The sequence below is a fragment of the Pelodiscus sinensis genome, chromosome 26 (genome assembly GCF_049634645.1).
Source record: "Pelodiscus sinensis isolate JC-2024 chromosome 26, ASM4963464v1, whole genome shotgun sequence".
NCBI classification, from domain to species: domain Eukaryota; kingdom Metazoa; phylum Chordata; order Testudines; family Trionychidae; genus Pelodiscus; species Pelodiscus sinensis.
The window spans coordinates 12,773,027-12,841,603 of NC_134736.1; the positions used below are offsets into that span (position 1 = coordinate 12,773,027).

Consider the following 68,577-nt stretch of genomic DNA (forward strand, 5'->3'; position numbering starts at 1 on the left):
CGTCAGAGGCAAACTGCAGGTAGCGAGCTCCGGCAGCTCGGCAGGGCGACAGGCTGTAGCAGCTGCCCGCCTGTCACCCTCGGCGATGCCTCAGGAATGCAGCCTGGGCCTCTCCTTGCTCCTGGGGAGGGACAGCTTCTCTGCCCCTCGCAGCCCGGGCTGCGGCGAGCTGATTGACCCCCCCTTCAGCCAAGTGGACCCATGAGAACAATGAACAGCTGTGCACAGACACCTGGCCGTGCCCCTAGCCTCGTCCCCTCCCGCCACTCAAGCTACCAGCCTCCTCTGTCCTCTCTGAGCCAACGCGGCCCGCGGGCTCCCGGGTTCCCGGAGGGAGCTGGGACCAACGGCTGGTGGGAGTCCCTGGCGTCTCTCGGATTCACGGCAGTGAGGGCGCTCGGCTGGGTGGCCAGTGCAGGGGGCGACCCTGGCGGATCTGCAGCACACTGAGGTCAATGGGTCACCTCCTGTTGGGACCTCCGCGGGCGCTGGATTAGCTCTGGCCAGCGGGGCGGGGGTGTCTGTGGCCGGCCCCAGACTGGCTGCGTGAACTCGGGCAGGCTCATGCCTCTCTGTGGCCCGGGGGCGGGGGGCCCACCACAGAGCAGGGGTGTTGGAGGGTGAATGCAGTGGGGTTCGGGCCCGTGGCGGGGGCGTCTGTGGGTGACTTGTCGATGCGCCCCGCAGCGCCGGTCCTAGGGCAGGGCCCCGTCCGGACACCGCACAGGACCGGCCCTGCCCCGCAGGCTCAGGCACGCCGGGAATGCCGCGCAGTGACCCTCATGAATGTCTGCTGGGCCTGGCCACAGGCTCCTGCTCCGGCTGGGCTCATCCTGGGGGGCTGGTCAGCTACGAGCCGCCGGCTGTGCCCGCAGCCCCACGCCTGCCGCTGTGTTTCCCGCGGCTGCGAGTGGGGCGCAGGCGGCGTGGCGCGGGCTCTGCTGGCTGCCAGATCAAGGCCCCGTCCGGCTGGGCCCCCCTCGGCCCGGGGCCTTTCCACTGTCTTTGCTCCCGTTTTCTTACCACTTCTGCCCGACCCCAGGAACCCTGCCGGTCCCTCTCTCCCGGAGCCCCTTCCCGCCCCTACACTTCCTGCGCCAGGGGAGCCCTTGTGGGGTTTAACAGCCCTCTCCCCACACACACACGTTTGCTGGCCAGTAGATCGGCTAAGCTAAGGTGGGGGCTCATTCGGGGGAAGTGAAAGGAAACTCCTCGCCCCTGCCCGGTGCACGCAGGAGAGACAGTGACTTTGCTTTTCCATTGCTTGCAGGGGAGCGGGCGGGGAGGGGGGGTGTCTGTTCTGCGGGGGAGGGGGAGAAAAACCTTCTGGAAACTTCCATGGCTGTAGACAGGAAAACAGCCAGACTCAGAGCTGCGCTGACTTGGCACCAGTTCAGCTGTGAGTTCACAGGGGCCCTGCGGATTAGGTGGGAGGGCTGCACCGCTCTGGCCCATGCCAGGGAGCAGGGGGAAGGGGGGATCTGGCGCGGTCTCCAGGCAGGGGTGGCTCGTCGGGCAGAGCCCCCAGCGCACGGGCGCGTGTCCTGGGACCAGGCTGTGTTGTCGTTGTGTTCTGGGGGCTGGGAGCCCCTCGAAGGCCGGCCCCAGGGAGGGCGAGGCGCAGGGTTCTGTTACAGTCGTGGGCCGGGTGCCCTTTGCGGGAGGTGGCCCCCGGCTCCTGAGCATCAGAAACAGCCAGAGGGACGGAAAGAATCCGCACAGGGAACCTGAGACGCAGCGAGGGCTGGTGGCGAGAATCCAAGAGGCAGGAGAGCTGAGCGCTTTCCTCAGCTCTGCTACTGAGACTTGTAATAAACCTTGAGCAGCTCACTTAGCTCCCAGCCAGGTCGGTTACCCTGGCCTGGATTCTGGGGCTGATGAAGAGAGCAGAGCCGGGGTGCAGCACTGGAGGAAGCCAGGGCCTGGGTTGCTCATGGGCTGCCCTTCCAAGGGGTGCTGCAGCCGCTGCCGGGAGGTGTGACTGCAGCAGGCGGGCAAGCTTGGGGAACCACTGAGGTGAAGCCATGCAGGCAGGGGCCACTCCGGCATGTACCCTGGGCCCCAGGACAGTGAGGCTAGCCCCTGCCACCCCCGCGACTGACCACGTCTTCGAGCAGCTGTTCGTGGAGGTCACTAGCAGCACAGCCAGCTCAGGCAGGTCTCTATGTGCTGCAATCCCAGCTCTGGGCCGGCAGTGCCTCTCTCCACCTCCAGGAGGCAGCACGGCACTGTGGTCCCATCCCCGAGACATGCTGAGGATGCCTGTTGTGAACCTGCTGGCATCAGGAGGCAGGCTGGGGTCCCGCGCCGTGAAATGGGGTGCACGCTGCACTCCCCCCACTGATGCATTCTGAGCTCTCCGGATGAAGCTCCTGCATCGGCCTGGCTTTGCACCAGCAAAGCGCCAGGGGAATCAGCGACACCAAACCAGCCCTGCTGCCTCGGGCCCCAGGACACCAGTCATGTTCAGTGTCCCCAGATTAAACACAACAGCCGCTTCCACCGGGTTCCTGCCCTTCCCCACGCGTTGGTGAACGGCCCTGCGCCACGCCCTCGGCACTGGGGACAGGCTGCAGACAGGCCTGGCTTCCCTCTCGGCGCTCCCTTCGCTCCATCTCGTTCTGTCCCGGTGCCGCCGAGTGGGGGAGGGTTCCCCCCTGCATCTGCCCGCTTTCCTCGGAGGCCACCAGGCCGGGCCTGTCCTTCCCCAGGGCCTCTCTGAGGCTCGCACACTTGGCTGCGCTACAAAGGAATTCAGAATGAAAACAAACCAGAGTCGCACCCGATTCTCTTCCTCTAGAGTCATCTCCTCTGCCCTGCTGGGCCCTGCACTGCTCCCCAAATCCCCCTCCACTCCACCCTGCTCCCTGTGGCGGGAAGTGCACCGCAGACCCGTGAGTCAGTGGAGCTGCTCCCTTGCCCTGGGGAGGGTCTGGCCCCATGACTGTGAGCTGTTGCCATCAGAAATGTTGACTCGGGGCAGTGAGGTTATGGAAAACTCGACCCATGTCAGACAAACAAGCCCCACCCCGTCCGGCTCTCCCTGGCTGCCTCCGGCTTGGCACACGTCTGCCGCCCCAGGACTGACTGCTGAGATGTCACTAGAGAACCCTGGGTGGAGGGAGCCCCGGCAGCCCTGGTTTGCTGGGCTCCCCAGACAGATCCTCTTTCCCTGCTCCCCCTTGGGGCTTTGCTTCCCTTGTGCTCACTCGCTCCCTGCCCCCTCTGTGGATCAGTGGGCCTGGACCCACTCCTCACCCTCGCCAATGGCCCCCAGCCGAGGCGCTGGAGCTCAACTCCGCCCAAGGGCGCACTGACTGTGCTGCTGGTTCCCCAGTCCAACATGCCCGAGGCCCTTGGCCGGATGCTGGATCTGGGCATCCGCCATCATACCAGGCTCAGTGAGTCAAACCAGCTAATTCCCAGAGCAACCAGCAGGAGGCAGCGTGGTGGGGAGTGCCCCGTGACACATGCCCAGGGGCAGCGCTGGCGTGCATAGTGCCATCCCAGGTGCAGGGGGATGCAGGCTCAGCTCTCAGAGCGAAGGCAAAGTTTGAGGTCTCCCCTCATTCCAGCACATGTCCCACGGGTCACCAGGTGTTTGTGCCCTTCTAGCTGAGGATCTCGGAGCACTTTCCAAACTAAGCCTCCTATTTCCTGGGCTCAACGGGAAGGGGAGGCGGGAAGAGGTAAGTGATGTGGCTGAGTCAGGAACAGGATCCAGCTGTGAGCCGTGGCCAGCAGTGACCCTTGCACCCCGAGCCGACTGCTGGGGGAAGGGGTATCTCGCCAAGCCGCACAGCGTCAGTGCAGAGCTATGCCAGACAGGAGCTGGGAGCAAGAGGCACATGGGAAGGGCTTGTTTTCAGGTGAGAGGCCCAGAGAGACGGGCACGAAAAGGAGCAACTCACAGCCTGAGAAACCCGCTAGACCAAGCAGAGCGGGCGATTATTGAGCCTTGTGTATTCCCGAGCCAAAGGGGGGAAATTAAACCCGAATTTCTCAGCATTGCCCTGCACAGGCCAGGAGCCTGCAGAGGAAACTCATGAACACTGGGGTCCCGGGATCAGATTGCACTGGAGTCTCCCCGTGTTTCTTTGTCCCCGGCGTCCTCTTCCAGACACAGCCCTCTGACAGCGCCCATGCCAAGTCTGAGCCCCCCTTCCGGGGGTTGGGGGTCATCCTGCTTGCACTCCAGGGCTATGTCTACACTGGCAGGGTCTTGCACAAGAACACGTCCATATGCTTTTGTGCAAGAGCATCCATGGCAGTGAATCATGGAACCACAGATCTAGAAGAGACCTCAGAAGGTCAAGTCCAGCCCCCTGCCCAAGGCAGGACCAACCTGAACTAAATCAACCCAGCCAGGGCTTTGTCAAGCCGAGACGTAAAAATCTCTATGCCCCCTCATCATGTGCTCCAGCCCCCTAACCATTTTGTTTGCCCTCCGCTGGACCCTCTCCAATACATCACATCCTTTTTGTAGTGGGGGGGGGGGGGGGCAGAACTGGATACAATACTCCAGATGTGGCCTCACCAAAGCCGAATAAAGGGGAATAATCACTTCTCTGGATCTGCTGGCAACGCTCCTCCTAATGCACCCTAATATGCCATCAGCCTTCTTGGCTACAAGGGCGCCCTGCTGACTCATCTCCAGCTTCTTATCCACTGTAATCCCCAGGCCCTTTTCTGCAGAACTGCTACTTAACTGATTGGTCCCCAGCCTGTACCAATGCTTGGGATTCTTCCGTCCCAAGGGCAGGACTCTGCACTTGTCCTTGTTGAACCTCATCAGATTTCTTGTGGCCCAATCCTCCAATTTGTCTAAGTCACTCTGGACCCTGTCCCTGCCCTCCAGCGTATCTACCAGTGTGGATGCTCTCTTGCGCAAGAAAGCTCTGGTGGCCATTTTAGCCATAGGGCTCTCTTACACAAGAAACCCCTGCCATGCGTCCACATTGCCCTCTTGCACAAGCACGCTTACACTTGTTGAAAAGAGCATAGCTTTTGTGCAAGAAGCCCTCTTCCCACACCGCACCGTAAATATTCTTGTGCAAGAGCAGGCAGGCCACGTGGACGCTCTGTGCAAGAACCCACCAGCATAGACATAGCCCAGGGTCCAGCCCTCCCCAGGGTACCCTGGTCTCCTCGGAGGGAGAACCCAGGTCCCCTGTCCCCACCTTGCAGCAGGGACCCACTGCCAGTCTTCATCCAGCCCCTGCCTCAGGGGCAAACTGCCGTCTGAAATGGCCACTCAGCCCTGGCTAAGGGTGTGTGGACCGGCTGCCTCTCAGCCCCACTAGCGTCAGGCCTTGCCTCAGGCCCTGCAGCCTGGGAGCCTGGCTGACCAGAGCTTCCCCAGCCCTGCCTGCCTTCCCCAGCCCTGCTCTACTGCCAGGAAGCCTCCTGCTCCCCTGGCAGTCAGGTCCCTCCTGCTCTCTGCCCAGAACACCAGCTAATTCTCCCGCCCGGCCAGGAGCCCTTCTTTATAGCCCCCAGCTGGGCCCTCGTTAGCAGAGCTGCCCCGGCTGGGGCTTCTCGCGCAGCCTTTGCTCAGGGCTGGGGTTTTGCCCTTAAAGGGCCAGTGCAGGGCAAACACCCTGTCACAGCACGTCTGCACTGCCTGGCACTGCCCTGGGCATCTGCACTGCCTGGCACTGCCCTGGGCATCTGCACCGCCTGGCACTGCCCTAGGCATCTGCACCGCCTGGCACTGCCCCTGGCCGCCTGCACTGCCTGGCACTGCCCCTGGGCGTCTGCACCGCCTGGCACTGCCCTGGGCGTCTGCACCGCCTGGCACTGATCCTGGGCGTCTGCACTGCCTGGCACTGCCCTGGGCGTCTGCACTGCCTGGCACTGATCCTGGGCGTCTGCACTGCCTGGCACTGCCCCTGGGCACCTGCACTGCCTGGCACTGCCCTGGGCGTCTGCACTGCCTGGCACTGATCCTGGGCGTCTGCACTGCCTGGCACTGCCCTGGGCGTCTGCACCGCCTGGCACTGCCCCTGGGCGTCTGCACTGCCTGGCACTGATCCTGGGCGTCTGCACCGCCTGGCACTGCTCCTGGGCGTCTGCACTGCCTGGCACTGCCCTGGGCATCTGCACCGCCTGGCACTGCCCCTGGGCGTCTGCACTGCCTGGCACTGATCCTGGGCGTCTGCACCGCCTGGCACTGATCCTGGGCGCCTGCACCGCCTGGCACTGCCCCTGGGCGCCTGCACCGCCTGGCACTGCCCCTGGGCGTCTGCACTGCCTGGCACAGCCCTGGGCGCCTGCACCGCCTGGCACTGCCCCTGGGCGCCTGCACCGCCTGGCACTGCCCCTGGGCGTCTGCACTGCCTGGCACAGCCCTGGGCGCCTGCACTGCCTGGCACTGCCCCTGGGCGCCTGCACCGCCTGGCACTGCCCTGGGCGTCTGCACCGCCTGGCACTGACCCTGGGCGCCTGCACCGCCTGGCACTGCCCCTGGGCGCCTGCACCGCCTGGCACTGCCCTGGGCGTCTGCACCGCCTGGCACTGCCCCTGGGCGCCTGCACCGCCTGGCACTGCCCCTGGGCGCCTGCACCGCCTGGCACTGCCCCTGGGCGCCTGCACCGCCTGGCACTGCCCCTGGGCGCCTGCACCGCCTGGCACTGCCCCTGGGCGCCTGCACCGCCTGGCACTGCTCCGGGCCCATTGAACACAGACATGGAGCGGGGGCTGGTGGGAAGCTGAGCGTGGAGACAGTGTGGCCAGTGTCTGGCCTGGACCCTCTTCTGTCATCAGGATGATGGAGCCTGGCTACTCCCCCGTCGGAGCCGGGCTGGCGAGGGGCCAGCTCTGGCTGGAGCAGAGGGGGAGGAAGGAGATAAATGGGCCCAAGAAGAATCCGCATCCCTGTGAGTGGCAGCTCGAGATAGAGCAGAGATTAGCCCCCCCCTTCGCCCCCCGCCCCCCGCTCCTCCCTCCTCCCTCGGCGGCTGGCCCTCGTCTGACCCCAGCCAGTTAGATCAAAGTGGGGAACCGGCGCTGGCCGGGGCCGTCTCCCTGCGCAGGGCCCTGCTGATGGACAGACGAGGCTAAATAGCCCAGTGATGACACATGCTGCAGGCGCGGGCGCTGGGGGCAGCCAGGTGGGGCAGCCCTGCTGGCTCGCGGCCACTCCAGAGACTCTGCACCATCCCCTGCTGCGGGCTGCCCCCCCTGCAGGGGCAGGCCCAGGGTGCACAGTGCCTGGGGGTTACACCATGGACAGAGGATGCAATCCCAGCCAGGGAGCCTGGGGACCCTTTCAGAGCAGCTGATGCATCTTGCAGGATGCCGGTCCTGGCCTCTTCCAGAGCCTCTCGCTGGCAGAGGGCCGCTCCTCAGCCACTTGGTAAATCAAATACCCCACTCGGCTTTGCAGGTGGCTTCTCCCTGGTGTGGGGCCTGCGCGGGGTTCATGCAACGCCTCATTTACAACAACCCCAGCTGGGCGCCTGGGGAGCGGGCAGGGCCTGGAACGGGCTCTCTGGGGTCTCACCAGCCAAGCAATGGAACAGCCCCGGGGATTCCACTGGTGCAAGGACGAGCCGGCCCAGGGGAGCCCCGGCAGCTGAGCCAAGGCGGAATGTTTCCTTAAAGGCCCCTGGTTTTAATGAATTTTGAATTCCTCTGCTAATTAAGAGATTGACGAGGAAATGCCCAGAAAATTCAGTCAACTCCCAGCCTAGGTCTGCTCCATGCCAATGGGAGAGGTTGAATCCCCGCTTCCCGTGCAAACAGAACCCTATGGGAGGGGGTGGGGACTGGACTGGAACGGGGAAGTGCCCCAATGGAGCCTGCCCATCCCTGTAGCCCGGAGCTCAGTGCGGAGAGGGCAGCGCTCTCCGGGCGCCGGCACTTGTACCTCGGCAGCACGCCCAGGACGGAGCTCTGGAACGCGCCAGGCTCTGCCTATTCCCGCCACAGTTCCTGCTCCTGGGACAGAGCGAACCTGCCGCAGGGGGCTTTGAGCTTTGATGCCAGCCCTGCCACTCACTGGCCTTGGGAACGGAAGGCGCTCACGCGAGAAGGGCACCAGCCTCACGCTCAGAGCTGGAGCCCAGATCGCGGTTTGGACTTTCAGGGAGAGCCCGACACAAATGCAGGGGCGCTGGGCTGAGGTTTCCCAGAGCAGGGCCAGGCCTGCCGTGAACAGAAAAGGGACCTGTTGCTGCCTGTGGACTAGAGACAGACGCTGAGGTTCTCACCGGCTCCCCGATGAACACGGCCTGCTCCGGTGTCATCTCGCACGGCATCTCCCTCAGTCTGGGACGGAGACCCCACAACGTTCATCGCCAGCAGTCAGACATTCCCAGGGCAGACGGACGCCTGGGACTGTCCAGTCTGATCCCCCTCCCGCCAGAGCCTGCCCCCAACGAAGCCCTGGAGCAGAGCTTCTCAAAAACCAGCCTGTCTTCACTTAGACAGTGTCCGTGATGGAGAATCCTGCACCGCCGCGCCACAGAGACCGATTGACCCTTCCCGGAGCCTTCCCTTTGCTGAGCCAAACCGCCTGACCTCCATGAGCAGCAGGGTCTGACCTTCCACCACTCCGTGGCTCTTTCCAGGGCCCTCCAATTGCCCCACTTCCGTCTCGAATTGTGGGCACCGGAACTGGGCACAGGATTCCGGCCGGGGCACTTGGCCAGCGCTCCTGGCACAGGATGGGCCCTGCCCAGCCAACACCGGCTACTCCAGGAGTGTATCCTCCCAGAATGCCGAGCGAGGCCAGCTGACACACTCCAGGCATAAGGTGAATAATCTCACAGTCCCGGCCTCCATCCTGCAGTCAGAGCTGTGCAGCTAAGCCCCACACCTGTGCCCCCTCCACACACACACACTGGCTGTGTAGGTTTGGCTGCAAGAGTGAGGCTTTGATGCAGAGAGGGCTGTTGGAGGTAGGGCTAGGGCAGGCAAGCCCCCAACCCCACCTCCAGCCTCGCACCTTCTGCTTAGACAATGCCTGCTTAAGTATGCACCTGCCCCAGCCTCCCCACCCCAGAGCACAGGGAGGGCGGGCACTTGGGGTAGCAACACCCCGACCCCGAATGCCTACAGCAGGGGTTCTGGCAGTGGAGTGTGGTGGGGCCAGGCAACGCCTTCCCCTGCCTATGAGACCCGCTGCCCGTGCTCTGATGTGACTTGAAGAAATATCTACCAAAGAAACAGGAGGGGCTCATAGTCCCACTCCCCGATTTATCCAGCTGGCCTCAACATGGCCGCAGACCAGAGAGAGCAGGATTGACGAGGGGCCGCATCTCCCCGCTAGCGGGAAATCCCCATCCCAGGGTCTCAGGGGTAAACACGAGACTGTGCTGGAAGGGCTGGGGGCTTCCGAAGTTACCACCCTGGCTCGAGGGAGCCGTGTTAGTCGGTAGCGTTGAAACAGGGCGCAGGCCTGTGGCCCCTCGGAGACTAGCAAACAGATGCAGGGTCATGAGCGTTCGTGGGCAAACCCCTCTTCATCAGATGAGCTGGAGCCTGGATCAAGTTTGAATTTGGATCACGTTCGCCATCTACTGGTGACAAAGAGCCAGCCAACCCCCCGCTACCCGTCGACTGAATCTCTCCTGCCGTCTGCCGCTGGGTGATGACCGAAAGCCACATGAAAGCTCTAGAAATAATATTTAGGGCTGTGACCACAGTCCTGCCCTCGAGCCAGAACACTGAGGTCAGCTGGGCTCCCCTTGCGCAGGAGATACCGAAAACCCTCTTGGCATTATCGCCAGGAAAAACGCCTTCCAGAAAGCTTGCACCTGGAAATCCAGGCATTGCGCTGCCCAGGGCTGCCTGATCGTCTCAGGGGAGCAGCCTGTCCTTCCATTCCTCCTCTGGAATGACGTGTTCCTGCTTCGCTCCCGGATCGAGTGTCCTTACAGCTCCCGTTACCCGGGGAGCAATCTCCAGAGCACGCCGAGTGGGCGCAAGGCAGAAGGGCTTTGTCAACAGCCTGACACGGGAGCTTTCAAACCGGTTTTTACAAACACCAACGCTTTGAAACTCAGGCTCCTCGCGATGCTCCTAGTGGGGCCTCTGGACAGAGAGCCCGCCCCTGCTTCACACAGCACACTCTCCCCTCACTTCTGCAAAGTCCTCTCAGACCAGCTCCCGGTAGCCAGCACAGGCTCGTCCCTACCGTCCTCAGCAAGCTTTGGTCCTCTAGCGGAAGTCAGGGTGGGAAACCTAAGGCCTGGGGGCTGGATGCAGCCCCCAGCCTGCCTGGATCCGGCCCCTGAGGCTGGGGTCTCCCCCCAGCATTGGGGAGCACACACTGGTGCGGGGGGAGTTTTTTTGTTTCTCACTTATGTGCAGCCCCCGACTGATTTTTCTGTGGGATGCAGCCCCCGACCCAAGAAAGGCTCCCCAGCCCTGCTTTCCGTGTTGCAAGTAGCACTAGTCACACTGTGCACTGTGAGTAAGATGTAGAACAGGCCGGCAGGGTCTGTCAGAAACACCCCAGCCTGTTAGCTGCTGCTGATGCTGCTGAACGAGTAGAATCCACTTGCCACGAATTCCCCACAGCAGGTGGCCCGTCCCTCAGGATATGGGAGGGGCTCCCTGGCGGCTGAGGACCTAGGGTGTTGGCTGAGCAGGCCTGAGGGAGGCGCCCTGAAGGCAGCACAACCCAGGGAGATGGCTTAGACAGCTCTTGATTGTTCTGTCCTCAGTATTTGCCATTTATAGCCGAGATGAATAATTTCCAGGTTACAGTGGCTCATAGGTTATTCATTTCCCTCTTTCCTGGGTTAGTGTTCTCACCTTTCCCCCACCTGGCCATGAGGAGTAACGGTCATTCGAATTAGGAGCTTTAATTCGAACTACCTAGGCCGTGCCGCGTGTAGCCGCGGGCAGGGAGTTCGAACTACGGGGCATTTAAAAATGGCGGCGCCCGGGAACATGCAAATAAAGCCCGGGATATTTAAATCTCAGGCTTCATTTGCAAGTTCGAATGCCTGCAGTAGCCACCCTAGTTCGAACTAGGACGGCAGTGTAGACAGACCCTCAGGACTTTGGGGTCAAGGTCTCACCACCCCTGGCCAGGATTCTGTGATTGCTGTAGACGTCTTGTGGCTCATTTTCAGCTGCTCATAAGAACATAAGAACATAAGTTTGTCTGGCGCCCAGTTCACACTCAGGTTACATCTGGACTACAAAGGTAAGTCGGAAAAAGACACGCAAATTGTGAACTGCAAATGCGTATCTTTTCCCGCTTTTCTGTCAAAAGAGGCTTTTCTGAAATTTGGTGCATACACACAGTGCCAAATTTTGAAAAAACCTGCTCTCTCGACACATCCCTTCTTCCCCACAGAACGAGGCTCACAGGGATGGCGAAAGAACGCATCCGCTTTTTCGATTTTTTTTTGAAAAAGTGGACGTGTTTCTTGGTGTGGCATTGCTTTTCCGGGGTACTGCCAGCCCAGACATAGCTTCAGAGATGTCCAAGGTGCCACTATCCTCCCAGTCAGCCCCTAGGTCTAACTAGGTCAAGTTCCAGTGAAGAAGTGCCAGGCTCTAGTCCAGCAGCTTCTTTTATATCAGCCTGCTGGGCCCTGATTGGCTGCAGCAGCAGCAGCCACTCTAGTCTGCTTGGAGGACCTATTTTCTGCTCTTCTGCACCCCGTGGCAAGGCCTCAGCATTCAGCCGGGGGTGTCGGGCCTAGCCCACCCCATCACAGCCCTGCTTAACAGGCCCTTCCAAAGACTCAGAGCAGAAGTTTCTCCCCTTTCCCCTCACCCCACCCCGAGCAGATCACTGCATCCAAGGCTCCCAGGTGAACCTGAGACATTGCCTCGAAGGGACAGACGTGTCTGGGCATCATGACACAGAGCCAAGAGCCACAGCCCTGAGTTCTGCCCGGCCCGCGCTCAGCTCCGCTGCCTGCACCAGGAGACAGAGCGCGGGGCTCCGGATCTACCTGCCTGAACCCCCCACAGCGGGGGGGTGCGGGCTGCAAGGGTGACAGCTGCTGGCAGCAGGGACAGCGCCAGACTGGACGGAGCCGATTGGTTCAGGGGCAGAGGCTGCAGCCTGGCACATCCCAGGGTCACTCTGGGCCCAGTGCGGACGTGCAAATCGAACAGGGAGTGGAGCCAACGCAGATGAAGCTGATGGGTCCTTCCTGTTTGCTTGCCAGTCCCAGCCACACAAGGTTGTCACGTCGCACGGTACATGCCCAGCACATCCCCAGCTGCCCACCATCCTCCCCCCAGGCAGCGCCCGGACAGCACTGCCCCACGCCCCACGCGAACCCGAACGCTCTGCCAGCGCGGCCGCAGCACTGACCCCCAGGGCATGGGCATGGCTTAGGGAGTGGTGGTGGAAGGGACAGAGGAGCCATTCCAGCCTCCAGGGGCAGACCAGCTTGTGCTGAAGGCTGCACGCCTGCATCCGGCATTACTGCCTTTCCCCCGAAAATATCCCGTGTGCTTCTTATAAGCATAACACACACACAGACACACATGCACAGACACAAAGATGCGCAGACACACACACATGCCCACAGACACACATACAGACACACACTCACAGACACACACGTGCACAGACACACACCCATGCCCATAGACATGCACACAGACATACAAATACAAACACATACAGACACAGACGTATGCAGACACAGATGCACACTAAGGCTACGTCTAGACTGGCCGGTTTTCCGGAAAATCAGCCGCTTTTCCGGAAAAACTTGCCAGGTGTCTACACTGGCCACTTGAATTTCTGCAAAAGCGCTTACGATCTCATGTAAGATTGTCAGTGTTCTTGCGGAAATACTATGCTGCTCCCGTTTAGGCAAAAGTCTTTTTCCGAAAAACTTTTGCGCAAAAGGGCCAGTGTAGACAGCAGAGATTTGTTTTCCGCAAAAAAGCCGCAATCGCAAAAATGGCGATCGGGGCTTTTTTGCGGAAAAGCGCGTCTAGATTGGCACGGACGCTTTTCCGCAAAAAGTGCTTTTGCAGAAAAGCGTCCTGCCAATCTAGATGCGCTTTTCCGAAAATGCTTTTAATGGAATTTTTTTCCGTTAAAAGCATTTCCAGAAAATCATGCCAGTCTAGACGTAGCCATACAGACACAAGCACACAGACACACACACACACAGACACACAAATACAAACCATACACACACACAGACACACGCACAGATGCACACATACACTCCCAGACACACAGACGCGCGCACACACACATGCCCACAGACACACATACAGACACACACTCACAGACACACATGCGCACAGACACACACATGCAAACATACAGACACAGATGCACAGACGCACACATACAGATGCCCGCAGACACAGATGCACACATTCAGACACACACACAGAGAAACATGCACACAGACACAAATACAAACACACACAGACACACACACACACACAAACAGTCACAGACACACACACACAGGCCAAGGGAGAGCTGTGCAGTAACCCTTATCAATAAACTAGGTAAATACAACTTAGATGGGGCTACTATAAGGTGGGTGCATAACTGGCTGGATAACCGTACTCGGAGAGTAGTTATTAATGGTTCACAATCCTGCTGGAAAGGTATAACAAGTGGGGTTCCGCAGGGGTCTGTATTGGGACCGGCTCTGTTCAATATCTTCATCAACGATTTAGATATTGGTATAGAAAGTATGCTTATTAAGTTTGTAGAAGATACCAAGCTGGGAGGGGTTGCGACTGCTCTGGAGGATAGGGTCATAATTCAAAATGACCTGGACAAATTGGAGAAATGAGGTAAATAGGATGAAGCAGAACAGGGCTGGCAAGCAGGATGAGGTAAATAGGATGAAGTTTAATAAAGACAAATGCAAAGTGCTCCACTTAGGAAGGAACAATCAGTTTCACACATACAGAATGGGAAGCGACTGTCTAGGAAGGAGTACGGCAGAAAGGGATCTAGGGGTTATAGTGGACCACAAGCTGAATATGAGTCAGCAGTGTGATGCTGTTGCAAAGAAAGCAAACATGATTCTGGGATGCATTAACAGGTGTGTTGTAAGCAAGACACGAGAAGTCATTCTTCCACTCTACTCTACGCTGGTTAGGCCTCAGTTGGAGTATTGTGTCCAGTTCTGGGCACCGCATTTCAAGAAAGATGTGGAGACATTGGAGAGGGTCCAGAGAAGAGCAACGAGAATGATTAAAGGTCTAGAGAACATGACCTATGAGGGAAGGCTGAAGGAATTGGGTTTGTTTAGTTTAGAAAAGAGAAGACTGATGGGGGACATGGTAGCAGTTTTCAGGTATCTAAAAGGGTGTCATAAGGAGGGGGGAGAAAACTTGTTCATCTTGGCCTCTGAGGATAGGAGAAGAAGCAATGGGCTTAAACTGCAGCAGGAAGGTTTAGGTTGGACATTAGGAAAAAGTTTCTACCTGTCAGGGTGGTTAAACACTGGAATAAATTGCCCAGGGAGGTTGTGGAATCCCCATCTCTGGAGATATTTACGAGCAGGTTAGATCAATGTCTATCAGGGATGGTCTAGACAGTATTTGGTCCTGCCATGGGGGCAGGGGACTGGACTCGTTGACTCTCGAGGTCCCTGCCAGTCCTAGTGTTCTATGATTCTATGATAACCCAGGAACAGGCCTTGTCCCTCCAGCCGGGGCATTTTGATGTTTCCTCCGCAGTTGTGCCTTTGGCAAAATGCCCCTGCGGGGGAGGCAGGGCAGGGAAGTCGCCTGTGCAGGGAACGTTTTGCTCCGGGATGCGCTGTGCTGGTCAGATTGTAATTAGTAACTGCCCCAGCCCCGGGGTATAAATCCAGCTCCCGCCTACCCTGGCAGCCAGTGCCCGAGGTTTGCAGCCGCTGCCCTGCCCCTCCCTGGCCTGACACGACCTCCCAGCCTCCCCCGTCGGCGCGGCAGAGAGAAAGCGGAAGATGAACCAGATCCTGGCGCTGGGTTTGCCAGCCCTGTTCTGCTTGGCATTTGGTAAGTCCTGAACCAAAACTGACAGGGAGATTTCCACCCGTGATGGGGAAGTTCTGAAGCTGCTGCCAGACTGCCAGGCCGGTCAGCTGAGGGCAAGCCCGGGTCGTTTGCGACAGCGTGTGGCGGCTCCCCCCACTCGATGCTACATGAAATTGACTTGTGGATGCAAATATCCATAACTCAAAGATGCTTTGTACAAAATACCCCATGAACCCGCCAATTGAAATGTCCCAGTCGGCTGGATCTGTACATCCTACTTCGGTGCATGTATCACTTTTGTATGTAAAATTAGAAATATGGGGGATGGGATGGTTTGTGGCTTTAAATGTGCAAAGCAAAGGCATCAAGGGTGTTTTCCTCAATGTCTGGGTGATCACTTGTAAACAGCCTCCTATGTCCTTTGAGTCTAGCAGTGGTTGGTCTGCGGAAGTCATGTTACCCCCCTAACTGGTCGGGTCTCACCAGGTAATTTTCCATGGAAGGATGGAATGTAGAAACAAAGAATTCCCACCCAAAAGGAAGTCTATTTAGGATGCAAAGTTTTCAGGCTCTTTGTCTTTGGCTGGCATGTGACTCCCAAGAGAATGAACCAGAGACCTCAGGGGGGAAAGATCTTCCCTGGCTTCTTCAGATATGGGCTGTGCCCACGCAAGCTCCTGATCCCTTCTCCACGTTTGGTTAGTCTATAAAGTGCTACCAGCCCATTGGCTGTTTGTTAAGTTTCTCCTGCACAGACTCACTTGGCTCCCCCTGAAGTTTAGGGTGAGTTTGCTATAAGCTTCAGGGTGTTCGAACTAGCTATGCATTTTCTATTTTCAGTTTTTAATTCACTTTGCTCTGCCTGTTTTCACTTGCAACCACTTAAAACCTACTGCTTATATGGAATAAAATCACTTTTATCCACTATCGCACCCATTGTAAATAACAGTTACCTGGGGGAGCTATCGGTGTGAGCATCCTCCTTTCAGTGTGACGGGGGACTGCCTGACTGGGCGTCAGGGCCGGCTCGAGCCATTTCTGCACCCCGGGCCCCACCCCCCCAGCGCGCTGCGCACCTTACAGCTGCCATCAGGCGCCCACCATAGGAGCCATCCATAGGTGCCCAGCTAGCCCCCCCTTAATCTGTCCCTGCTGGGCTTTCAACGTGTGAGATTCATACGGGGAAGGATGGATTAATTTGGGGTTGTGAATCCATTGGGGGGCTGGTTTCCTGGATGCTGTGCCTGGAGCTGCATCCTCCCAGAGCTGGGGTGGTTTGGTGTCTGCGTTGCCCTTTGGGAAGGGAGAGGGGGCGTCATCTCAGCTCTGTGCCTTCGCTGGGCGAGACCGAGAGATCTGGCCCAGCAGGACGGGCTGGAAGCAGCCCCAAGGGGTCTTGTGACCACCCTTATCACACAGTGATTCCGTTACAACCAGGTGCTTGGCTAAATGGCAGCTTGTGCTCTGTGGAGGGACGACCCCCAAAGCCAGGCTGACCTAGTGGGGACCTGAAATGAGCATGGATGGAACATCAGGGTCAGGGGGAGGGGAGACTGGCTGGTTCCAGGCGCTGAGAAGCTGGTTTGAAATCTGGGCTGGGTCTGGCTGCTTGATTCCTATTTTCCCTTCTCTCTCCTCTCCCCCAGTTGGCTCTCTGCACTGCCATGGCTGTTTCATGGTCTTACAGGACGGGAGCTGCATGCTGGGCAAGCACACCTGCACAACCGCTCCGGGGGAATCCTGCTTCACCCGCAAAATCACCGTAGGTGAGTGGGAACTGCTTGCTCCAGAGTGACCCCTAGTGGGGAGCCGGGTCAAGCCCCCCAGGGCAGCATCTCCATGGGTAGTGCCATAGCGAATAAGAAAAAGTTATTTACTTGTTCCCATAACATAAGAACTAGGGGCCACCAAATGAAATTCATGGGCAGCAAGTTTTAAGTAAACAAAAGGATGTTTTTCTTCACACAGCGCACAGTCAACCTGTGGAACTCCTTGCCAGAGGAGGTTGGGAAAACAAGGACTTTAACCGGGTTCAAAAAAGAGCTAGATACATTCATGGAGGTTAGGTCCATCAATGGCTATTAGCCAGGATGGGTAGGGATGGTGTCTCCAGCCTCTGTTTGTCTGGAAATGGGCGACAGGGGAGGGATCACGTGAGGATTCCCTGTTGTGATCCCTCCCTCTGGGGTCCTGGCATTGGCCACTGTCGGCTGACAGGGCACCCAGTCTGGCTGTTCTTACGAGCAATGCGAGGTGTGGCTGCAGCATGCGCAGTTACCCCCGCACCAGCCGGGACCCGCCAGCTGGAGGGACGCTAGCAGGAGGCTGGGGCAGCAGGGTGCCAGGCTGGTTAGTGTCTGGTGAGCGCACCCTGAGTCCGAGGGCTCACACGGCCTGTGTGGTCATTGGAGCCAGCTAGATCCCAGTGTCGGGCACTACGCCCCGGCCCGGCCAAAGGGTTTGCAGGGCCCAAGGCAGCGCGGCTCCGTCAGGGCAGCGAGTGAGCGGCCGGGCAGGCAGGGCCGGGAGCCGGGCAATGCAGGACCCTGAGTGTCCCACGGCCGGGCCTGACTACATGGCAGCAGTGCACACAGGGCCTGTAACACTGGCCGCCGGGAAGTGCCAGGGCTGGGGCTGTCCTGAGAACAGAGGGACGAGCAGAGGCAGGGGCGACAGCAGCGCAGGACAGAGGGGTGGGCTGCCCAGCTGGGGATTCCCCTGGCACAGCCCCTGGGAGGAGAAGCCAGTCCCTGGTGCCCAGCTCTGGTCTCGCTTTCCCTCTGCAGCAGGTGTTATCAACCGTGTGGAGCGGGGCTGCACGTCCGTCTGCGAGAACACGGACGTCCAGGAAGACTTCTACCAGGACAGCACCCAGTGCTGCAAAGACCAGGATTTCTGCAACGTCCACAACCCCTTCCCCAAATTCACCGATTATGCCTAGGGGGAGGAAATGAGCTCTACCCTCTGGCCCCGCCCCACTCCCTTGTGGCCCCGCCCTGCTTACCCCAGCCCCTCCCCCGACTGGCTGCCCTCCTCCCATCTTGCTGTCCCCAGCTGCGGTTTCAGAGTCACCACGGTGCATGAGACTATGAAAGGGGAGGGGCTTTCCCTAGACAGCGCTCTGTGCAGGGGGGGCACTTTGCCAGCTGGGAAAGCTACAATGCAGAGGGGCACTTTGCATGCCAACCAGTGGGACCCACTAAATTCTCCCTCCATTCTCCGGGCTTCCCTGTGCACTGGCCTCCAGCAATGCCCAGAGATGGGGCAAACTGGACCCAGCCCACAGCTCTCTGCTCTGACAGGCTGTAAGGGGGGTGCTACAGGCTCTCCCCCGCACCACTGGCTGGCAGAGCCCGTCTCCTGGCCGTGACCCAGCCTGGCTGAGGGGCAATCCCCAGGCTGCGCCGTTCCAGTCTGCCCCACACTCCGGGCTGTCTCGGAAACGCTGCTCCCTGCTGTGCCCCCGTGCGCCTGACTTGCTGTATTGCTGATGAAATGAGGCGCCCACATCCCTCACTGTCGGATTTTACTCCTTTGTTCAATAAACTGGCCCAGAGCTCCCAGGGCCTTTGGTTCTTCAGACCCAGGCAGGGGACAGTGCATTTTCAGACCCCACTTGGGACAGCCACTTCTATCACACACACCATCACATGGCCAAAGATGGCAGAGGCTCTGCTAGGACCCGTCTTCTCCCTCAGCTGCTTAAAGCAGAGTGCCTGGCCCTGCGGCATTAAATCCAAATCTAAATGTAACCCCTAGGCCCCATGCTGGCAGCAGAGAGCCAGGTGCAATGTTCTTGGGGTTCCTGATCCCAGCTTGATTCCCTGCCCAGCATTTAAATACCCCCCTCCACAGCATCCTTGATGGGCAATTCTTCCTCCTGCACTGGGAATGAAAACAAGCAGAACTTTATGTAGGGAGGGCAAAGGGGGGAGCAGACAATGGAGTGAGTGTGGGGAAATCAGTACTGACGTTAATACATTCTAGGAGGTCAGAGGGCCCAGCTGTTCCCTGAGAGCTGCCCTGCTCCGCAGACAGGGTGAGCCGGGCATGCTCAGTGTCTATTTCCCAGCAAGGCCAATTGCCTGTGGAGATTCCGACTAACGGCGCTTTAACCATCACCACTTGGAACTGCAATTGGCCCCTTTGCTTTCCGACAGGGCCCCCTGATCCGAGAGTCCCTGCCAACCTCCAGTTCCCAGGCAGCCCCAGGCTGCTCGTCTCCCATTCGGGCAGCAGGGGGCAGTAGCGCACACCCTTGGCGCTCAGGCTGCAGCCTACGGGGAGAGGAAGCCGCAGGATGCAGTTGGATGGCTCCAGGGTAAGCCAAGGATGCTTGGTGGATCTCCAGATTCGCTGACACAACGAGGCCCCTGCATTTCCCATTCCCGTGTTGGTGCCCAGCACCCTTACGTGAGCCGGGGCGAGCCGCGTGCGGTGCAGGATGGCGGTTCTGTCAAATAACAGCCACCTCATTGCAGGAAAAGTTGGTGTCATGCTGGCCCAGGGACAGTGAAAAACCCAACATGCTGGGTGACCTGTAAGCAACCCTCGAGGACAGACCAAACCGGTCTCGGCACGGTAAACAGGCATGCTTCATAGACCAAAGCCATGCTAGGGAGCCTAGAATTCTTAACCTGCTTGGCCGGCCTGTACGGCTAGAGAATCAAAGGGTAGGAGGGAAATGTGCCCATTTGCCTGCATCCTACTAGTCATGTAACAATGTGACCTTATCAGCTTGTGGAACGTCCTGGCCCCCGGCTGTGCTCTAGTGACTCCAGGAGGGTGGTGTAATAATGGGACTGGCCTCATCTCACCCCTAAACTTGTAACTCCACATAGACACCCACTGGAGGATGATCTTGAGAGTTTAAACAGCTGTTGTCTCAGAAAGAACCCACTGACGTGTATGGGTCACAGACTAGCGGCTCGCTTCCATCACAGCCCACGAGGGGGAGATGCTAAAAGCCAAGATTGGGGAAACTTTTTTTGGGGGGGGGAGTCCACTGACCCATAGAAAAATCAGGTGGGGGTCACACAAAAGTGAGAAGCATAAAGAAAACCCCACCCTCACGGATGTGACCCCTGACTAAGACACCTCACTGCCCTCATGCTCCAGCCCCGGAGGGAGAGGGAAGGAGGACCCAGGCGAGGGGCTTCCCAGAGGCCAGATTAACTATTCTGGGGCCTCGGGGCTAGTAGATTTTGTGACATCCCCACCCCCCGCCTCCCACTGAGGTTCTGGGGAGGGGCCAAAAGTCAGGGGTTCAGTGGGCAGGTGTGAGGATGCAGGAGTGGGCTGGGGGTGGGTGTACGGGTCTGGGAGGGAGGTGGAGTGCAGGATGGGTCTGGGGCTGAGGGTTGGATCTGGCTGGGTGCAGGACTGGGCTGGGGGTGCGGGAGCAGGGCAGGAGGGAGGGTGCAGGAGCAGGCTGGAGGTGGGGGGAAGGAGACAAAGTGCAGGCGCAGGGTGGGGGTAGCCGAGGGGGTCTGGCAGGAGGGGGGTGAAGGTCATGGAGGAGGGTACGTACACGCACAGCTCCCCGGGGACACAAGTGGCTACACTCCTAGGCAGTGTCCCCCCATTGCTCCCATTGGTCGTGATTCCAGCCAATGGGAGCAGCGGTGAAGATCCTCCAGGCAAGCGGTTCCCTGCACTGCCATTTCCCCTGCTGGAGGGAGGGGGAACGGCAGCGCGCAGAGCCCGCGGGTACGTACGTGGATCGGCCGGCCATTTCTATCAGCTTTCTTTTCCCTTTTACCAACACGTCTCAGAGGCAGTAAGGGTTGACTGTGAGCATGTGTCTGGGAAGATCTGGAATAGCCATTGACCCTGGCGAGGGCTGCGTCCGACCCCCGGTTGGGGGGGGGGATCGGAAGAGCTTTCTTTATAGTGAATAGGGCTAATGCCCCAGAGCCTGTGAAATCCGCACTGTGGCCAGGTTTGCAGTCACCTGACAGATGGACTTCAACCCCCAGACCTGACCCCCAGCAGAGGGGGAATCTGGGCATTGCGCTCTTTGCTTTGCCGCATGCATTAGCACTTCTAACCGTCTCTGCTCCCACAGTCTGGGAAAGGAAAGGGCTCTGAGGTGCTCGTTTGATCTGAAGGGGGATGCCTGGACCACATGGCCATGGACTGGCTTTTGCTAGAGAAACCAGTGACACACGGAACGGGCTAAGAAAACTGCTCACTGGTGTCAAGAATTGGTCCCCTGGAAAAGCAGCAGTGCTGGGCAGTTGGAAATCTCACAAAAGGAATTAGAGCAGCGGAGCAGCGGCAGGGGAAGTCTTATGTTCAACAAGGTGGGTATCACTTTGCGTCTGATTTGGTTTTCTCATTTTAAATGTCCCTGTGACGGCGCGTTGGGGTTTTCCTGTCTCCTGCACCCCCGTAATGTCACGGACAGACTCCACCAGCCAGTAGAATAGAGGGTGTTTATTGCTTCTCCAGGATACAGCACAGCACAGCACAGCACAGATGTAATCTGGTTCCAGGGCAGGCCTAGGATACTTCAGCCCCCCTTGAGATGGGGGAGCCTGGGCACCTAAATCCCAGCCTGTTGCCTAGGCTGCTTCCTCCATGATACCAGACAGAAAACTAACTCTCTTCCAGCCCTGCCCCCAGCCAGGGGCCACCTTCCACCTTCCTTTGTTTCTCTCCCTGGGGGGTAGCTGGTCGAACAGGTTGAGAGACCCTTGCCTAGTGACTCATCCCCTGTCCTGCTGGGCCGTGGTACCGACAGCAGCCAGTGGGGGTCACCCACAGCCCCAGCATAGCAACCAGCAAGGTACCCCCACTACGTCACAGTCCCTGATAATGTTTTTCTGGGGAACATATTTGCAGGTGGCCAAGGAAAAATTAGAAAAATCCAGACTCCCCCTCAGATGGCCTGCAGCCCCGGCGTGCAGGCAGCGCATGGCTCCTCCAGTCCTCGGGCATAGGGCAGGCCCAGGGCCCCGCTAACTCTCAACTCTAACCCTGCCCCAGGAAGCCGGGTATCCTGGCTGCAGGCATGCGGTGACTGTCTCCCTTTTCTCTGCTTTTCAGTTGGGGTCTTTTGGTTTTTGTTTTGTTTCTCACTTAACTGTGGCTCCCCTGGACCCCAGTAGTGTGGGCCCTTTCCTGAGCCTGGGCTTTGTACAGTCCTTCGCTGTTCACCTCCCTCTGGCGTTTGCCCATGGGCTTTCCAGGGGGGCAGCTGGGATTGGTTACCCCTTTTGGGGAGCCCCCCCAATTTTCCTTCTGCCCATTTCTCTGTTTCATCCCCCCTCCGATGGGCATTTACCTGTCTGCAGTAGAGATGTAAGCGACCAGCTGACTACCCAATAAGCCTGGGCTCATCGATTGGTTAAATCACTACTTAACTAGTTGCTCCCCCCACCCTTGCTGCCTCTGTATCAGAGGCACCAAGTGGGATGGGGGGAGCAGGAGCCAGTGCTGGGGGGAGCTGGCTTAAGAGCCGGTTCCCCCAGCACCATCTCCGTGGGGAGGTAAGGGGGTGGGCTAAGGCGCAGGGAGGAAACAAGCGGGACTGAAGCAGATCCTGCTCAGTGGGGTCTCGACTGCTTCCCCTCTCCCTCTGAAACACACAAGAGCTGCGGGCGGCCCCGGGACCTTCCAAAGGGAGAGGCCCAGTGGGGTAGCGAGCGCCCCCTTGTCCACTAATTGAGTAGTCAGAAGAAATTCCAACAACTACTCGACCAGCTGATTAATTGAAATTTAACATCCCTATTCCGCAGGGTTCCCAGCGCCCGCAGGATGCACCCAACGCCCGGGACCCGCGGGATGCGCTCAGGCCCGCGGGATGCGCCCAGTACCCGCAGGATGCTCCCAGCGCCCGCAGGATGCGCCCAGGACCCGCAGGATGCGCCCAGTGCCCAGCGCCCGCGGGATGTGCCCAGCGCCCAGAACACGCAGGATATGCCCAGGACCTGCGGGATGTGCCCAGGACCCGCAGGATGCGCCCAGCGCCCAGGACCCGCAGGATGCGCCCAGTGCCCAGGACCCGCGGGATGTGCCCAGGACCCGCAGGATGCGCCCAGCGCCCAGGACCCGCGGGATGCGCTCAGGCCCGCAGGATGCGCCCAGGACCCGCAGGATGCACCGAGGACCCGCAGGATGCGCCAAGGATCCGCGGGATGCGCCCAGCGCCCAGGACCCGCTGGATGCGCCCAGCGCCCGCAGGATGCGCCCAGGACCCGCAGGACGCGCCCAGCGCCCAGGACCCGCTGGATGCGCCCAGCGCCCGCAGGATGCGCCCAGGACCTGCAGGACGCGCCCAGCGCCCAGGACCCGCGGGATGCGCCCAGGACTCGCAGGATGCGCCCAGGACCCGCTGGATGCGCCCAGTGCCCGCAGGATGCGCCCAGGACCCGCAGGACGCGCCCAGCGCCCAGGACTCGCAGGATGCGCCCAGGACCCGCAGGACGCGCCCAGCGCCCAGGACCCGCTGGATGCGCCCAGCGCCCGCAGGATGCGCCCAGGACCCGCAGGACGCGCCCAGCGCCCAGGACCCGCGGGATGCGCCCAGGACTCGCAGGATGCGCCCAGGACCCGCTGGATGCGCCCAGTGCCCGCAGGATGCGCCCAGGACCCGCAGGACGCGCCCAGCGCCCAGGACTCGCAGGATGCGCCCAGGACCCGCAGGACGCGCCCAGCGCCCAGGACCCGCGGGATGCGCCCAGGACCCGCAGGATGCGCCCAGGACTCGCAGGATGCGCCCAGGACCCGCAGGACGCGCCCAGCGCCCAGGACCCGCGGGATGCGCCCAGCGCTCGCAGGATGCGCTCAGGACCCGCGGGACGCGGCGGCTGCGGGCGGGCCGCGGGACAGGAAGGGGCTGGGGCAGCGGCGAGGGCGGCGCCGGGGGAAGGAGGCGGCGCAGGAGGCAGGCGGGGCGAGCGGGCAGCGTGAGGTTCGGGCCGGGCCGCAGGTAACCGATCCCCCCCCGCCCGGCTGCGCTGGGACCCGCTCCCGGCCCACGTGGGGGGCTCCCGCTGGGCCTCTGCTCCGGGCGGAAACCGGGGGCGTGAGACCGCCGGGCTGCGGGGCCTGCGGCGGGGGAGAGGTGGGGGGCTGAGCTGGTGGGGGAGGGGGCGACAGGGTGGGGGAATCGGTGGGGGGATGGTGCACTAAGGGGCGGGGGCCCCCCCAGTGATTCACCTCGCACCGCCTGGGCGGCAGCCCCCCTGCTGGGTGCCCCCCCAAAGCTCAGTTCTCAGCCGCCCGCCTCCGGGCTGCTCCAGCCCGTTTATCTGCGCCCAGTTCTCCCTGCGGAGTGGGACATTGGTGCCCTGAGCTACCCCCGAGCGATCCGGCGGCCCGGGGAGCCCTGAGATGCAGCCGGCTCTGGGGCGGGGATGGGGGCTGCTCTCTGCCACCAGCACAGTCTGACTGGTTGCTGCTCCCCACCCACACACACACACTTGAAGGGGTTTCCAGTATACAGGGTGGTTATGGGGCTCTGGACACCCCCACTATAAAAGTTGTCTCAGCCCCCCCTCTCAGGCTGGGAGTAGCCAATGGCCCCAGTGCAGGATCCACTCCCAGCGCTTCTTCCTCCCTCAACTCAGCCCCACTGCCCCAGCCACCCCCCATCTCCTGCCTCTTGCTTTTCCTGTGTCTTTTACAGCAGTTACACAAAGGGCTACCCCCCCCCCCCGGAATGAGGAGGCACCCATCACTTTGTGTCCCTTTCTGGAACACTCCTATTGAATTCCTTCAAATCCACGCCCCCCCCCCCCACCGGAATTATCGACTTGGACTCAGATCCTGGTGTTTTTCTCTCTTCTTGCCAAATATTTATTTTTGAGCTATTTATCCTCCCTAGTTCCCAAATATTGGTATAAAATAGCCCCCGAGCGTGCCCCATGTCATGTGTGGGTGTACAATTCTAAAACTTCTAAGATAGTTACATCACTAGATTTGAGAAAAAAAAGACAATTCTTGCTATTCTTGTTCTTTTTCTCTCTGTTCATAAAGTACAATGGTTCATTTTGCCTGTCTGGCTATTGTTGGCCATTGGTATGAAGTCAGGGTGGACTGATTTAAATCAAGGCAGTTTAATCATAGAATCATAGGACTGGAAGGAACCTCGAGAGGTCATCGAGTCCAGCCCCCCGCCCTCAAGGCAGGACCAAGCTCCGTCTACACCATCCCTGACAGATGTCTATCTAACCTGTTCTTAAATATCTCCAGAGAGGGAGATTCCACCACCTCCCTTGGCAATTTATTCCAATATTTGACCACCCTGACAGTTAGGAATTTTTTCCTAATGTCCAATCTAAACCTCCCCTGCTGGACTTTAAGCCTTAGGACTCCTTGTCCTGTCCTCAGAAACCAAGAGGAACAAATGATTTAATGATTTAAATAATCCTGTGGAAAGCCTCCCAGGGGTGGGCCAGTCCCTGGCTTGCCTGAATCTGGCTCCGGAGGCTCAGGCCCTCCCCCAGCATTGGGAACCCCGCACCATCCCCCGTTCCTACACTTGTCCCCCATCCCTAGCCTGCTCCTTCACCCTCACCCTCACCTTCCTACTGGGCATGGAAAGTGAGCTGGTGGTGGTGGGAAAGTGGGGGGGCCAGGGCTACATGGGGGCTACCCAGCTGCTCCTGGGGCCAGGCGCCGTGGGCTGAGGCTGGACTCGGGGCCGTGGTGCAGCCCCAGTTGCAGGAGCAGCCACGCCACAACCCCCGATAAGCTAAGGTAACTTCCTAGTGTATTAGCTGGTCTTCAGATTAGTAACATCGGGGCCTGTTTCTTTCCCCCTTCTCCCCTGAGCTGAGCACCTAATGTCCCATTGAAATCTGAGGAGGTGCTCAGAAAAATCAGGCTGTTTTTCTACTGAAAGTGTCTTATCATTTGGCAAACACATTTTTACTCCCTTTTCCCTTGCAGCAGTTTGCATTAGACAGTGTAACTGCTTGAAATGAATGAAATGGCTGCTTGACAATCCATAAATCCAGCAAGAAAGGAGTGATGCTAAAGTTATGGGATTTTTTTAATAGATGCAGTTAGTCTGTCTCTGCCGAAATTCTGATGGGCTATAGAATAGCAGGAGGCATGAGGCCAGGTCCTTAAGTGAGGAGTGTACCTCCACTCATTTCTGAGGTTTACGCTTGCTAAGAATCTGGCCCACGTTGCTGAAGACTTTCCTCAACATGTCCCAGCTCTCGTTATAGTCACATTGAGTAGCTGGAAGAACAGCAGGAAACACTGTTGCTCCCTTGACATGTGACATGAGCCTTCAGTTCTTATGAACCAATTCCTAGGTATGCAGAGGCAATTGGGCCAAGGGTACTTGGATGGAAGCAGAAACTGACCATAAAACTTTACATAGGTAAATTGATTACTCTCAACTCAGGAAAAGTATAGTATCAGAAAGTGGGTTTGATATGCAAGTATATCTGTAAATAGTTTAGGGACATACCAGAAGATACAGATGAGTTAGTATGCCTTATGATAGAACATTAAAGGAAAAATGTGGTGCACAAGTGCTAAATAGCCATGGTGCCTTATGTTTGCACAAGTGATAAACTGTCAACTGTGTTCAGAATTTGATCCACTAACTACTTGTGTAAGCAGTATGAACACATTGCAGTTCATATTCACCAGGCAAAGCAAGTCATCCATATGAATCTGTCAGATCTTTTTTTTAAAACTGAGGAATATGGTGTACTCTAAATCTGCCACACATCTGAATAAAAACACCACCCGGGGATTTGCACCTGAAGTAATGTTTGTTTGTTTTTAAAAAGGGGATTTTCTACAGAAATTCTGTTATAGAATTGGCTGAAGTTCATCCTAAATTTGCTCTTAATCTGATCTGGGCCTGCACGCCCCGTCCTACAGGTGGAAGGTAAGATGCTGCTGCTGGTGGTGGGAGAGTGGGGGCTGAGCTGGGCAGCTCTTTGCTGTTCCCAGGGCTGTAGCTGGGGCTAGAACCACACAGTGTCTGTCCTGCTGCTCCCAGGGCGGAGCCACGTGGGTTAACTGGGTTAACATTACAACTACTGTAACCTGTATATGAATTGTATTATTGGTTTGGGGGAGTTGGCAAAAAAACAGGAGAAACTTGCATCTCTAACTGGAACTGTTTTGGATTCTAGCTGTGATTCACTGGATGGTGCCTTTCTGGGCTACAGTGGATGAAATCCAGATAGTTTATTCTCTTTTAGAAGCTACCACGGCAAATACTATTAAGTGAAATTAGATAAATTATATCTTTTTTTTAAGCGGTTCTGAATGTCACTGGGCCTCAGAGACTGATCATTTTGGAATCAGTTTTGCTTGGTACAGACTGGCAACATTTATTTGTGAAAACTTCCTGAGTGTTTTGTACTTTATTTGCCCCTGGTGGCAAGACTCTACCACACATCAGCTATCTATTTCCTTGTTTTAAGGCTGGTCTTTTTGTATGATGTACTCCTAATTATTTCCTGCAACAGAATTAATTATCACAGAAGCACTCATGGTTCTACCAGGCCGACACTTTTTTAATAAAAGCTGTATACCTCGTGGACTCCATGATGTTTCTTAAAAGCCCGAGACATAATATTACATGACCTCCTTCTGCTCCTTTTAACAGTCATGTATAAGCGAGGGCAAACAGCATCTGTCAACACAGCAGCAAATCCCAAGAAGAAATGCTGCCCCACGTTCAAAGAAGAATGGCTGAATGAAATAGTGGAAACAGAATCTCAACAATTTGAAGGCAAGATGTGTGTACCAATGGGGGACATATTTCAGTACAGTGCTGATGTGGGCTTGATCTGCAAAATGTGTTCCGAAGCTAGAATATCCAGCGACTTCTCTACAGGCAAGCAAGGGGAATGGCCATTGGACTACATGAAGAGGCACTTATCAAGCAAAAGTCATGAATCTGCTGTACATATTCTTAGAAGCAGAAATTCTGATCCACTGGGATGTGACTTGCAAAGTATGCTATTAGAAACCACGAATGAGAAACAGAGGAGACTGGAATCGCAGGAAAGACAACATTCTGAGCTCGAAGAAATAAAAATTCTCATAGATAATGTTCTGCTTGCAGTACAAATGAACAGCTCCATAAACTCTGTGCAAAATATAAATGACCACATGGTAAAATATCGGCATATACCGGTGAGCTTGTGTAGCAAGAACTATGCTTTTGAGTTTTTAGAGTCAATCAACAGTGTTGTCCATGCGGAAATCATGTCAGCTATTCGCCTGGCTTCCTATCACACACTTATTATTGATGAAAGCACAGGTATTTCCGTTACCAAGTTGCTTATAATTTACTTTAAGTTCAGAGATGCAGCATGTACAACACATAAGACAGTGTTTGGTGGAATTATTAAATTATCTGCTTGTGATGCACAAGCTATTACAGCTGCTATCAAAGACTTCTACACGCTGAATACGCTGGATATGATGAAAATGGTGATGTTCACTTCAGATGGTGCTTCAGTCATGCTAGGGAAAAACAATGGTGTTGCCGCACAACTCAAGCAGTGTGTCCCACATTTAACAGAACAACACTGCGTGGCCCACCGAGAAGACCTGGGTTTAGTTGATGCGTGGAACCAAGTGCCAAGGATGAAGACAATAGAGACCCTTTTGAAGACCATTTATACAGTCTTTTGCAGGTCCTCAATCCAAAAGGGACAATTTGAGGAAATGGCCAATGTCACAGAAAATGAGACTATATCATTTAAACCTCTAAATGAAGTAAGGTGGCTATCTAAACATTTTGCTGTAAGTGCTTTGATGCGTAATTATGAGCCCCTTCTTAAATATTTTGAACAAGAAGTCTCAGAAAATGATGACCCAATTGCAAAGTACTGCCTGAAGAAGCTCTCTGACACTAATTACCATATCACATTAGCTGTATTAAATAATGTATTACACGAGCTAGCAGAACTGACCAAATGCTTTCAGAAGGGCTCTTTAACAACATTTGGAGCTGTACAGTTAGCAAGGGCCCAGATCCGGAAGATGAGAGGGCAGTATCTCGGAGAAACAGTCTCTTGGAGCAACAGTGTGAAAAGTCTAATTGCATCAAGCACCACAGATGAGAAATTCAAGAGCGAACCTATTCTAAGCTTCATCTCCCAACTGTGTGATCATCTGAATAAGAGGTTTCCAGAGAATGAACTAAATGAATGGGAAGCTTTTGACTTTGCCTCACTTTCATCACATCCAGTCAGGTGTGAATTTGGCATTGAAAACGTTAGCAAGCTAGTTGACAAATACAGGAACGTTTTGGACCTTAGTCAAATGAAGTCATCTGCCCAAAAGACCATGGAGGAGGAGAAGGAGTTCGTTGTGAACCAGTACAATGGCTACAAATCCATAATTGCAGAGAAACATGAAGCAAAGATGATGACAAACTTCCAGGAAATGGTGACTTTCACACTACAGAATGCAGAGCAATTCAGTGTTGTTTCACAGCTGGTGGATATATGTGCAACGTTTCAAGCTTCCAGCGCTGATTGTGAGCGTGGCTTCAGTCTCATGAATAACATCAAAACTAAATTACAAAACAGATTGAAAGAAGAACACCTAGATATGCTAATGAGGATCAAATTTCACACATCAAGTGGTGGAGAAGTAAACCTGGACTCTGTGTATGAACACTGGAAGAATTGTAAAGGCAGAAGAGAAAAGGTTCATCCTGATGACTAGAAGCAAGCAACTCCCTCATCATCTAGCCTGGCAGTGTCAGCTAGTGGTGGTGGGTCTCATTCCTATCACTGTGATTAGTGGTCTCCTAAATAAACAAAGGAATCTCTTGTGTCAAAACAAAATGTTTAATTTTATGTTTCACAAGTCACAACAACAAAAGCGACCACTTACACACTTTTGCATATATAAAGATGCTAAAGTTTTTTTGTCAAGCAGAGATATAATCTTTAATTTCAAGCATTAACTGTAATAACGTTTTCATTTTATATGTCAGTACTAATGATAACAGATTTTGTTTGCTCTGTCAAGAAAATGGACAGTTTTGTTTTATGCCTGCAAAGGAACAGATACATGTAAGATACCAAATGCCTACTGAACATTTTGCAGTATTAATTTTCATTTGATTTCATATTAAATAAACATTTAAAGTCATGCAGCTTGTTAATTCTCTCTTGTTTTAGTATTCTTTCTTCGATAACATTTTAAAAATACATATATCGAAGGTATTGATTAGTCACTGGTGCGTGCCACCGTGGCACCCATCCAAAGAAGTGCACATGGCCTCACTATTGGTGCACAAGACAAAACTCACTCTGCTCACAGATGGAAAATCTCACAGGGAACCCTGGCCAGGGCCCAGGTTAAACAAGTGCCAGCTGGTTTGTCACTTTCTCGTCCATGGGTATTCCCTTCCCCCTCCCATCTCCAGACCACATTCCTCAGATGCGCCAACCCTCTACAGATTTACTGCTCCTCCCGTTGTGCCAACTGGCATTTCATGTGTTGTCTCCTGGGCGGCTTGTGTCAGGCTGTAGCCTTTTGGTATCAAGAAGGGTAATGGGGCAATTTCACACCAAGATTTCCTCAGGCCGTTTCTCTGGAGGGAACGCTCAACTCAATGCCTTGCTGGGAACATGTTGGGTCACTTTATTACAACGCTGCCGACCTGGCTCCTCCCACCAGAACATTTTTCAATCCTCTCGGCAACAAACTTTCTGAATCGAATGGTAGCACAGACCCAAAGGAGCCATTTTGGGGGATTCCCAAATTGATCCCCCGGGCAGCGCACACCCCAGCAAGGGGAATAGGGAGAATCGAGACCTGCCTTTCCTCTGTGCCCCCTCTCCCCACCCCCGGTCCCATGATGCTGCAATACGCATGTCTGGGCAGGTCAGAGTTCTGGGAACTTTCTCCCCACTTACTTTTCCCCCCACCCCTTTCAGTGTGTGTCTCCTCTTTCTATCACCTTTCCCCTCCTCCTGCCACTCCAGTTTGGACAGTTCCCATTCCTGGGTTATTTTCTTCCCCATGGCTGGCTCAGCTTCTAGGACTACTAAAGAGAGAAGAAGCGAGGGTTGTTTGTGCTGAAACACTAAGCTGCCTATCCTCAGCACTGTCCTTGAGGTCTCTGGCTCCAGAGTTGATGATGGAACTGGCAGAAAGTGTCCCTTCTAATTTGTTATGCCCGTGTGCAGAATGAATTTTGTTATGTGCACCATTATGATGTGCTGGTGCACATTGCAAAATTCATTCCACACATGGATGATCTGTGGCGGGGGGCAGGAGGGCTAGGAGTTTGAAGTGTGGGAAGGGTCTCAGGGCTTGGGGGACAAGGGATAAGGTGCGGGGGGTGCAGGCTCTGGGTTGGAGATGAGGGATCAGGGTTGGAGTGCAGAGGTGAAGGCGGTGGCTGGGGGTGTGGGATCTGGGATAGGGATTGGGTGTTTTGGTTACAGGCTCTCAGGAAACGGAGGCTCCTTCCAGTTCTCTCTTGCCTCAGCAGCTCCGGTCCAGGTGCAAGGCCCCTCTCTTCCAGCCACAGTAGCTCTGGGTTGGACTCTGCCGGCTACAGCAGGTCCATGCTGTTGGGGCAGCAGAGGGAGAACTTTGAGACGGTGCCTCTTTCCTGGCCATGGCAGCTCTTTGCTGGGGCTGGAGGCGCGCACCTCTCCCTGAGCCCTTGGCAGGAGGGAACTTAGGTGGCAGAAGCTCAGGCTGCCTTAGGGAGCTTGTTCCAACTGGAGAAATTCCTCACCGTGGCTCAGCGCTGAAGAAACGTTAGATAAGGTCACGGCCCAGCACAGACCCCAAGCCCTGCTCCCAGGCAGCACCTCCCCCACCCCATGGGGAGAAGGTGCGACCTGCCGCTCCCCCCGGAAGCACTGCTCCCAGTGCAGCCTGTGTGCAGGGCAGGGGCTGCCCCACGCTGCTCCTCAGGAGCAACCAGGCAGCCACCATGTGGCTGGGGAAGGGCTGGAGCTGGGACCAGGTCTGTGTGGGGGCTGCCCAGCTACTCCCAGAACTGGGCTGCGTGGGGGGCGGCTGCCCCCTTGCCAGGGCTGGAGCCGGGATCAGCTCCAGTCAAGGCACACAGGAGCAGCTGGGCAGCCCCCACGGGGCCCTGCCCCTCACTCTCCCACCAAGCCCGCCAGCACCAGCGTCAGGAAGGTGAGTGCGCGGCTCTGCTGAGGAGGTGAGCGGGATTAAAGCTCTTTGTGCTGAACGAGAGGCGGCAGTGACAGGTGAAGGAGGCAGCCCAAGGAGGTTCGTGTGAGCTGCCCAGTCCCCTCCCATCGCTCCCTGGCACCCGCAACTGGGGCTGTGACTTGCACCGATGAGTTGTCCCTGGGCCCTGCTGGGGGCTCCAGCTCCTGTGTCAGCCTCTGGCTAGTGGGCGGGGGACGAATGTGAAGATGCCAGCTCCTGCGTTTTCTAGGGCACCCAAAGGGCTCTCCTCTCACCTTGATGCCTCTTGGCTGCTCTGGGCAGGGAGCAGAGGGGGCTCTGCTGACTGAGCCTCCTAGAGCTTCCATGTGACCAGTCCCACTTCCCCATCGTCTCGTGAGCTCGTCAGCAGGCAGCCGGTGCTGAGTGTTGGGCTCTTGCTCTTTCAGGGGCTGGTGACTTTCGAGGAGGTGACTGTATTTCACTTGGGCAGCGTGGGCTCTGCTGGACCCTGTGCAGAGAGCCCTCTGCAGAGCCGTCATGCAGGAGAGCTATGAGAATGTGACCCCTGTGGGTAAGGAGTCCTGTTCCTGATCTTATTGTAATGGCAAAAAAAAAAAAAAACAGCTGGGTTCCCATCACTCCACAATGCAACCTTCACTCTGTCCTGTATCAGGATCACCTTGTCACATCAATCATACACGTACTAGCACCTTGCTAGGCTTAGGCAGGCCAGAAAGGAATTTGAAGAACAGAAATTCAAAAAGTAATAGCAATTTTTTTTAAGTACATGAGAAGCAGGGAGCCTACTAAACAACCCGTGACTGAAATGCCAAAGGAGCGCTCGGATGATAGTCATTGTGGAGAAACTAAATGAATTCTTCACAGCTGAGCTTGTGAGGGAGAGTCCCAGACCTGAGGGTCTGTCTACACTACAGCGTTATTTCGAAATAACGCGTCTACACACAAAATGCAGTGTGAATTAGCGTTTTACTATTTCAAAATAGCGCGTCCACACCGAGTGGATGCTGAATCGCATTTAAGGCTGGCCGGAACCAGGTCCAGCAGGGCATCAGGTCAGGAGTTACTTTGTGTGGCTGCTGCCTGAGGCTATCTGAGGCCTGTGCTTAAAGGGACTGCCCCCCCGCACCCCAGACAGCCAGTTTCAGCTTTCCCTGCTTGCTTGCCTACCTCGATGAGGGACAGCAAAGTATTTTGTCTCTGTGCTCTGGTTACCCTCGTCTGGGACACCACAGCTCTCTGCAACACGGAGCCACAGCTGCCCCTGGGCACTCTGGTGCTTCTCGTGGACGCATTGCTATGAGCCTGGCTGCCATCCAGGAGGTCCATCGGGGGGCTGTCAGTATCCAGGAGACCCTGTGGGAGAGCTTCCACCCTGAGGAGCACTAAGAGCCTCCCTGGTCTGCCCCACTGGGGACTTGTGCCTCATTCCTCCCTCATGTCCTTCCACTTACCCTCCCTACCCCCCTTCCTTATGTCAAATAAAATACACGTATTTTCATGAACACAAACTCTCTTTATTTAACACAACTGGGAGAGGGGGGGAATGAAACTCTGGGGAGACTGGGGAAAGGAGGCAGGAGAGGGGAGAAGAGAGGGTGGGAGAGGGGAGGCGGAAACCTGGGAGGAGGGATCTGGAAGGGGGGAGCAAGGGGAAGAAGGAGGAGGGGAAGCTCAGGGCTCAGGGTTGGAGGGTCTCACCGGACCAACTTGATTGTCATGATAACCTGCTCCTGGGTTCACATGTGGCCTTTGGTGGCCAGGCTGGCAGCTATCCTGCCATAGACAGCCGCATTCGTCTAGTTCGGAGATCATGGACGTTGGGGGCATCTCCCCCAAACCTGAATAAGGTCCATGATCTCCACCCTGGACCAGGAAGGGGCCCGCCTTCTCCGGGTCCTGGCAGGCTCCTAGGAGCTGGCAGACTGATCCTGGGAAGCGGGGGAGGGCTGGCTGCCAGTGGCTTGCTGGCTCATGTTTTGGGGCCACTGGGTCAGGGGCAGTGACTGCTGGCTCTGGGCTGGCAGGCTTGGAGCTGGCACAGGTGCTGTGGCCAGAGTCTACCCCTTTAAGGGCTCCAGGGTGGAGGGAGGGAGAGGAGTGTTCTTGGTTGAGGCTGGAGTGGCCACCAGGGCACCCTGGGAAGGCTGGAGGCCCCCTATTTTGATATAAGTGTCTACACAGCACTTATTTTGAAATAGCTATTTCGAATTTTGCATTATTCCTCATGGAATGAGGTTTACCAAATTCAAAATAAGCGCTCTGCTATTTTGAATTAATTTTGAAATAGCAGTTTGGCTGTGTAGACGCCAGTAAAGTTATTTCGAAATAATTTAGCTGTGTAAAAATATCCTGAGCCATTCTTTCTAGGTGACAAATCTGAGGAATTATCCCAGATTGAGGTGTCATTAGAGGAAGGTTTGGAACAAATTGATAAACTTAACAGTAACAAGCCACCAGGACCAGATGGATTCACCCGAGTTCTGAAAGAACTCAAATGTGAAATTGTGGAACTAACAACTGTGGTTTGTAACCCATCCTTTAAATCAACTTCTGTACCTAATGACTGGAAGATAGCTAACGTGATGCCAATTTTTAAAAAGGGCTTTAGAGGTGATCCTGGCAATTACAGACTGGTAGGTCTAACTTCAGCACCCCACACATTTGGTTGAAACTATAGTAAGGAACATATTTGTCAGACACGCAGATGAACATAATTTGCTGAGGAAAAGTCAACATGGTTTCTGTAAAGGGAAATCCTGCCTCACTGATTTACTAGCTCTCCTGGACTCCTTTCCCCCTCATATTAGGATCCCAGGGGATCCTGTCCATACTCTGCTGCTTACCTTTGTTCCTTTTGTCAGGATACTAAACTCTGTCATTTCATGGTCGCAGCTTCCCAGGCTGCCGCCCACATCTGCTTCCTCTAACAATTCCTCCCTGTTCGAGAGCAGCAGGTCAAGAGCCTGACCCTCGGTTCCTCCAGCGGTTGCACCGGGAACTTGTCCCCAACACTTTCCAAACACTTCCAGACTTGTCTGTGCACTGCTGTATTGGTCTCCCAGCAGACGTGAAGGTGATTGAAATGCCCCAGGAGAACCAGGGCCTGTGATCAGAGAACTTCTGTTAATTGTCTGAAGAAAGGGTCATCTCCTGGCCCTGTGGTCTATAGCAGATGCCCATCACTACGTCCCTCATTTTGCACTCACCTCTACTCTTAATCCAAATCCTGTAATCCTGAACAGGATTTTCTCCAGTTTTATATTGGAGCTCTGAGCAATCCTACTGCTCTCTTACATGCAGTGAAATGCCGCCACCTTTTCTCCCCTGCCTGTCCTTCCTGAACAGTTTATACCCATCCATGACAGTGCTCCAGTCATGTGAGTTCCCCACCAAGTCTCCATTATTCCAGTCACACCACAGTTCCATGGCTGTGCCAGGACCCCCAATTCTTTCTGTTTGTTTCCCAGGCTTGCTTTTGTGTTCAGGCATCTAAGATAACTAGCCAACTGCACTGCTCTCTTGGGATGAATCAGAAGGCCCCCCTGTTGCATCCTCTTCCTTGAATTTCCTCCTCGTATTCCACTTCCCCACTTACCTCATCTCCCAGAGAATCTAGTTAAAAGCCCTTCTCTCTAGGGGTATGTCTACACTACCCTCCTAGTTCAAACTAGGAGGGTAATGTAGGCATACCGCACTTGCAAATGAAGCCCGGGATTTGAATTTCCCGGGCTTCATTTGCATAAACTGGGCGCCGCCATTTTTAAATCCCTGCTCGTTCGAACCCCGTGCCGCGCGGCTACACGCAGCACGAACTAGGTAGTTCGGACTAGGCTTCCTAGTCCGAACTACTGTTACTCCTCGTGGAATGAGGAGTAACGGTAGTTCGGACTAGGAAGCCTAGTCCGAACTACCTAGTTCGTGCCGCATGTAGCCGCGCGGCACGGGGTTCGAACGAGCAGGGATTTAAAAATGGCGGCACCCAGTTTATGCAAATGAAGCCCGGGAAATTCAAATCCCGGGCTTCATTTGCAAGTGCGGTATGCCTACATTACCCCACTAGTTCGAACTAGCGGGGGGTAGTGTAGACATACCCTAGGTGAGCAAGCCTGCTTGCGAAGATGCTCCTCTCTCTGTTTGGTGGATCCCATCACTTCCTAGCAATCCTTCTTCCTGGAACAACATCCTATCGTCAAAGAACCCAAAGGTCCTCTCTCTGACACCATCTATGCAACCATGCATTTAGCCCCACAATTTGATGGTTACTTCCTGGGCCTTTTCCCTCAACAGAGAGGATGGACAAGAACATGCACCTCAAACTCCTTTAGCCTTCCCAGAGCCATGCAATCTGCAGTGACCCACTCAGGATCATTCTTGGCAGTATCACTGGTGCCCACATGGAGAAGTAGGACGGGGGTAGTGGTCTGGTGGCATGATTGGTCTCAGCAGACACTCCATCACATCCTGAATTCTAGCTCCAGGCAAGCAGCGCACTTCCTGAGTTTCCCGGTCTGGATGGCAGATGAATGACTCTGTCCCCTTTAGGAGGGAATCCCTGACCATCACCACCCATCTCCTCATCTTGGGAGTGGTGATCCTGGAACCCCCACTCCTAGGACAATGCATCCCATGCTTTCCATTCGATGGGGGTCTCCCGACTCCTTCCCTCGGACAACTCTTCCAAACCATTCTCCACTGTAGTATCTGTGCAGAGAGCCTGAAAATGGTTTCTTACCTCTTTTTGTATTGGGGATACACAAGTTCTCTTCTTTCTTCTTTAGGAGGTCACATGCTGCCAGTTTTCTTCCACTCTGCGCTCTGGTGAGTCATTCAGTCCTTTTATTCAATGTTTTTACCATGTGTCTTGTATTTCCTATGGCCCAAATGCAAGCCTTGAAGCACATGGCATGGGAAAGCCTTAGAGTTCTCTGTCCAGAAACCTGCCCATAAACGCCTTGCTGATTCATCATAAGGTTTATCCCCTTTCTTCTTGCAGTGGGAGACCCTGAGGACTCTTGATGGACCATCAAGCAGGGTAGGCAGTGCTGCTGCCAATCTGTCTGGTGGTGTCACACAGAAACCAGCACCAGTATGAAACACACACACACACACACACACACACACCACCAGTTTGAAACACACACACACACTCACGATCTTATCTTGTAGGCTTCTTGGATTTTCGAATCAGTCCCTCCTAAATTCACATGGCCTGAATCATCATTTTCACATTTGCCTTTTCCAGAGGAAGTAGAATCTCTTTCTGAATATTGAAACCAATTTTGTAGCCCTAAGTACATCACTACACCCTGGAAGATATTCATACCCTATACAACTACACTTGACTTGCTAGATTCCCTGCTTCCTTAGAATATGCTTTCCTGGCATGTCATACCTATGGCTAAGATTCAGTCATGGTAATATTTAGTAAAAGTCATGGACAAGTCACAGGCAATAAATAAAAATTCACAGAAGCCTGTGAACCCGTCTCTGATTTTTAGCAAATGTAACTGTGACAAAATGGGGAGAGTCTGGCAGCCACCATTGCTGGAGTTGAAATATCAGAGAATTCAGGGTCTTCCCTCCCCCGCCACCATTAGCAGTGCCTGAGGGCACCAGGATCCCCCTTATGCCTGTGGTGGCTGGAAATCTGTGTGTGGGGGTCCCTTTGCCAGCTGACACCTCCTGCTCCGTCACCCCAGGGGCTGAAGCAAAACGTGTTATGGAGGTCTCTGGAAGGCACCGATTTTGTGACCTCAGTAATAGCATCTTAATAATACCCTTGACATATTGCACTCTGGGACATGCCTACTGCCTTCTCTTCCTTACTATGCCGAACTCCCACAAGTCCATGTTCACCAGCTTCAGCTTTCTGTGGCTTTCACAATCTCTGGTTCTCACTCCATCTGTAAGCATTTCTAGGGGGATTTCCTCTCTTTCTGAAGTCTTCACTTTATGGGACATGGAGTTACCTTGCTTGGGTTTTAGGAGCCTCTTCGACTGTCTGGCTGCTAGTGTTCCCAGCAGATATGGGGATAGTTAAGACCCTCGGAAGCAGAGTTTAGCTATTCTGGGGAGCTGGCCTGGTTTTTACAGCTTTTAAAATGGTCTGAGTTAAAATAATAGAACATTTCTTTGTGACAAATGTCCCATGAATTCACCTGATCTCACTTCCTTTCTTCCCCTGAGCAGGGCTTCCAGTTTCCAAACCTGAGGTGATCTCTCAGCTGGGACAAGGGGAAAACTCCTGGGTCCCGGAAATCCAGGGTGCAGAGGAACAAGAGATCCTGAGAAGTGCCTGCACAGGTGAAGAATCATTAAACATACTTATGGCTGTGGAAGGAAAGAGTTGGGATTCTCTACAAGGCCCTTGGGGATACTCAGTCTGGGATTGTCCCTAGTAGGTGCAATATCCTCAGAGCAGATATTGCTCATGTCTTTCTACCCATCCTGACTGATACCTGGCAGTAACTCCTGCTCTGACCTCCCTTCCTGAATGCTTGGCTAGGCTGTGGAGGCAGAATTGATCTCCTTTTTGATCTCCAGCTCTATGGTTCTATGATTCCTTTTTCCCTCATGGAGAAGAATTTGGGGAAATTCACTTCCTGATTTTTCCCCTCATTTCTCCAGTACTTACTTTGGTTTCCTTCCCATTTTCCATTCCTGCCACTGAGGTTTCTCTTCCTATCCCAGCAGATGGTGGTATGGTGAGTGAGAACAAGGAACAGAATCCTCAGCAGAAGGATGCTGAGCACATGGAACTGCCCGGGGCATTGTTGCAAAAATCCAAACGGAATGTGTCCAGGAGTCATGAGCAGCGAAAAAGTTGTGAGAGCCAGCACAGGCCAGAGAAGCAGCAGACAACGCACCAAGAAGAGAAAGCGGATACATCCATTAATAGTCAGGAAACTTACAAAGACCTCAAGAGACCTACAGGCCGGCACAGAATCCTCACACGAGAGAGAAAAAACACCTGCAGTGAGTGTGGGAAAAACTTCTGTAGACAAGCAGACCTTGTTAATCATGAAAGAATCCACACAGGAGAAAGACCCTATGAATGCAGTGAGTGTAGTAAATCATTTACTCAGAGTTCAGCCCTCACTAGGCACCAGAGAATCCACACTGGGGAGAGACCCTATGAATGTTGTGAATGTGGGAAAAACTTCTCTGACAGATCCACCCTTGTTCAGCATCAGAGAATCCACACAGGGGAGAGACCTTATAAATGCTGTGAGTGTGGGAAAACTTTCACTGACAGCTCAGCCCTTATTCAGCATCAAAGAATCCATACAGGGGAGAGACCCTATAAATGCTGTGAGTGTGGAAAAAGCTTCACTCAGCGCTCAACCCTTATCACACATCAGAGACTTCACACAGGGGAGAAACCCTATGAATGTTGTGAGTGCCAGAAAAACTTTAGTAATTGTTCAGCCCTTATTTATCATCAGCGAATCCACACAGGAGAGAGACCCTACGAATGCTGTGAGTGTGGGAAAACCTTCACGGACAGCTCGACCCTTGTTACACATCAGCGAATCCACACTGGAGAGAGACCTTATGAATGCCTGGAGTGTGGGAAAACCTTCACTGCCAGCTCAACCCTTGTTACACATCAAAGAATCCATAGTGGGGAGAGACCCTACGAATGCTGTGAGTGTGGGAAGAGCTTCACACAGCGCTCAACTCTTATTACACATCAGAGAACTCACAGAGGTGAGAGACCTTACATATGCTATCAGTGCGGGAAAAACTTCACTGACACCTCCACCCTTATTACACATCAGAGAATCCACAGTGGCGAGAGACCCTATGCATGCTGTGAGTGCGGGAAAAGCTTCACTCAGAGTTCAGCCCTTATTACACATCAGAGAATCCACAGTGGAGAGAGACCCTATGCATGCAGTGAGTGCGGGAAAAGCTTCACTCGGAGCTCAGCCCTTCTTTATCATCAGAGAGTCCACAAGGGAAAGGAACACCATACAAATCTTGTCTAGAGCTGACAAAAGATTTTCTATCCTTAATATTTTTGCTAATTTCCATATATTGAACTTTAAATCTATTTGCACCATTTCCTTCTCTGTTGTACTTCAGCTCCCCTGTGAGTTGTCTGACTTTGCCTTCTGCGACTCCACCTTTTTTTGAGGGGGTGAATCACATGCTCCTTTCTGTCAGCTCCATAATTTTGTGGATCTTGGGAATTTGTGACCCTCTTACAAGGAATGTTCATCAGCTTCAGGTTGGGGAGATACACAGGTGACCTCATCTAGCTATATCAAGCTAAAATCTACATCATTTTCTCTCTGCTAGGGTTTTCCATGGAGTTAGCTAACTCAGGCTAGCCATGATATAAAAACCTAACTATTGTGCAGTAAAGACATTAACCTGGACACTGTATATGGGTTTTCTCATGTCCTGACCTAGCCTCCTTTTCCTAGTCTAAGCAAACCTGGGGGATCAAATTTATTCTGTTCTTTCTGCTGCAGAATGATTGTTAGAGCCTCCAAGTTCACCCTTTGGCACAGATTGTTTCAGTCCTAATTGTCCACATACTGTCCTGGGTTGTGCTGAACAAGAATTATTTTTGTACCTTTTTCCTCATATACAAAAGATTTAAATATAATAAAGAATAGGTAAAGCATCTAAGAAAATGGGAGGATTACAGGCTTTCCCATCATTCCAGCACCGCTGCCTTCTGCCTGAGCTATGCAGAGTGTATCTTCTTCACATTCTAGTACTTCACTTTCAAACACAGCATGACCAGTCAGCATTGAAATCCCAGTTTCCATATATGGGCAAAGCCATTCTTGAGGTTTTCCTGCTGAGATGGGATTGTATGCAGGAGGAAATTTGGTCTGTTTTTCCTATTGCAATGATGCTAAACCTTTAGTAATTAACATGCCAAACAAAAATGAAACAGCACTGAGTGAAGCAGGTTTGAACAGATCAGAGGAAAATGGGAAGGAATTGTCCTGATTCTGAGTCATCAGATGAAACCTGCTCTGGAATTTCACTTCCCGTGCAACTGAAATTGTTTTATACCTCTCTGGGATGTGGGTTTTTTATTCTTTCTCAAATCTACGTGGTCACATAACCCAATATTAATTTTGCTTGATATAATGTAGCTCAGATTATTGGGATCTTTGAGATAAATATCAATTTGCAAAAATAATAATGTTTTGTTTCATTTTTCATTTCTCCCTACCCCTTCATGGTGATATAGGGAAATTTCAAGGGCAGTTCAGTCACCAGTTGAGCATACACCAAGCTACTGCACATGCTAACAAAGAAACAGTAGCATTTTAAATCTCTATACTCTGAAATGATGAACAACATCCGACTATGCAAGTATTTGAAGTAAGTGCATATGGTCACAGTGATATTCAGTTGTTAGGTCAGTGTTGTCGCAGATGATCTGGTGTGAGAATTCTACAGTAAGCTGCAATTTGCATATCTCTGCTTTTTTTTTTTTTCGGAAGAGGCTTTTCCAAAATTTGGCCCATCTACATGGGGCCAAATTTTGGAAAAACCTTCTCTTTCGTAACATCCCTTATTCCTCATACAATGAGGAATACAGGGATGGTGAAAGAACACGTCTGCTTTTTCTGAAACTGTTCCAAAAAAGCAGATGTGTTCCTTGGACATGGCAGAGCTTTTCCATGGTACCTCTGGTATCCCGGAAAAGCTCTACAGTGTAAACATAGCCTGAGTCAAGTCAGATGGCTACAGCCTAGTTAGAACCACTAGAGGCCAGTTAGAATGGCTGATGCTAATTAGGAGCCTTTCAGAGCCAAGGAAATCAAGCTAATCAGAGCACCTGGGGCCAATCAAGAACCAGTTGAGACTAGTTTAAAAGGGCTCCTATTCTGTTAGTTCTGGGGTGCGTGAGGAGGAAGACATCCAAGTGCTGAGAGTGAGAGGAGTCTGGCTGGGAGCTGCCATCAGGCAGACCCCAAGAGAGCTCCCAAAGATCACAAACCAGATAAGGATTGAAGGTGCTCAGCCAGGTTTATTGCTAAGCAATATACAGTAATAGCTGTCAGTAGACTCTACTGAACCACTGTGCATATGTACCCCATAACAATGGAATGACTCAATCAGTGGGAAATTTCCACTGCCCCTTAGGTCATACAAAGACTGTCCCCCCAAGACACCACTTTATGTATAGGTACAAACAAAGCACACAGCGTTGCTGACGTATCAGGTTGCCATCTGTGACGTTGTCAGGTTACCAGCCTCTGATGCTTCTTAAATGCCACCCATCACGCTGTACCTCGTGGTTTGATTAGGCCATCTCTATCCATCATGCTGTCATTTTAGACCCTTTCCTGAACCTGGGTCTGTATTTGTGAGGAGTGGATACCAAGGTCTTTTTTAATGTGCTAGTGTGGTACAATGTGCTTTCCACTGACCAGTACCAAGTACCTAGTACCCATTAGTGTTATGTACTCTCAGCCCTGTTTGTGCCAAGTTCTGTGACTAGGGACCTGCCTCTTGCTCACAGCTTAGCTTTCCTTTATGTTAGCCATGGTTTGACTATTGTTAGCTAGGCCTCAAACCAGGCCTGTGCTGTATGAGCTTATTTTTTGGCCTTCATCTTACTACAATAGAAACCACTTCAAGTCAGGGAGTGCTGTAGCACTCCTTGATTCCAGCACCTATGTCCCTGATATCCCCCTGGGGCGTGCTGTACCTGATATCTGTATTCACAGAATTAATTATTCCAGCAAAAAATATGACTGTCACTCATCTTCCTGGTCTTGCTAGATACTCATGGGCTGGGAGGTCAGGGCATGGACACTGCTGCAGAGTTTATTCCTCCTCCCCCTACCCCCATGGTCCTTACAGTGCTGCTGGAGGAAGAGAATCATGGGACCTGTCTCTCCAAATTCCACCAATGCCCTGTCTGTCTCAGCTAATGCACCAGTCTGCATTTTCTCAGGTGACCGACAGCATGAGTCAGGGCTGTACTGTGTGTATCGTTTAGGAAGTTGCTTCTGCAAGACAGAAATATCTTCAAGGTAAATCCATCTTTAAATATTTCCCCCTTAAAGTCCTGGGAGGTTTGCTGTCATTAGCAACCTGCCTGTATGGGATTGTCAGCAACCAGAGAAAACAAGGCAGCTGGCTGACGTTTCACTTGAGCAGTATCTCCAGCAAGAGAGGCAGGGGAGTTCTGAGAATGCAACAGCAGTGTCCATTATGGCTTATGTTCAGCTAGGACTCCATGGAGCTGAGTCACTGAGACAGTCTGTCAGTCAAATGTTCCCTGCAAGCAGGTGTGTCAATCCTTGGATCCACGACCGAGTTAGCTGACAACAATCAACCAGCATCATAGCTCTGAACTCTGAGAGCAGACTTGAGTTACTAACAGCTGTATATAACATTAAACCCCTGCCTTCTGTGCAGCTGCTGTCTTACTCCATGGGGAAGGCTGAGATTCCAGTAGCCCTACCCACAGTCATGTGCTGCCTATTGGCAAAAGGTCAACTGGCCCTGAGAGTTTCTGGAAATTTCCTAATGATTTATGGGAACATCTTCGGTTTCGGTCCATTGTAACATGCATCCTTTTTGGTAACAAAATGGTGAGAGCATTTACACCACAATGTGACTTTTTTTTTAGGAACCCCTCCCCCCCAGTTTTGGTGATAAACTCCCCCCTCCTTTTATTGTCATCAAAGAGCCAGCATGAACTCTGCTATTTGTTTTCTCAGGAGAACTGGCTATCGCACAGTGCCTGCCCTGATGGCTGTGCTCAGTGTTTGGTGACCTCTTCTGCTCTGCAAGCACGAGCCTCTCCCCTTGTAAAGCTCCAAGAAGTATCTGACAGCTGAGTCCCACAGAGCAAAGTGGGACTGTAGAATGGAGGTTGATTTGGAGCAGCATGTTGCAGAACGCACAAGTTTTTATTTGTCCTGCAATCATGGAGCTGGAAGATAAGGTAGATGGAGATTTTAAACACACACCAATTCTGCAGCTTTTTGGTTTGTTTGTTTTCGTTAAGTCCCCTCTCAAGGGGCAGGCGTGCAAAGGTGATGGCAGCGCAGCCTAGTAACTGCTCAAGTCTGGGAGGGTAGGTCAAAAGAGTATCACAAAAAGTAACAACCTTATTTTCCAGTGAACCCTCTTGCCTGTGGCACGCCAAGCGCCCCAGCTCCACAGTGCAGTGCAAGCCTCGTTATCCGCATTCATGGCGAAGGGGCGGCCGGCCAATCAGACAAAACTTCAAAACTTACTGCTGGTCTTTGCCTCAGAAGCCATAGATCTGCGGATCTCCAGCGTTTGTATTGGTGACCCCTTCCACACAGCAGCAATTCTTTGTAAATTAAAACAAATATTTAATACTATTATAAATGCTGGAGCTTGGGGATGGAGGCTGACAGCTCCTGACCCCCCCATGGAGAAACTTTGTGACCCCTTGTGGGGTCACAATCTCCAGTTTGAAAACCCCTCACATAGAATGTCTATCAGTGTTTTGCTTGGTTCAGGTTGCTGGGCCTTTCTATTCCTACCGTGCTTTGAAGTTCAAGACCCCACCCTTTCCATCTGAGGCCCAGCCACTTCCAGGGCAGCCCATGACCGCTTCCAAAATTTGTGAAGTGGTCCCCTTTCAAAAATTATTGCCCACTCCTGCACTAGGTGGTCAGACCCTTCCTCCCACCCCCATCTGGGTTATGATCTTATAGGGCCTCTGGAGTAATGGGATCTCCCTCTGCCGGGTCAGCAACCCAGGGTCCATGATCTAAGAAGGAAGACTAAAAGAACTGGGCTTGTTTAGTTGGAAAAGGAGAAGACTGAGAGGGGACATGATAGCTGCTTTCAGGTATCTAAAAGGGTGTCACAAGGAGGAGGGAGACAAATTGTTCTCCTTGGTCTCTGAGGACAGGACAAGAAGCAATGGGCTTAAATGCAGCAAGGGAGGTTTAGGTTGGACATTAGGAAAAAATTCCTGTCTTGGTGGATAAAAACTGGAATAAATTGCCTAGGGAGGTTGTGGAATCTCCATCTCTGGAGATATTTAAGAGCATGTTAGATAGACATCTGTCAGGGATGGTCTAGAAGATGGTACTGGATCCTGCCAGGAGGGCATTCAATGACCTCTCAAGGTCCCTTCCAATTCTAGTGTTCTGTGAGTCACATAATACTCTGCTGCTCATGACAGTCTCACAGAGACCCTCACAGTTCCCCAGCCTCCCCCACCATAAGGGAGGTTGGAGAGGATTGTTACACCCAACTGACAGAGGCACAAATGAAGACTGAGACAGGGGAAGGGCCTTGTTTGATGTCTGCCAAGTAGTGGCAGTGTTGGGAACAGGAGCCAGAAGCCCTGACTTTCAAACTCACCATCAATCTGGCATTTCACACGCTGACTGATCAGAATAAAGTTACCTCGAATGAGCTACACACCCACAACCCTTCCTAGTGATCCTTCAGCAACTATTATAGACGCTCTACTGCCCAGGGGTGCCCTGCCAAACACCTCTCCTTTGGGGCAATCTGTTCTGTTACTTCTGCCAATGTCCAGCAGCTGGCAGCAGCGTATACCACATTTCTAGGATCTCTTTCTAAGGCTACATCTAAAATACATTGCTCTTCCGAAAAAGGAATGCAAATGAGCCTGATCAAAAATGCAAATGAAGCACGGATTTACAAATCTCACGCTTCATTTGCATAATCGCGTAAGCGCTTTTTCGAAAAAGAAATCACAGTCTAGATGGGGTTCTTCTGAAAAAAACCCTTTTTTGAAAGAACCCGTACACCTCATTTTTTCAGGAGTATGGGTTCTTTTCGAAAAAGGGTTTTTTCCCCCCGAAAGAACCCTGTCTAGACTGCAGTTTCTTTTTCGAAAAACCCTTTTTCAAAAAAAGCATTCTCACGCAATTATGCAAACAAAGCGTGAGATTTGTAAATCTGCGCTTCATTTGAATTTTTGATTGGTCTCATTCGCATTCCTCTTTCGGAAGAGAAATATAGTTTAGATTTGCCCTAGCTGCTGGCTTTTTATGTTGTCTCTTTCTAAGGCAGGGGTGGGCAATAATTTTTGAAGGGGGGGGGGCACAAATTTTGGAAGTGGCAGAGTGCTGTCCTGGAAGGGGTGCAGCCTCAGGCAGAAGGGGCGGGGGTTGAGAACAGCCCTACGGGGAGGTGCCAGGAACTAGCCTCCTCCCAGAGTTGTCTGAGGTGGACGTTTAGATTTCATATAACAGGGCTCACAGCTCCTGGCCCCCACTGCTAACCTCTTCTCTAGCAGCTGCCCACCGGGCACAAGCTCTTTGAATAGAAGCAGTTGAAAGCGCTTCGCCTTGTGGGCAGCTCCCAGGCAAGGGGCCAGTGGGGCAGAGCTGTGAGCTCTTTTCATTTGCTTCTGTTTAAAGTAGGGATGTGAACAACTGTCCCATAAGGAAATACTTATTGGAGGCTTCCCCCTCCCTGGCTGCCTCTATCAGAAAGAGGCACCAAGATGAGGGGAAAGGAGGGGGTACTCAAAGTGGCAGTGCCATGTGGATCCTGGGGAGTTTCGGTGCAGGAGGGAATTGGGGTGCAGGCCCTGTGAGTTTGGGTGCAGGCAGGGATTTCGGGTGCAGGCTCTGGGATCTGGGGTGCAGGAGGGCATTGGGTGCAGAGTTTGGGTGCAGGAGGGCATTGGGGTGCAGGCAGGGATCTGGGGGGCAGGGCATTGGGGTGCAGGCAGGGATCTGGGGTGCAGAAGGGCATTGGGGTGCAGAGTTTGGGTGCAGGAGGGCATTGGGGTGCAGGCAGGGATCTGGGGTGCAGGAGGGCATTGGGGTGCAGGCTCTGGGAGTTTGGATGCAGGAGGGCATTGGGGTGCAGGCTCTGGGAGTTTGGGTGCAGGAGGGCATTGGGGTGCAGGCAGGGATCTGGGGTGCAGGAGGGCATTGGGGTGCAGGCTCTGGGAGTTTGGGTGCAGGAGGGCATTGGGGTGCAGGCAGGGATCTGGGGTGCAGGAGGGCATTGGGGTGCAGGCTCTGGGAGTTTGGGTGCAGGAGGGCATTGGGGTGCAGGCAGGGATCTGGGGTGCAGGAGGGCATTGGGGTGCAGGCTCTGGGAGTTTGGGTGCAGGATGGCATTGGGGTGCAGGCAGGGATCTGGGGTGCAGGAGGGCATTGGGGGGCAGGCTCTGGGAGTTTGGGTGCAGGAGGGCATTGGGGTGCAGGCTCTGGGAGTTTGGGTGCAGGAGGGCATTGGGGTGCAGGCAGGGATCTGGGGTGCAGGAGGGCATTGGGGTGCAGGCTCTGGGAGTTTGGGTGCAGGAGGGCATTGGGGTGCAGGCAGGGATCTGGGGTGCAGGAGGGCATTGGGGTGCAGGCTCTGGGAGTTTGGGTGCAGGAGGGCATTGGGGTGCAGGCTCTGGGAGTTTGGGTGCAGGAGGGCATTGGGGTGCAGGCAGGGATCTGGGGTGCAGGAGGGCATTGGGGTGCAGGCTCTGGGAGTTTGGGTGCAGGAGGGCATTGGGGTGCAGGCAGGGATCTGGGGTGCAGGAGGGCATTGGGGTGCAGGCTCTGGGAGTTTGGGTGCAGGATGGCATTGGGGTGCAGGCAGGGATCTGGGGTGCAGGAGGGCATTGGGGGGCAGGCTCTGGGAGTTTGGGTGCAGGAGGGCATTGGGGTGCAGGCTCTGGGAGTTTGGGTGCAGGAGGGCATTGGGGTGCAGGCAGGGATCTGGGGTGCAGGAGGGCATTGGGGTGCAGGCTCTGGGAGTTTGGGTGCAGGAGGGCATTGGGGTGCAGGCAGGGATCTGGGGTGCAGGAGGGCATTGGGGTGCAGGCTCTGGGAGTTTGGGTGCAGGAGGGCATTGGGGTGCAGGCAGGGATCTGGGGTGCAGGAGGGCATTGGGGTGCAGGCTCTGGGAGTTTGGGTGCAGGAGGGCATTGGGGTGCAGGCAGGGATCTGGGGTGCAGGAGGGCATTGGGGTGCAGGCTCTGGGAGTTTGGGTGCAGGAGGGCATTGGGGTGTAGGCAGGGATCTGGGGTGCAGGAGGGCATTGGGGTGCAGGCTCTGGGAGTTTGGGTGCAGGAGGGCATTGGGGTGCAGGCAGGGATCTGGGGTGCAGGAGGGCATTGGGGTGCAGGCTCTGGGAGTTTGGGTGCAGGAGGGCATTGGGGTGCAGGCTCTGGGAGTTTGGGTGCAGGAGGGCATTGGGGTGCAGGCAGGGATCTGGGGGGCAGGGCACTGGGTGCAGGGGGTGTCTGTGGCGCCCCCAGGCTCTATTCGGACCGGTGGCCGGAGGCGGGCAGAGAAGGGCTCGAGCCGCGCTGCGCTAGGGGGCAGTTTCTGATTTGGCGGATCGCAAGGAACCGCCCCTGTAGGCAGGGCAAAGGGCAGTGGCTTCTACAGCGCTACTGAGCATGCGCAGCGCCCTGCGCTGCCGGAAGTAGCCCAGTCCGACGGGGAGCAGCTGGACCGGCTCCTTGTGGCTGCGGAGGGGCGGGGTCTCCGTGCCCCGCCCCCCGGGGCGTGTCTCGCAGCGCGCGGCGGAAGGGGCGTGTCCCGGGGCGGAAGCGGCGCTGGGATTCAAAGTGGCGGTTGACGGAAATTGGGGGGGAATCGGAAGTGTAAGTTACTATGGCGACCGGTGGGCGCAGCACGCCGGGTGAGGGGGGGGGGGCTGCTGGGCTGGGAGCGTTGGGCTGTGTAGGAATGGCTGGGTCGGGGGGCAGAGTTGGGCTCAGGAGGGGGGGTGCCTGGCTGGGTCGGGGGGCAGAGTTGGGCTCAGAAGGGGGGGTGCCTGGCTGTGTCGGGGGGCAGAGTTGGGCTCCGGAGGGGGGGGTGCCTGGCTGGGTAGGGGGGCAGAGTTGGGCTCAGGAGGGGGGGGGCGCCTGGCTGGGTAGGGGGGCAGAGTTGGGCTCAGGAGGGGGGGGGCGCCTGGCTGGGTCGGGGGGCAGAGTTGGGCTCAGGAGGGGGGGTGCCTGGCTGGGTAGGGGGGCAGAGTTGGGCTCAGGAGGGGGGGTGCCTGGCTGGGTAGGGGGGCAGAGTTGGGCTCAGGAGGGGGGGTGCCTGGCTGGGTCGGGGGGCAGAGTTGGGCTCAGGAGGGGGGGCGCCTGGCTGGGTCGGGGGGCAGAGTTGGGCTCAGGAGGGGGGGCGCCTGGCTGGGTAGGGGGGCAGAGTTGGGCTCAGGAGGGGGGGTGCCTGGCTGGGTAGGGGGGCAGAGTTGGGCTCAGGAGGGGGGGTGCCTGGCTGGGTAGGGGGGCAGAGTTGGGCTCAGGAGGGGGGGTGCCTGGCTGGGTCGGGGGGCAGAGTTGGGCTCAGGAGGGGGGGCGCCTGGCTGGGTAGGGGGGCAGAGTTGGGCTCAGGAGGGGGGGTGCCTGGCTGGGTAGGGGGGCAGAGTTGGGCTCAGGAGGGGGGGGGCGCCTGGCTGGGTCGGGGGGCAGAGGTGGGCTCAGGAAGGGGGGGCGCCTGGCTGGGTCGGGGGGCAGAGGTGGGCTCAGGAAGGGGGGGCGCCTGGCTGGGTCGGGGGGCAGAGGTGGGCTCAGGAAGGGGGGGCGCCTGGCTGGGTCGGGGGGCAGAGGTGGGCTCAGGAAGGGGGGGCGCCTGGCTGGGTCGGGGGGCAGAGGTGGGCTCAGGAGGGGAGTGCCTGGCTGGGTCGGTGGGGGCAGATAGGGGCTTGGGGAGGGGCGCTAGTCTGGTCTTGCTTAGAACTCTCCCTCAAGCTGTTGATTTCTTGTCTTTGGACAGAGCCCGGGGTGCGCTTGGGCTGGTGTTGCCTGCGGCTGACATGCCGCCACCTGCGAAGCAGCAGCCCTGTGCCCGGAACATGACGATGGGACAGCCTGCAGGGGACAAAGCAAGGGGTCTGTGGGTGGCAGTGAACCAGGCGGTCCTGGCTGAGAGGAACCAGAGCGTGGCCCCTGTGGGGGTTTGGGTGGAGAGTGCCCAAGCTGGTGGCAAGTGGAATGAGAGTGTTGCTTTTGTGAGTGTCCTGACTGAATGCTTTGCTTCTTGCACTATTTGCTTTCAAACTAACAAATATAAATCGACTGTCAACTAGTTTGGGCTAGAAATTAGATAAAGGTTTCTAACCATTAGAAGAGTGAAGATCTGGAACGGCCTTCCAGTGAGAGCAGTTAGAGCAAAAACCCTAACTGGCTTCAAGGGGGAGGTATGGGTGGGCAATAACCGGCCTGCAGGCTTGATACAGGTTGCCAGGGTTGGCCCCAGGCGAGCTGCTGCCACTATTTATCTTCTCTGCGGCAGCAGCCCTGTCCACGGGGGGCCCAAGCTCCCCACAGGCAAAGGCTGCTCTGGCATCCCACGGAGAAGCTGCTGTCCATGGTGGGCCTTGCCTGCTGGTCTGTTTTAAATGAAGAGCATGTAGGGGAGCCACCTGCCACCCCACGCGGTTGCCTCTGATACAAAGGCAGCAGCATTGGGTGGCCACCTGGGGTGGCAGGTGGCTCCCCTGCACACTCTTCATTTTAAACTTGGGCCAGCAGGCTTGAACTGAGCCAGTCTGCTGGTCTGAGCTTTAAATGCAGAAGAGCACTCTGGCTGGGGCGTGGGGGTGCGGTTAACTAGGATTGTTAATTCATTGCTTATCAGTTAAACTGTTAGCCTACTAGCCACCAACATCCCTAGTGTGTGCTGGAAGCTTGCTAGAAGCAGGAGGAACATCGGTGCCTGGACCTTAGCCCTGCCCATTCTCCATTACTGCCCATGCCCCTCATCGTCTGGCCCACTACGGACAGCAAGGCAGGATCATGAGGGTCTCTGAGAGAGAGACAGAGTGAGGAGGGGAAGTGGCAGAGTGAGGGCAGGACCTCATAGGAAAAGGCAGAATGGGGGCAGGAAATGGAGTAGGTTTTTTCTTGTGATTTTTTTTTTAAACAGTTTAGCTGATTTGGGCTTGGGATGTTGAATGCTCTGCTTGAAGATTACCCCACAAATCGCTGTATTGAACGTGCCGCTTTTCTTTCCTTTTTTGTGTTATGCATTTTAAAGGGGAGAAGTAAAGATTTCCATTTTGTAACATGATCTTCCCAACCTGTCCGTGCAACTGTTACTAGATTCACAGAACAGTCTGTGTTATATTGGTACTCACAATTTTGACTAATTGTGTTTATCTTTAAACCACAACATTGACACACATTCCTTTGCTTGCCAGGCTGTTGTGAAACTGCATGGTGAAAAAACTAACTTGAAAATCTGCTTTAACTCGTTCCAGGCTTCAGCATTTCAGGTGGAAGAGGAGCTAAAGGAGCAGCAAAAGGAAAAAGAGGAAAATCTGAAACGCTTCCAGGGGGAAGTGAAGCAGAGGGTGAATCAGCAAATCAAGTTGAGGAGAAAACAGCAGCTCCAGAAATCCTGTGAAGCGGTAGGGCATGACTGTATCAACACCAGCCTCTCTGCTGATTCACACCAGGGTTAGACACTGAAGGCTTATTTCTTAATTGGAGAAAAGTCAGGAAACTTGCAATTATTATTTCCACAGCCACTCCCCCCACTCACAATTGAAAGCCGTTGTTGAGTTGTCTGCTACAGATATGGCAATTGCAGGATTCTTGCTGTTGTGTCCTGTGCTGTAGTGTCTGACTGACTGGGAGCTTCCCAAGTTCTGTATTTTCGGGATCTTTGATGTACTGGTAGTTGAGCATGAATCTCCTCAAGGGCTTGTTCCAATCTGCAGTACCTCTAGACCTTCCTAGTGAATTCTTTCTGACTACAGTGGAGCAATCTGAGCTTCATGTCATTACACTGGGCTCGCTCCTGGCTCTCTTTCTCGCTCCCTGGCCTTGTCAGCAGAGGAGAGGAGGATGGAGAAAAAGGTGTTGCCTTTGACAATCCATTCTTTCTGCTCTCCTTAGATCTTTGAACTCTGGCAGGAGAGGGTGAATGAGGAAGGGGGGCTAGAGCTGCCATTCTCTCTAATAAATTTGTTCCACACGTGAGGGGTGACCTTTGTGATCTGAGGATGCGCTAACCCTCAGTTATGTGTGGAACCACAGAGGCAGTAACCTCAAAAGTCCATCTGCTACCACTGCCTTTCTCATCACATGAATGAAAATTCCACAGGTAGCACCTGGGGTAGGAAACTGTGAATACATGTGTGGATTTACTCAGTGAATGACTTTGGTAAGATGATTGTTCTGAATGCATGTGGTTTGTTTTTTCTCCCAATCACTGCAGGCAGAAAAGGAAAGCTCTGTTGCGATACAGTGTTCAGATTCTGCAATGCACTTGACCCCTAAGAGGAATACATGTGTATATCGAAGTAATGCAGAATCTGCCATCTTCCGTTCTGGTACCAAGTTAATCCCCGTGCAGCAGCTTCGTGCCAGTGAGGAGGAGGAGGGAAGAGAAAAGCAAAGCCAATTATTCCATCAGCAAGCCAACACAGTGAGTGTGGTCAGTCAGTAAACAAATGCAGATTGTGAGATTGTGCCCAGAATGGGAAGTTTTATGCTATTTTATAGAAAACACATTTTCAGTTTGCACTATAGAAGTACTCTTTAGAAATGAGCTTCAACGCATACATATTGTCAACTTAAAACCTTTGCAGAAGACTCTGGCACTTAGAATTACAAGGGAAGCATGTGTGAGTGTTATTGTTATAACATTGTGATGGACTATGATAGGTCTCTTGCCCTGTTCTGCCTTTCGTACCTCTCATGACACTTCTTCTTGAGGTAGAAGATGATGGCATCTTGTGGGCTTTTATTTGTTGTGTGGTTTTTGTTTTGTTTTTTTAACGCCAGTCTTTACTTTTATCCACTAGGTGTCACTGTGAGTTTAAATTCAATGCTCTGTGGTGGTGAAGTACAGAGCTATTATAGAGGAACTCTTTTTGGATATTTGATATTGTTGAGGTTCTGTTTGGGCATAATTTAAGTATTACTAAGTTGTAATACTTAGACTAAGTATTACAACATGCAGCAGCATCCTGGGCATTTGAGTTGAAATCTGCTTGCAAGGCATTGCTGTTGCCCGGGATGTACCTGTCAGTGGATTATCCCCAAGAGTCAAGTAACTGATGTTGCGTTGCATCTTAAAGGAAAATGCCAAGATTACGTTGGATACTTTAGTGGCATATACTTTGATGTGATGTCTTCTACCGTGTAATGAACGTTTTGGCTTTGGCCTTGTTTGTAGCAGCAAGTGATCACTACTAGGGATGTAAAATATCGAGTAAATTGACTAATCGAATAGCTAATGCATTTTGCATCAACTAGTTGATAGGGCCCCAGGGCTGTTGCTACACTTCAAAGGCAAAAGCGCCGAGTGGAGCCTGGGGTCAGCGAGCGGGGAACTCCCCTGTTGACCCTGGGCTCTGTGCAGTGCTGCCTCTTTGAAATGCCACAGGGAGCCCCGCATCAAGCTTCTCATGGCATTTCAAAGCGGCTGTGCTGCACAGAGCGCAGGGTCAGCAGGGGAGTCCCCACCTGATCATGGGTTCCACATGGTGCTGCGGCTTTAAAACACCACGTGCAGCCTGGGGACACCCCAGCTGGCCCTGGGCTGCCCGCCGCATTTCACAGCAGCAGCACCGCATGGAACCCAGGGTCTGGTCCCAGGCTCCACCTGGCGCTGCCACTTTGAATTGCCTCCTCCTTGCTACCTCTTTCTGATAGAGGCAGCAAGGGGGGGAAGCGACTAGCCAACTACCCTGTCAATTTTTCATTCACATCCGTAATCACTACAACCGTCAAGCTCTTAGCAGTATGTTGATCTGTCTTTCTTACTGGCAGCTTAGCAGAACCATGAAACAAGTCCGTCGTCAGTTAGCATCTTGCAGGACTGTGCCTAAAGGAGCAGGCCCACCTGAACTTCCAGGAGGTATCTGGACTGTCAGCCCAACCAGCAACGTAAGTGAGAGGCTGACTCAGCTCAGCCACTAATAGAGCGATCATGAATTATTTGTTGCACTGTGAAGATTTGTGCCCTGACCACAATCAGCTAACTGTGCAGTGCGGTGGATCCTTTCAGTAGAGGATTAAATAAAATGGGTTTTTGCTGTTGCTAAATAACGATTATCCCATATGATTAACTTCCTTGGGGTTGAGAGATCCAAGGAGATGCCTTTAAAGCACAGAGCAGTGTGCCTAGATTGTCCTGTTACTTATTCTTTTCTCTTACTACTGTTAATTCAGGTAAAGCATGCTACCCTGAAAACCACACGCAAAGAAACTTACTGAAACAACTGCCATTAGAGTACAGTCCTGCTCTGAACAGTGACAGGAAAAACGGATCCTTCTTGCCCATCAGCCCTGAGCATGCAGGGTGCAGATATGCCGGTGCTCTTCATTTCTGGATGAGCAACCTCCTTTTGCCCTGCAGAGCCAACAGCTATGGGAGACTTTTTTTCTTCTTTATGCACTTCCAGGGATAACACTTCAAACAATATCACATAGCTGTCCTTCAGATAGGGGTTGGGGTTTTTTTTTGGGGGGGGGGGTCTGGAAGGCTTATTTGTAAATAACATTTCTTTCTATACACTTCCCTAAATGACACTAGCCCAAGGCTCAGGGCCAGTCACATTTAGTCCTTCCCAAATGATGGGCAAAAGGACTGAGGTTATATGACCAAGAAAGATCCCCCTCTCCCCAGCAAAACGATGCTTTATACCAGTGCTTCTCAACCTTTATTTTATAAAGTACCTTTTACAAAAAATTATAAGTACCCCGAGTACCTACAGTTTTCAGACACACAACATTTTTTTTCTACCATTGCAACACATTTGTTTAAACAACTTAATCGTAGCCAGGTGGGCAATAACATTTTGGGGTGTAAAAAATACAAAAATAATAAAGCGCTGTAAAACTTCAAACAAATTCAGTTTTCTCCAAATTTCAGCTGTGTTGATGTACCCCCGCAGTCCAGACTTCTGTCGAGTACCCCTATGGATACTCGGACCACTGGTTGAGAAACCCTATTTTATACTATTAGAAAACTGCAGCATGGTGGTGAGGAATTGTCAGTTCTTAGCTTCCCAAAGGGACCCATCTTGTCTTAGAAGTCTCAGTGGGGTAGCCATGTTAGTCTGTATCTGCAGAAACAACAACGAGTCCTGTGGTACTTTAGAGACTAAGGGCACATCTACACATCAGGGCTATAGTGGAATTAAGCTACACAACTTCAGCTATGTCAATTGTGCAGCTGAAGTCAGTATAGCTTAATTCAGCTTTTGGGGCTGTCTACACAGCAGGAAGTCGAGGGAAGAACACTCTTCCTTCAGCTTCCCTTACTCTGACTCCTGATAACCCTCATTTCATGAGGAGTAAAATCTTGCAGCTTAACATTACACTACAAGCCTTTATTTTGAGATAGACACGCACTGTGTTATTTTGGAATAATGTTAGTTATTCCAAAATGATGCTGAAGTGTAGTCATGTCCTAACAGATTTATTTGGGTATAAGTTTTTGTGGCTAAAACCCACTCGAAAGTTTATACCCTAAAACATCTGTTCGTCACTGAGGTGCCACAGGATTTCCTGTTTTTGTTTTAGAAGGCTTTTAAGCTAAAGACACTTTCATGTAGAGAAATGCTTCTGAATCATTGAGGGAGTTCTCTTAACGTGTGCACTACTAGACTTGCAGTGTTCAAGGATTTTGGCTTTATGGCAGAAAAGTTACAAAAATAGCATAACTTGTGCTTTGTATCTGGGCTGTTTCAGAGACATTCTCATAAAACATTTGTACCACTTCACCCTGCCGTACACTTGATTGTCACTTTTTTGGGACTTTATCATCACTTTTTTTAGTGGCCTAATGCAGCCATTGCGTACCTAAGTCAATACAACCCTTTGTCTAACTTTTTGCCATTGCACATTCCTTATTGGTCTTGGCCTACTGCAAGTTTCAAGAACGTCTCTTTTCATCAGGACAGAAACAACAAAGTAGAATAAATCTTGAGACTTGTTTTTATCTTCCTTCATTTTCACAGATGCCTTTTAAGATCTACCGCATATTCAGAGTTTGAATCAACATCCTGACTGCTTTTCTATGAACAGCAGACCTGTATCTTCCATGGCCTGATGAAATGTGTCAGACATTTTTATTGAGCTAACACATGGAAGAATCCATCTGCAATGTCTTGTTCTAGGTTTTTGGGGTGTTTTTTTTTTTTCAGCTTAATCTAGAATCTCTTGCTTGTTGATTATTTCACTGGGGATCCCATTATAAGTGTTCATACCTGTGAAATTTGTCTTTTGGGTAGCTGATCTGTCAGGAATGTGCTTGGGCCCTGTTCTTCCTTCAGCTCTGGGGCAGCTGCCATCCTCCAGTTCCCTCTTGCTTCTGAAGACAACAAGAGTACTTGGTGAGGGTCCAACTCACTGTTCTTTAACTTCAGCTAAACTTGGTAGTCTCTTGCTGAAGGAGACTAAAATCAGAGGAATTCAACCCATCTAGATTAATTTCTGATGGATGTGATTTTGCTCTGTTTCTACATGACCAGGTTGTCTCCTCACCTGTTTGAGATCACATCTAGCCCTTTAAAAAGTCAGGCAGCCTTATTGCAAAGACATTGTATGATCTACTTAGAGTATTTCCACTTAGGCTGTCAAGGTTGTTCTCCATTCTGGCACCCTACCTAAAAGTTCTGCTTAAAAACTCCCCAAGGTCACAGATTCCCTTGATTCCAAATACAAAAAAACCCTTTTTGAGAGAACCCAGGAAGATGCTCTTGAGAATCTTTCCCATGGAATAGCTTCAAGCTCTTTAACCCTCCCTCAGCAGAGAGCTTGAAAATAAACTGTAGTTCCTAACAGCTGACCTTTGGTCTCAGGCACGTGCACACAGAATCTTCTGCCTTCTAGGACATAGGAATCAGACTATAGTCTTTAAAAGGTGATTTGTATTAACAAAACAGATATTTGAGAGAGCATACTTGGTTGCTAGGTGTTACAGAGCAGCTGGAAAAAGACAGATTAAAGGCATAGAATCATAGACTACTAGGACTGGAAGGGACCTTGAGAGGTCATCGAGTCCGGTCCCCTGCCCTCGCGGCAGGATCCAGCACTGTCTAGACCATCCCTGATAGACATTTATCTAACCTACTCTTAAATATCTCCAGAGATGGGGATTCCACAACCTCCCTAGGCAATCCATTCCAGTGTTTAACCACCCTGACAGTTAGGAACTTTTTCCTAATGTCCAATCTAAACCTCTCTTGCTGCACTTTAAGCCCATTGCTTCTTGTTCTATCCTCAGAGGCCAGGAAGAAGGGGGAGGGGATTACCTGGGTTCATCCCAAAGGAATTCACAAACCAGAAAATAAACACCTGATCAAGTCTAACTACAGCAGCTGTTTCAATTCAGATGTCTCAGTCTCTTCTCATTGGTTGTCCTGGCTCCCTCCCAACACTTCCTGGATACCCACTGTCTCTGAGTTTAATCCTTCCAGGCAATTTAGTTACCAGAACAGCTGGGTAGTGCCCCTCCCATCCATCACACTGTCAAACCTCTCCTTCCAACTGTCAAGACTCTGTCAGGGCACAGGAATATGCCAGGATGTGAGATCTGCATGGCAGGTTATTTTGACCTTTGTCAGCTATTATCTCCTTGACCTTGAAGCCAGACAAGGTGCCATGTTTTGGAGAACAATGCTTCCATTTCTGTTTGAAATTCCTCATGGCCACCAGCCAATGAGGGAACTCTTGCCAGTCACCTGCTGTGGGATTCACACTGGCATCGAGAAGAACAGAGATAAGTTACATACCTTCTAGTAACTGGCTGGTTGAGAGCTAATCTGTGTGGACCCACTTCCCATCCTGCTTTTCAGACTCCTCCATAGCAATGGCCTTTGAATTACAAGGAACCAAGGAAGGTTTGTGGCTATCCCACCCTCTTGCCTTCAGATGGGAGCATGAGGTGGGACAGAGTGTGCGTGCCATTCTGACATAGGCTGTTATGCACAAAACTCTCAGGTATGCTTACAGTGGCAGCCACGCTGACTACAACAGCTCAGAGATATATAGTTGTCATAGGTAAACATCCCCTCTTCTGGGAAAACCCTAGATTCTGCACACCTTGCTCTGCAACTGCTAAAGTGGGTTCCAGCCCACAAAATCTGTTACCCAATACATTTCAGTCTTTAAGGTGCCACAGGACTGACTGACTTCTGATACAGACTAACACAGCTACCCCTCTGAAACTTGACACCTTCACGGGACTCCAGAAAACCTGCACATACATACAGCCCCCTTTGTTTGCCAACAGTTACTTTGCAGATGACGCAGGCAGTTCCCATTTGTACCACAAATATAGATGGCTCCTGTTCTAAGCATTGAGAAAATCTGTAGTAGCAGTTAGCAGGTGTTTGTCTGTATCAGCTGCAAAATGACATGCATTGAAAACCAAAACCACTTCCTTTATTCCCACCAGTTAGTCCCTTTTGCACTGTCGACCAGTTAGAATCTTCAGTGGCAGTATTTCTTGCTCATTCCTCTCTACTATTTGCTTGGTCTTCACTGATCCAGAGAACAAGTATTCTCAGGTAGCTCTTACACCCAAAGCGTACAAGGGTGTCGTATTCAAGAGCTGCTTCTGCATTGAAATAACACAAGTTTAAATCTCATGTTTGTTTCCCCCAGAAACCAGCGTTTCACAGGCCAACTCCAGGGCATGGTGAAGAGAGTGAGTGTGAGGTGTTTCCTCTGGCAGGACATCATGACCTTCCTGCTGAACTACAAGACCAGGCAACAACCAAAAATCAGGGTGATGACAACTTGTACTACAAAGTAGAATTTGGAAAAGTAAGACTTCTAAAATCTCTGACCTGACCAAGGTTGGGTCAGCCAGTCCTGGGGTCCCTCATTCTTTGTCTAAGTAAATTAGATTTCTAGTCTTTAATACTGCTGTTCTAGAACAGCTACCGTCTGAGCAGCAGGGTGTGTTTACACTCCAGGGCTTAACTCGAAATAAGCTATGCAAATTGAGCTACATCAATTGCATATCTTAGTTCGAAATAGCAAGCATCTACACAGCATGTATTTCAAAACAGCACTCTTCCTCCATCTTCTCTTATTTCTTGTACAATGAGGGTTACAGGAGTCAGAGTAAGAAGTCCTCCAGCTTGACAGTATTTTGAAACTTTTGAAATAACTTCCTGCTGTGTAGATGCAGACTAAGTTATTTCATAATAGCGCTAGTTATTTTGAAATACTGTTGTGGTGTAGACGTACCCGCAGTGATTCCCTGCCAGATGACCTCCTAACCTGAACTTGAGGCACCAGGTATGAGTTCAGACTTCTACTCGGATTTCTCTGCTGAGTGTGATCGCATAGTGTAGCACTTGTGGTGGTGACTGTTGGTTTTTTATGTGGGCATCTATTCACTCAAGTCACCGAACAGCAAGTAGTTATTTAATTTTTTTATCGCTGCCATTCTAGGCTGGAGTTGCATATTCCATATGAATCTGAGACTAAGGATGTGAAGGACTAATCGACTATCCGATAAGCAAAAGGGGGTACTTCAAAGCGGCAGTGCTGCTTGACACGTGAGGCCAGATCCCAGGCTCCATGCGATGCTGCTGCTTTGAAATGCCACATGCAGCCTGGGGACAACACAGCTGGCCCCAGGCTGCATGTGGCATTTTGAAGCAGCAGTGCCACATGGAGCCTGGGATCAGCTTTCATCCTATGTCACTTTACCAGTTACTAGAGTTGTCTTATTCCCCTAAATTCAGTTTCTGATCTTTAATCAATGGCTTTACAAGATGAATTGATGCGTAATTGGCCTTAACTTTAGCAAATAAATATGCTTCAAGAGTGAACTGTAAAGAATTTCGAGCAGGACCCAAGTTCAGAGTTGATGTAAGAATTAACTGTGTCATGTGCACCCACAGTACAACAGAAAGCTGCATTCCTATAGTAATGCTCTGGAGAGGCCAAAGCAATCTCCAAGACTGACTTATCCCTCTAATAGGCGAGCACACACACGAGTGCTTTGCCTTTAATCAATCGGCAATTGTGCAAACTTTAGTCACCTTCATTAATGTACGAAAGTCCAGAAAAAGTACATCTTTCCAAACCTGATTCTTCAGATAGCGTGCTGACAAATCGCTTCTTCCCTGTATGCTTTGAGTTAGACAAGCATAGCTGAACAGGCTGCATATGTGTATCCGAATTTAAGCCTACATGATGGAATGACACTATTTGTATTGAAAGGGCTCCTGTGACTAACGCATCACACCCTTATAGGGGAAAAAGAGCATAGCAAAGATGGGAAGGTGGTAGTAATTTGGCCATTGTACCAGTGCAGTGGCTTTGTCTGTTAAGATGTCGGCAAATCTCTTCAAGTCTGTAATCAAAAATCCACAACCTTCTACATAGTAGCATGACCTGCAGCCTGTGAACTGCAGGGTCAGAACTTAAGTAGGAACTGGGAGGGGGAGTGAGCTAGTACAAGTGATGTTACAGAGTCAAAAGTAAGATTTTTGGTGACCGTACCAATCTATCTCCATGTTTCACATGTTCTCATTTTCTCTTATTTTTCACTTGGGTCACTCAGAATTAAGGTCTTTGATTTGATAGTTTTCGGTAACTGCTCTTTTAATTATTTCTGTCTTTATTATGAGTATAGACTGTCAATCTTAACTGCATCTTTAACACGTTTGTCTGGGGATATCTAATAAAATAAGTCAAATGTAGAAAAAACAATAAGAATCATGTACTTTGCAAAAACTTCCACTAGCTTTCCCGTTAGTGAAGCTACTCTTATGTTCTTATGTAACTGAGTCAGACCTGTTTCCATTTAGCCCAATGTACTGTCTTGTGATAGCTGCTAGTGTCAGTTGCTCCAGAAGGAATGAATATGACACAGCAATCGAGATTGAGGAGCACCCCAGACCACCTTGGCTAACAGTGATTGTTGGACCTGTCCTCCAGGAACATATTTAACTGTTTTTAATCGAGTGCTTCTAGCCCCTGGCAATGAGTTCCATGGGCTGGCTGACATTTATTTAAATGTATTGTGGGCAGATCTCTGAGGGTATTTCCTGGGCTAAAGTGGAGCAACTTTAATTTCCAAAAACGATTATAGCCATGAATAAAACTTCTGCAGTTTGCTTCCATCCTGGAATTTTTATTGCCTATTTCTGCATTACACGGGCTTGATTGTAGAAATACAGATGTTCTCTGAACAATACAAGTGACAGCAGTGATCTTTCCTATGTGACATGCATACAACTAACTGTGATGTAAATGCCCCATATTGTGTTTCATATGAAGAGTGTACAGAAACCATTGGGCTAAGTCAAAAGACCTGTGTTACTGCTATAAATCTTCAACAGATGTCTCTCAACGCTCTGGCTTATTGAAAATGCTGAGGCCAATCATGATCCACTGCATGTGTATGTGTGGTTTTTTTCAGCTTTATAATGGATTAATGAAAGAGTCCAGCACAGCTGGCCCATCTTCGGGATTGAACCCTGATTTCCAAGCTCCTCTTGTACTTTGGCCTGGGATAGACAAAGAAGAAACCAAGAAACAAGTATGTCAAATAGCGTAAAGTTGTCTTTGTGTGTTCAACATTGCACCTGGATTATACTGAGAGCAGGGCAAATTAGGAGACCCCAGAAATTGGCATAATATAGCAAAGCTTGTGGCACAACATCCCTATTAACATCCCTCAGGCTGTTGGTTGGCATAACTCATGGAATTACTTGGGCAGGTGAAACCATAGCTATGTAGTCTCGGTTGTTGAGCTAGTTCCTGCATGGATCCCAATGTTGGCTTACCACATACGCTGCCGCAAAAAACTTGCAAACCGCTGAAATGCTACATTTCAAGAGGAGCTGAGTACTTGCTCAGCCCATGGGGATTTGAGTGCTTACTTCAGGGCAGCTGCCTGCCCTGGCTCTGCACCACTCCAACAAGCAGCTGGCATGTCTGGCCCCTACGTGGAGGGGCAAAGTGGCTCTGTGCAGTAAGTGCTGCCTATGCCTGTAAATGCCACCCCCGTAGCTCCCATTGGCAGCTGTGGCACTGGTGCTGGGGAGGGGCAATATGTAGAGCTTCCCTGGTTGCCTCCTGCCTAGAGGCCACAGAGACATGCCAGCCACTTTTGGGAGTTGTATAGGGCTGACCGGACGGTCTGATGGCCTAGCTATCCCCCTAGTTCCCCCCACAAAGGGGCAAGCAAGTACTCATGGCTTCAGAAGTGGGGGCGTCCAGGCTTCCCTCCTTCAGTGCGGAGACTTGCCAAAGGCCAGCTGAAATGAGGCAGCAGGCCACAGGTTCCCCACCCCTGCCCTATGTAAACTGTGCAAATAGCAGAGCATCAGATGTGACGCAGGACTAGAATCAGGTCTTCCGTCAGGTGCTGGGAGCAGTTCCCCACCGCGGAAGGACTGACTTGAGTTGCTGTGCCATGCAGTGTGTGTTAGGTGTCTAGCAGGCCTCTATCCTGAAGCTATTGCCAGACTGTGCATGCATCCCATGTGAAAGATGAACTAGTTCAGCCTGAAGTGATGGGCTTGATGGAGGAATTGCAGGGTGAAATTCTGTGGCTTGTTACACAGGAAATAAGATGAGATGGTTTTAATGGTTCCTTCTGGCTTTCCAACTTAATTGGCATGGGATGTGAGCTTCGCTAGAACGGGTTCCCCTTTTTTGGTACACGCATGGATTTCCTTTTTCTTCCCTTTGCATTGTCTGGCTGGGGCTGAAGACTGGATAGCAAAGACTTCCCTTTATTTAGCACGCACATTGGGGCTTGTCTCCTCCATGGAACTGTTGATGCTCACTAAGGTCCAAGATGTTGATGGCATGGTTTTTTCACATGTGTTGTGGCTGTATGGTGTAAATCTTCTCCACCCCTGGTTCTGGCTTCTCACTACAGGCCCTTTTGTCCTGGAGCTCCCTCCTTTCAGAGATTCTACCACAGAAGTCTTGGGGGTGGAGGGGGAACTACGAGTGCAGATAGTTGGGTACGTGAGTTGTCTTGAGTGATCCACTGTGGGTTAGCCAGGAGCACAGAGGCTTTTAAATTTGAACCAAACAAGACAATTAGAAGAAAATCCTCTGCTTCTGTTGAGCTGGGTTTGAATCTTTTCTGCCAGTGAAACTCTGATTTCAACAAAACTCCACTTTCTGAAGGGAGGGGTGTGTGTGTGTGTGGGGGGGGATTTTAATGGAAGAAAACTTGGCCAACTCCAGTAAAAATATCTTCTTTTCCAACATAAGCAGTTGTGGCTAGTGTCCATGATATGGTATTGCTAGAAAGATGCCACAGAGTGGAAAAGTTTGAGAACCTGTGCAGTAGATGTGAATTCCAAGATCATGGTTCTGCAAGAAACCTTGCTTCTCTTCTCTCCAGCTAAAATCTTTCTTCCTGCCTTTATTCAGTCTTGTTTTGTTGCACATGTTCCATTTTAATTTTCCTTTTAGAAGAAAGCAGAAACTCGAAGGCAGGGAGCCAAGACAAGGTGATAGACAAGACATGTTTTCTGCAGTCAGAATGACCATCTGCAGCAGCTGGAGACAGAAACTCTGTGGTGGATTTCATAGAGTCCTTGCTTATTGGAGTTTTTATGCAGTGAGATATTTGGAGAGACTTCTCAGCTCAAACTAATCCTTTCTCCTTTAATCTTTACAGTACAATGTGCATAGTGTGAGTTCTTGCAATGCCGCTTCCAAGTCCTGTTGTGTACTGCACCAAAACACCTTTCTCTTAAGATTGTCATTTTTCCTGCAGCGCCAAAATCAGTATCTAAGATACAGACGTCTCTTCATGGACATTGAACGAGAACAAGTAAAGGAACAGCAAAGACAGAAAGAGCGGCAGAAGAAAATTGCAAAGTAGGTACCTACTACTAACCATGGACTTCTTTATGGATGTTGCCCCTGCAGTAGAGTCAACTGAAAGAAGGTTGTTCTAAATGTCACAGATTTTAAGGCCTGGAAGAACAATTGTGATAATCTAGTCGGATGTTCTTTGTAATCCATGGAATTTCAGAGTAGCTTCTGAATCAAGGCCAATAGCTTTATAGTTTTACTAGCATGGAAGCTTTTTAAAAGACATCTGATCTTGATTTAAAGATTTCAAGTTATAATGAATCCTCTACTACTTTCCTTGGTAAGTTGTTCCAGTGGTTATTTACTCTCATTGTAGTAAAGTTTTTCACTCTTGTGTGTAGTTTGTTTCAATCCACTGGCTCTTTAGGACCCAGGGGGTGCCGGATTATCAAATATGCCGGACTATCGGAAGGGGAAGCTATGAGGGGTCTGGGGTGGGGTGGGGCTCTCATAGACCCCCCTTCTGATAGTCCGGCTCTGCCCCAGGCGTCCCTGATTCAGTTGCTGCTGGTCAGTTTCAGCCCCTGGATTTCAGTTCCTGGAATCAGCCCCTGATCAGTTTCAGCAGCGGCTGAATCGGGGATGCCTGCAGCAGAGCAGCTGGGGTGCTGCTGGGTTGGTCCGGTAGCGCCGACCCTTGGCGCTGCGGGGACCAACCCGGCAGCATCCCAGCTGCTCTATCCCAGGTGTACCCAAGTCAGCTGCTGCTGAAACTGATCAGGGGCTGATTCCAGGAAGCCGGGGCAGAGCGCCTCGGGCTTCCTGGAGTCAGCTGCTGGTCAGTTTCAGCAGCGGCTGAATCGGGGACAGCTAGGGTGCTGCCAGGTTGGTCCCGCAGCCCCGAGGGGCAGCACTACAGGACCTACCCAGCAGCACTCCAGCTGCTCTGCCCCCGGCTTCCCCGATTCAGCTGCTGGTCAGTTTTAGCAGCGGCTGAATCAGGGAAGCTGGGGGCAGAGCAGTTCCAATGGTCCGGCTGCCCGGAGCACTTCCGGGTTCCTGATGGTGCCGGACCATCAGATGCCGGACAATCGGCGTTTTACTGTATTTGTCCTGCAGACTAGCCCTGGGAGGTGAAAGGTACATAGTCAGAGGATGTGTGACATCCCCTACGTCCCATAGGCAGCAGGAAATAGAACCCAGTACTCCTGACCTAGTCCTGTCCTCTGACCTTCAGGCCATCTTCTTTTTCTCTGAAAGCTCCAGTTAAACAGCACTTCTGTCCACAGAATTAAGAGTGAGAAGGAGAACCAGCGTCGTGCAGAGGAGCAAAGGCTCCAGGAGGTGGCCTACCAGCAGGACTCCTGGACCAGAGAGAAGGCATGTGACATACTGGCTCGGCTCAAGCTGGAGGAGAGAAGAGTGCGGAAGAGTAAAGAAAAGCAACAGAGAAACAAGGAGTACGTGAGGTGAGCGGATGAATGGTAATGAGGCGCCTTCGTCTTGTTTTCAAAATCCTGGATTTGCCAGTGGGGGTAATGACGGCAATGCTATCATCCTGTCACAGGGGAACTGTTGTATTTTTGTAGATACATGGACGCGTTAAGAGCTCAGATGAGGGAGAAGATAAAGCTGTATAACATTGACTTGCCTCCGTTGTGCTGCTGTGGGTCCGATTTCTGGGACTCTCATCCTGACACCTGTGCCAACAACTGCGTGTTCTACAAAAACCACAAAGGTAGGCACTCCTGCTTCCTAGTAAGGAATCTGTGTAGACCCAGTAACTGAAACCGGATGTCCGAGTCCTGCCGTACAGGCACATGGAAATCCTGGCTAGGCGTTCCCATCGTTTCCTGGCACCATTTCCATTAACTGACTCTAATGGGGGTTTTGTACTTTTGTACGTGAGCACACGTCCCCTGGGCCCCCTCCCAGGGACTAGAGAACACTTGGAGCGTGTCTTTCGGTAGTCCCTGAGCTAGACTGCCTTGTCACAGCACTATTTTGTAACGTGCAGTTGTTAGAGGGACCTTGCTAAGTGCCAATACAGAGCCAAGGGGAGTGCAAATCTAGGGAATGGGAAAGGCTGAGCATTCTGCAGACACTCAGCGCCCTTTAACCCTCGCTTTGGGAAAACTCCAACTGCCGTGCCGCAGGCTGGACTGGCAACTGACTGGGGATGCCTGTTTCGGTTTTTAAATAATATTTGTAAGAACTGGTGGGGACACGCGTGGGGAAAAACACGGCAAAGCCAACATGTGACCAGTACAGAAAATGCCTGGCCCCTGGGAAATACACTCTCCACTTCGATGTCAAGGTGTTATTGGAAGGTGGCTGTTCTGCTTGGAGTGCGTGCTCATGTCGGGTCCAGTCTGGTGTGTGCACGTGCACAGTAGCCAAAGGTTTTCCCTGGCAGCATCTGTTGGGCTGGTGTGAACACCCCCTAGCAGTGCTCTCGTGGCACTCCGTATGGAGCCCTGCCGACTCCCCCTCCAACTCCTTACTGCCAGTGACGACAACTAGAACGTGTCACTCTTGCTCTGGCAAGCGTTCTCTAGCAGTGTCCCTTCTCTGTTTGTACATAGCTGTTTCTCTTAGGTTAGATCTTAGTTATGGGTAATTCCCCCCTCCCCCCCTTCACTTCCCTAACACTGGGGCGTGCCTCAGTTCCCGGGATTCAAAGCTTGGGAAGTCTTTGGCAAGCTTATGCACAACCATGACGCCCATACTACTTGTGTGACGTGCCTTGTGGAGAGTCATCAAAAGGACAAGTGCCACTGCTGCAAAAGTTTTCGGTGGGGGACACTTGGGGATCATGAGCAGAGAGTCGGGATCCTGTTCCTGGAGGCAGCTCCACGCCCTCCAGCCGACCCAGGGTCCACTGAGGAAGTGGCGGAGGATGCAGATCCCATGGTGGGCATCCTTGCCTCTCTGGCCCTCCCACTTACAAACGCTGTAAGTGACACAACAAGAGCCACAGCAAAGAGGAACGAGCCCCTCCTCACACACCTGTTTGCTGTAGAATGCTGGGCACTTACCTTCTGGCTCCTGGGTTCAAGGTTCTTTATTGCCCCTCTGCCCCCTGACACACTCAGGCACATGCAGTGGCGATGGGAGTGAGTCTCTACTGTATTGCAAATGCTGCTGATGGCCTACCGAAAGGGCCTTGAACATCTGAGCCAGCTGGTAAGTGAATGAGAAATTGCAGTTCAGACTCGTGACTCCTGAAATGCTCATATGCAGAGTGCATGCAAGGCTCTCGTGTGGCGCTGGGACCTTGGCTTTCTAGTCTCCCTTTTGGTGCCCAGCCCTACGAGTGCCCTTGCTCATTTGTATTCTCCAGTTCCCCCAGTGCCTCAGCTTCCCACATGGTAATCGGCTAAGCAGCGAGGCTGCCTGCACAGCCGTGCGGGAGGCTTATCTTGCTCAGTTATGCAGCAACAGGAGCACATGACTTCAGTATCTGCAGATCCCATGAATTTTTCCCCTTCAGAGATGAGGCCCTTGGGGAAAATGTCCCTCTCTGTTTTTGTCAAGAGGTACAATTGTATGTTTTAATTCCCTAGTTTGCAGATGATCCCAGGGGGGTGGGAGAGCTGGCCCAGGCTGCAGTCACTTAACACTTTCTGATGTTTCAGCTTATGCTCGAGCGTTGCAGTCTGTCATCTCGTCATGTGATGTTTCGGATGGAAATTCAACCACACGCCTTGCAATCCCTAACTTTGCTTCCGTACACGCACCTTCTGTGAAAAACCCCTGGAAAGCGGCCCTGAGGCCTGCTTTGTGAATGTTCGGGAGTAGGCGGCTTGGTCCGCAGACGGCTTGCCTGTGCACCGGGTACGTGATCGTGCCCAGGAGCAGTTTTCTGTTCCAGAGCATTCGTTCTCTTCCTCATTCGTTAGCCATAATCCAGAGAGACGGTGGGTTTGTTTTGACTAATAGTCGCATTCTTTCATCGTGTGTTGATCCATCTATGCCCTCCATACACCTAGGACTAGCCCTGGTCCAGCCACTGATCAGTAATGCGGGGATCTAATGTCAAGGAGTTTCCAAGGGGTGGTTAAAAGTGCTTGAGGGATTTTTTGTTTTGAAGCACAACTCCAAATTCAACTGCTAAATAAACCCTTTCAAGTTCAAAGCATTTGTGCCGGGTTTTCTATGGTGTACTTGTTCATGCCTTCATGTTGCATGAGTCTCTACAATGGGGAGGCAGTGGAGAAGGCCTGCATATGATGGGTTTTCATCCCTCCCTGCTCCACCATTTCAACAATCCACGCTCTGTTAGTGCGTCTGCCCAGAAGGCTTGCTGCAGCTTGTCCTTTATAACACGAACTCTTCAGAGAAGAGATACAAATCGGCAACATTTTCAGCTTTTTCCCATGAGAGAAACCTGCTGGGATTCTCCTGATGCCCAAAGCGAAGGGGGTGGTAAGATGTTTGTTGAAACAAACCACCTAGGCCCCTTGTGCTGTCAGGCCCCTGTTCTCCCCTCTGCAAGGCACAGAGCGCTGGATTTTTTTTCCTCTTATTGCGTCCTGGCGACAGAGATGCCAGCTGTATATCTGCGTGTGTGCTGTGCGTTCATTCTGCGCTTCACAGATGGCTCCAGCAAGTAGCAGAATAGTCCTATACCCAACTCTGTGCTGGCAAGAGGAGACACTGGTGCATCCCTGGCTTGGATTTAGCCTGTTGAAGTAGGGCCAGACCCCATCCCCTTCCTGCAGAGAAATGTGGCAGGCTGCTCGGAAGCTGCCCTACTTCCCGGGTGTCTGACTCCCTGGGGCAGTTGCCCAGTTCTCTGGCACTTCAGAAAGGCTGTAGGCTTGGTC

General features: G+C 52.6%; 4 protein-coding genes across 9 annotated transcripts; all 4 read left to right on the forward strand.

The window, feature by feature from the left end:
- Positions 1–1,348: 1,348 nt before the first annotated feature.
- LOC106731973 (acrosomal protein SP-10) lies at positions 1,349–18,328 on the forward strand. The gene is made up of 3 exons (XM_075909626.1): positions 1,349–1,399; positions 16,575–16,694; positions 17,715–18,328. The coding sequence occupies exons 2-3, from the start codon at positions 16,604–16,606 to the stop codon at positions 17,867–17,869; spliced, it is 246 nt and encodes an 81-aa protein (XP_075765741.1). The 5' UTR covers positions 1,349–1,399; positions 16,575–16,603; the 3' UTR covers positions 17,870–18,328.
- A 5,431-nt stretch (positions 18,329–23,759) lies between these two features.
- LOC142818172 (E3 SUMO-protein ligase KIAA1586-like) lies at positions 23,760–30,027 on the forward strand. Of its 3 annotated transcripts, none has more exons than XM_075909603.1 (3): positions 23,760–23,863; positions 26,688–26,788; positions 27,518–30,027. In XM_075909603.1, the coding sequence occupies exon 3, from the start codon at positions 27,520–27,522 to the stop codon at positions 29,593–29,595; it is 2,076 nt and encodes a 691-aa protein (XP_075765718.1). In that variant the 5' UTR covers positions 23,760–23,863; positions 26,688–26,788; positions 27,518–27,519; the 3' UTR covers positions 29,596–30,027. The 3 variants fall into 3 exon arrangements, with proteins under 3 accessions (XP_075765718.1, XP_075765719.1, XP_006122371.2); XM_075909604.1 differs by lacking the exon at positions 23,760–23,863 and adding an exon at positions 23,977–23,998; XM_006122309.4 differs by lacking the exon at positions 23,760–23,863 and adding an exon at positions 24,458–25,635.
- Positions 30,028–30,173: 146 nt separating this feature from the next.
- On the forward strand, positions 30,174–40,199 carry LOC102452738 (uncharacterized). The gene is made up of 3 exons (XM_025184258.2): positions 30,174–32,614; positions 38,254–38,367; positions 38,755–40,199. Exons 1-3 carry the CDS (start codon positions 32,581–32,583, stop codon positions 40,053–40,055), a joined length of 1,449 nt encoding a protein of 482 aa, XP_025040043.2. The 5' UTR covers positions 30,174–32,580; the 3' UTR covers positions 40,056–40,199.
- An 8,270-nt stretch (positions 40,200–48,469) lies between these two features.
- Positions 48,470–67,886, forward strand: CCDC15 (coiled-coil domain containing 15). Of its 4 annotated transcripts, none has more exons than XM_075909373.1 (11): positions 48,470–48,631; positions 49,752–49,986; positions 51,238–51,387; positions 52,200–52,409; positions 53,759–53,875; positions 58,604–58,765; positions 61,383–61,502; positions 63,708–63,811; positions 65,038–65,217; positions 65,338–65,486; positions 66,844–67,358. In XM_075909373.1, exons 2-11 carry the CDS (start codon positions 49,792–49,794, stop codon positions 66,894–66,896), a joined length of 1,440 nt encoding a protein of 479 aa, XP_075765488.1. In that variant the 5' UTR covers positions 48,470–48,631; positions 49,752–49,791; the 3' UTR covers positions 66,897–67,358. The 4 variants fall into 4 exon arrangements, with proteins under 4 accessions (XP_075765488.1, XP_075765485.1, XP_075765486.1 ...); XM_075909370.1 differs by lacking the exon at positions 66,844–67,358 and adding an exon at positions 67,387–67,886 and having other exon boundaries at positions 48,473–48,631; XM_075909371.1 differs by lacking the exon at positions 66,844–67,358 and adding an exon at positions 67,387–67,886 and having other exon boundaries at positions 48,629–48,669.
- Positions 67,887–68,577: the final 691 nt, after the last annotated feature.

Excerpts from the sequence above, each read along its gene's own strand:
- LOC106731973 (XM_075909626.1), top strand. The coding sequence starts at position 16,604 with ATGGTCTTACAGGACGGGAGCTGCATGCTGGGCAAGCACACCTGCACA. Across the intron at positions 16,695-17,714 it reads CACCCGCAAAATCACCGTAG|CAGGTGTTATCAACCGTGTG; the intron begins GTGAGTGGGAAC and ends TTCCCTCTGCAG.
- LOC142818172 (XM_075909603.1), top strand. The coding sequence starts at position 27,520 with ATGTATAAGCGAGGGCAAACAGCATCTGTCAACACAGCAGCAAATCCC.
- LOC102452738 (XM_025184258.2), top strand. The coding sequence starts at position 32,581 with ATGCAGGAGAGCTATGAGAATGTGACCCCTGTGG. Across the intron at positions 32,615-38,253 it reads TGAGAATGTGACCCCTGTGG|GGCTTCCAGTTTCCAAACCT; the intron begins GTAAGGAGTCCT and ends TCCCCTGAGCAG. Across the intron at positions 38,368-38,754 it reads CCTGAGAAGTGCCTGCACAG|CAGATGGTGGTATGGTGAGT; the intron begins GTGAAGAATCAT and ends TTCCTATCCCAG.
- CCDC15 (XM_075909370.1), top strand. The coding sequence starts at position 49,792 with ATGCCGCCACCTGCGAAGCAGCAGCCCTGTGCCCGGAACATGACGATG. Across the intron at positions 49,987-51,237 it reads GGAATGAGAGTGTTGCTTTT|GCTTCAGCATTTCAGGTGGA; the intron begins GTGAGTGTCCTG and ends AACTCGTTCCAG. Across the intron at positions 53,876-58,603 it reads CTGTCAGCCCAACCAGCAAC|AAACCAGCGTTTCACAGGCC; the intron begins GTAAGTGAGAGG and ends TGTTTCCCCCAG.